General features: G+C 46.8%; 2 protein-coding genes across 2 annotated transcripts; both read right to left on the bottom strand.

The window, feature by feature from the left end:
* Window positions 1-5766: 5766 nt before the first annotated feature.
* Window positions 5767-7235, bottom strand: LOC131285928 (uncharacterized). Its single transcript, XM_058314780.1, has 2 exons — window positions 5955-7235; window positions 5767-5892 (listed from the first exon to the last, which is right to left on the bottom strand). The coding sequence occupies exons 1-2, from the start codon at window positions 7233-7235 to the stop codon at window positions 5767-5769; spliced, it is 1407 nt and encodes a 468-aa protein (XP_058170763.1).
* A 19266-nt stretch (window positions 7236-26501) lies between these two features.
* Window positions 26502-71430, bottom strand: LOC131286706 (neuroligin-1-like). The gene is made up of 14 exons (XM_058315695.1): window positions 71275-71430; window positions 71080-71202; window positions 63668-63809; window positions 56604-56756; window positions 49193-49387; window positions 48738-49111; window positions 48520-48665; window positions 43431-43569; window positions 42774-43080; window positions 36308-36454; window positions 33165-33399; window positions 32835-33061; window positions 32384-32718; window positions 26502-27041 (listed from the first exon to the last, which is right to left on the bottom strand). Exons 3-14 carry the CDS (start codon window positions 63765-63767, stop codon window positions 26502-26504), a joined length of 2898 nt encoding a protein of 965 aa, XP_058171678.1. The 5' UTR covers window positions 63768-63809; window positions 71080-71202; window positions 71275-71430.
* Between the last annotated feature and the right edge of the window lie 282 nt (window positions 71431-71712).

Below are 71712 nucleotides of genomic sequence, written 5' to 3'. Positions count from 1 at the left end.
AGTCATCAGCAAAAACGACGGAGAAAGGAGCCGGGTTTTAGAGCAGAAGGAACTAGGAACTGGCAGCCTTAACTGAAGTGTGAACACGATAAGGGATAAGGAGGCAAACGTTGGATGGATTCTTCACGAACTCCGGAACTAAAGGCAGAACCGAGTGTAGAATCGAGCAACATTCCAAGGCGAGGCACAGTAGTTGTCGAGTCGTTTGCCAGAGAATGTTGCCAATAAAAGCGATCGGGGCTGCAAATGCCCGGGGGATGGAGGAACGTCCCAGTTCAAGCCCAGCCCGTGGCCGGACATTTGCTGAAGATGAAGGAAGGCTCGGACTTGGATGTTGTGTGGGTTGAAAGGTCGAGGAGTAGGGATAAAGTAAACAGAACTCGTTGAACCTCATTCACACTCGTGCTTCGTGTCTAAAGGCAAGTGATCGGCTTGCTTGTTGTTTACCCGTGCCTATAAGGCATGTGATTCCGTTCCGCATCGGACACCGGAACACAGTTTCTCATTTGCTCTGCCACTGTGTGTTTATCCGGGCTTGAGCCAAGCGAAAATGTTTTCGCAACATCACCTTTAAGAACTTTCCTTGGAAGAGGGGCTACGGGGAGTTGGTGTAACTTTTTCATTAGATTCCTTGGCGTTGGACACGCAGGGAGGAACGGTGCATAAGAAACCCTAAAGACCACTCCGTTTCGGTCGTATCTTTCGGTTAAATGAAACGAATCCTTCCGATACGGAACATGCACTCGGGGTTGCATACTTGTTTGCTACCGCTTTTCTCGATAAATATGCCATTGATATCTGTTTGGACCATGTTTCCTGAGCTTCGGGGACTACTCCCTGGGCCGGAAGTTGAAAGGTAAACATTTGCACAACAATTTGATTTCATTTGTTTGCTTCGTTCGGATTCATTGACCTCGCTTGGAGCACAAAGACAACCAGGTCTTTGATGTCCAGACCTCCTGGACCTAAATTGGAAGTGAAAAGACTCTTCCAAATGGGGCAAGAGCTAAAGCGTGTCATGGGAACACACATTACGTCAGAATGTCAGTGGTTTGACGTGAGACTCTGGTCTTCAGGGCTTGTTGCGGTTTTGTTTGGGATCGTTTACGATGCAATCTGCAGTTGTGAAGCGCACTTCATTTCCATCCAAAAAGTTGTTTAAGCTTGTTAAATAACGATCGCCGCACTTGCAAAGCCCTGCGGTTTCGTCAAATTCCAATCCCTCTCTCCCTCTCATCCTTCTCTGGTTCGTATCCCTTTCCGGATTGTGTTGTGCATAAATTTGCGATGGAATTTCCCGACCGACGCCATTGTGTGGCGCGATCGTGAAATGATATAAATTTTAATCCTCCTCGCAATGACCTCATCAGCATCATCGTGACATCACTCACGTCCTCGGCTGGCCGTGGCCGTACAAGGGGTGACTTAAATCACGCGAGCTCCTACACTCCATTAGACGGAGGCCGCGGCCATTGTGCCGGGGATCAGACGAAAATGTGACGAATTTTCCGGCGCATCGGACGGGTTTATTACTGGCAGACTCTGACCCCGAACGCTTTCCATCGGGGATATGATGATAACTTTTCGCACGATGGCTCCCGAACGAGGCATGCTTTCCCGCACGTGATGGTATCGTTCGGGTCGTTGGAATTAACAGCGTCATGCTACACTGCACCGGTGGGCGTTATTTATTAGATGCCGCTTATCAGCATGTCAATTGGCCGATGCGTTCAAAGCGAGCTGCCCGACAGCTTTCGGGGATGGTGTTTTTGTTGCTTAAACCCTTAGTTATAGTGCGGAACTCCAGGATTGCCGAACAATCCGTCAAAATGCCAACGTTTCGTGACGCGTTTTCATGATGTGGTTCAGAATTTATTTTGGTAACTCCTAGCTGATACCAAGCAAAAGCGAAATGGATGAAATGGATACAAGTTATCTTGTACTGGAACTCAAGTTCTGTTTACTCTTAGGATATATCCGCGTATAGCGTTGAAATATTCAACAGAATACATCGTCGCAAGTCCTTGTCGACGGCGACATTTGCTCAGAAGATGACTTCTACTGACAATAAGTTGTTAATCAACGGAATCCGCTGGAGATCCGCGGCCCCGGCATCGTGAACAATGGATTATCTTAAAGGGTCGCTGGCCGACATTGTACCCTTTCCCATCCTCAGGGCTGCTTCCTGCTTTATGTGGCGATTATCAGAATCCGCTGCTTTACGATTCCACTCCCAGAGGGAGACCGGAAGCTTCCGCTTACCGTTTTGTCTTCTTCCTTCCAGGGAAAGTGCCCGGGCAGGTCGTTACTTTGGTGCACGCTTATCATTTCCTGTGGTTCGTCTCCCGGAAACCCGCCCCCCTGGTTCTCCCTGAATTGTTTGGGATCGCCATGGGAATGCACCTGAAGCATTTGTCCCCGGTTTCCGGTCGTGCTTATTGTGTGGAGCTATCTAGGCGAGCTGGAGCTTATGTTTTGTTGTTCCCCGGATTCCTTGGTAAGTGATGACTTTAATTGCTCATTACTCCTATCGCCAAGGATCCCCTTTGAGTCGGACATTATCTCGATCGCACGCTATAAGCGTTCGTGAGTGATTTCTTTCGCCTTGTTCACCCTATTGATCAACAATGGGCGCATTTCTATAGTTGCACGATTTATTGGTGCGCTCGCTTATCATCGGAAACGCCTTTGTTACCGCCAGGATTTCCTGCAAATGCATCATTCATTTGGCAAAGTCCTGTTTAAATAGCGCACCGAGAAACAGTAAACAACAGCGCCGTGTGACGAGAGTGGAAAGTAATTAAAAGCATATGTTTTTAATGGGTCAGCACTGTCGCCATTTGCTTGAATGCGGTTTTCACTCTCTTCCTTCGCTCGGTGGGGGGAAAACCCTTTTCCCGGGGCTCTCGGTTCTGCCCTGATCCTGCTTCCTCGTTAGTTTCCTCCATTTGCCGTATCCTTTTCAATTAAAAGTGTCCATTTATTTTGCAATGAACCATTGAGCGCAGCCGTCACAACTTTCCTCCCGTGGAGAATTTAATGCCGCGTCGTGTGGAAAAACTAAAAAAACAAAGAACCAAAAACTCAGAAAAAACGCGTTGTTAGTTGTTGTTCCCTCGAGCCGGGCGAGTTGGTCGCCCTTTGGTCAGCACTGGTCGCTGTTGTTTGAAGAATGTTGATGACGTTGCAAATAGCATTCCGGCCAACGTGAAACTCGCAGCTACTATGCAAATATCCACGCGGAAAAGTCAAGCCATCCGGGGGACGGGATCGGGGTGGAAAAGTTTCGCGGAAAATATGCAGTTTTGACGCGATTTTTCGAATCAAATGAATACAAAAAGGGAACGGAATTTCGGGGAACGAGATCCGAACATGACTATTTGCAGCATGTGTCGGAGAGTAATGAGAATGAAATATGTTTTACACTCCTTTCCTTCATTTTATTCCACCTCGTTCGGTTCGGGATGACTTTCTATGCTGATGATTGCCGTACAGTTTTTTTTCCTGGTCTTGGTTGTATTGAGGGAGTAGAACTAAACAAAATAATTCCCAGCAACGTTAGTCGAACTCTCTCTCTCTCTCTTTGTGCAGTTTTGAAGGCTTCCTTTCTCCCTTCGGTAGTAAATTTGGAGAGTAATTCTGAAAATGGTTACCTCCATCCCGTTCCCGCCCCACTAAATCGCACAACGACAACAACAAAACATGTCGGGAAGGACGAAAAGGAAAACGAGGCGACGATCTCGTAAAAATCACGAAGGAAACGATCTAACTTTAATAATGTTTTTAATGAGAAAAAGTTGCCACCGATGGGCGGCTTCAGCACGTTGTGCAGCTCGTTGTCTTCCTGTCTCTTTCCCTCCCACGACTTACTCGACGAACTGCGGGAACCGGAACCACCGGAAAAGGTAGGAACCAGCAGAACGGGTTTTTCCTACCGTGCGCGGGGGGGCCGGAACGTGAAAGTTTAAATATTTCCGTTTGTTGTTTATAATAAAAATTTTAATTTTCCTTCCAGCCAGAACGTGGAAAGTGTGCCACCGGGAAAAGCCATCTCTTCCACCGACTCCGAGGGGTGGGGGGGGGGGGTGGGGGGGGGGGAGGTGATGAAGGTTCGGATATTTTCCCGCCTTCGTCGAAAGGATTTTCCCGGCCATTGGATATAACGGCGCGATGTGAGGTACGGGGTGCGACTTAACAGAGTGGCTATCGTAGTTCGCTCGTCTGGAATCTTAACCTCGTGGCACGGTTTGAATTACCTCTCTTTTTCCCGACCCTCCCGAGAGGTGCGATATTCGTTAATTGAAAACACTTTCCCACGCTCTTCGAGTGGTAGCGATTAAAAGAAAGGTATGTAAACGACTTGGATTATTGGCGCGTGAAGGTTGTAGGAGCAAAAAAAGGAGCTGAAAAATACATGGCTCTAGGATGCTTTAGACGTGCGTCAGCTGCACAAGACCTTGTCTACTTTATGAGAAACGAGTGTAGCTTTTAATTATTGCGAAGATTTGCTTTAAATGTCGGTCATTTACTTTCCGGTGGCGAATGATGAACTGCTTGCAGCACCGTTCTGTCGAATGAAAGCTGACGGAACGGATTTCATTACGTCAGGAGCTACGGAAAATGGAAAAGAAATTAAATTCTCATCAACCATTTGCTTGCGAAACGTTCCGGACCAAGTGGCCTTGCCTCTGCCACTGAGTGGTTTGCTTCTCTCGCTCGGACTCGTTTGCTGTTAACAAACTGTTTCCAACGTCCATTAGGAAGTATGAGGTATACTGTGGCAATCATCGGTGTGAAACATCCGGACAGTTGCATCATGTCAAAACTGCCCTCTTCTGATGGATATTTCCAGCATCGATACCTTATTCATGACGTACTCAGGCTGATTGCATATCGGTAAAATGCTGGAAAAACTGATAATAATAGAAATTTCGTTCATTTCCCCGAGATGCTTAACTGTTTTTCCCAGAATCCGAAGTACGTAACCATAGAGTCGATTGGTTCGTTGCATAACTCCCGAACAAAAGGCTATGATTTTCCCAATGTACCATACAATCTTCCATGGTGAACTGGCTTTTGACGGGAAGGAATAACAAACGACACTTTTCCTCATCGGGAAAGTTTGAATTAGCAGGGACTTTTCTTAAAAAAAAAAAAAAAATAAGGTTCGAGTGGGCACAAGTGGTTTGAGTTTTGAAGAAAAGAGATTAAACCAACGCCCAACACAATTGCCAAGCAAGCCATGAAGGAGGGATTCTTTTGAACAGTCTAAGTCAGGGTATTCTTCATAATTGAGAGCTGCCGGTGAACCATTCCGGTGAAGCGATTGGCCATTGTTTTGTGCACTCTTCAACCGGTGCATCGTCCCCCGGGGGCTTTGTTGCCCAGCAATTGGTCGGTTGTCGAAGGGTTTCCTTGCTCGCTCAATGGAGATGTGAAACAAAGAAGAAAAGGGGGTAAATCCTCTTTTAACTTTCCCGATGGCGAAAGGGAAAGGGTGGGCTGGCCCGGATGTCCTCGAGATGCACAATGCATGCAGGTCTTCTGGTTCGAGTGCAGGTGCTACTTCCGGGGTCCTTGAGATAGCGTCGGATAGAAGAGATCGGTATCGGGCATAAGAATGCTTTTGATTTATTGATAAACGTGCCAGTGGAGGTAGTTAAAGTTGGTGCTGTTGTTTGGTTCTTTGTTTGGAATCAATGAGAAGTGCTTTCTTTCGCGATATCCAGACATCTTGGCGTCGTCTTTTGCCGAGTCAAAGGAACTCTAGTTTGAATCCATCTGTGGTCTGGGGTTCTTGGAGCGGGCGAAATGGAGGTCGTCTTTGCCAGCCGGCACCATCGAGTTGAACTGAATGAAGATGATCAAGTAGGTGACTAAACCGGCCACCAGCTGTAAAGAAACTCGTCCTCAGTGGCATGTAAACTGTATTGCCTACACCGTGATTCACTTACCCCGGAGAGCATGTTGTAGTTGATGGTGAAGAAACCGAGCGCCGAGAAGCGAACGCTCGCGATCAGGTTCGAGAACCAGATGGACGAATGCTGTGCCTGTTGCCCTGGTCTCATCGACAGCTTGGATAGGAAGGACATCAGCAGCTTCGACTCCTGCTCGACACGCTCGCAGATGAACGGCAGCGCGACGATGGCGATGACGTTCGCTAGGATGATGCCTCCGGAGAGGACGAGTGACTCGACCGAAAGTCCCCGCCGTTCGTCGATGGAGTTGAGGTGTAGGTAGCAGTAGTACGACTGGATCGTGGTCACCGTAAAGAGCGCCGTATAGACGGTGAGGAAAAGTGGGCCAAAGTAGGACTCAATCTTCTCCGCCAGGTCGATGGAGCGTGAAACGATGGCGAGGATCTGCAGATCGTCGGCGAGTTCCCGCCGGTTGGAGGTATCGTCCAGCACCACGTTGACAAGGGCCGACCCATCGGTCAGCTTGATCGGAGTGGCAAAAGCGGTGGCGACCTTCTTGGCGCTGAACTCAAGCCCTTGACGGTAGTATTGCTCGACCAAGGCGTTCAGGTGCTGGAACCGTTCGTGGAGCCAGCTGATGAGGAGAAACGCGTGGAAAATACCCATCGCCTGCACGACGAAGGGTATCTGAGTGGCCAGCCAGTACCACTCCGGTGGGGAGTGTGGCTTCCCGAAGCTCACGAAACCATCGTACGCGACTAGAAATGTTAGTCCCAGCAGGACCAATCCGTAGCGAAGCAGGAAGTTGCCCTTGGTCGGCCGCGTTAGATCCGGGAGCTTGTAGCTACTGAGCTCCCGGTCGATGACCAGGTATCCCTCGAGGATCGCCTGCAACTCGGACGCCTTCAGCTGAGGAACGATCCAGGCCACCGTGAGTGCGATCGTGTTCGTGATGAGCTGGATGTGATTCGCGATTCCGGTGATCAACGCAGTTCCGTAATCCACTCGAAACGACTCCACCAATGCGATCCAGACCAGCACAACCAGCACACTAACGGTCAGCTTCATCCAGCGAGTATCGCGCACCACAAAGCCCTCCTTCTGGCTCGTCATCTGACCGGGAGTTAGCGCAAAAAGGCGGAAACAATTGAACGCATACCGGAACAACTGCTCGAACTGCTTGCTTTCAACGCTCGGTGCCTGGAGAAACGAAGGCCGTTGCTTCAGGAAGGAGTTCTTCTGCCTATCAAACCACTTCGACATGGCTAACTCAACTGTCGTCGTCGTTGCCGTCACCGTCGGATATGGGTTCTGCATCGGCTCGCGGTCTTGTTTTAATACCTCCGCGCAAGTTCGCTCTCCCGCTTCCGGCCGGATAATGGTGCCTATTGTGCAATCTCTCTTGCAGAAGTTATCCTTCGCTTACTGGTTGATTACACAACTTTTGTGCTTTCTGCTTTTGATGAGTCAACCACTTCCACTGGGGGAGTCCGATGTTCGATCCAACTTTACCATCGATCCATTTCGAAGCAAAGAGGTCCAGAAGGCGAGGAGAAAGTTTTCCGTTTATCAATGAGCCAAGAAATATCGCTGGCCGCGGCTGCAAACAAACTTTGGCCCGCATCCATTATGGATGCATTTTCGTTCAGCGACCGACCGACTAATGGACCACAGCCGAATCGTCGGTCTGGTGACCGATGGCTGGTTCGCATTTCTGTAGATTCGATTTTCCTTCCTTCGACTCCGGCTCAAAACTGTTTAATTTTGGTGAGCAGTTGCTTTTCAAGTTTCCCTAGTTCGCCTCCGGATTTTGCTGGACAAGCAGCTGATCGCGATGGGCGAATGGAAGAAAAGTTGTCCACAGCCGTTTGGTTTTATGGGTTTTTTTCGTGGTTGGTTTTCCCTCTTTTTCCCTTTGCTTGATTCGAACTCTTTAATTGAATAGTGGAATAAATTGTCCATTTCGGAGTGAACTTTTTTTTGTCAAAGTCGACATTCTCACTGGAGTTCTCTCGATAGAATCAATAGACAAGAATCCAGAGGCTTACGTGGGTTTTGTGGTTTGCATTATGAGCTTTTTTGTGCACTTCTCATTGGTTGGTAATTTATGCAACGTTTGTTTAGCAAAAAAAGAGTGGAGATTTACATAAATTAATGAAATTATCTCGTTGAAAGGGAAACATTAACCGATAGAGGGAGCCTTAAGGGTGATAAATTTAATCATTACAATTGCAATCAAACTTCAGCTACACTTTTCATCTGTTCAGTAGTGAGAATGATTCCACGCGGAAATGCGATAACAAACCCTATCGTAACTCATATTAATGGTTGGGGTGTACTCTATCGTAACATATTTATTGTTTCGGACGTACTTAAAAAAGCATCTGTTGAAGTTTGTACATTAACTACATTGGAGTATTTAATTACAGCTAACGATGGTTGATACGAAGAAAGCTAAGGAAACAAATTTCCTTGTGAGAGACAAGCAAAATATATCTCCAGGTTTGTTATATTCATCATTGACTGGATGTCCAAGTTGAGGCTTCAAGCTAATAAGGAGCATTCAAAAAACCGCTTGTTTGCAAAAGTCAGTTCGAGAGTGACTTTCCGCCAAAGAAAATGTTTTCCTTCACCAGCAGCGAGTGGCCACGATGAGTACGATAACGTCACCGAACGATGAGGCAACCTTGGCCAAGCCGAGAAATCAGCATCGTTACTCATCGACTTCGGAATTGAGCTGTTCGTAGCGTGCCCGAGCCAGCGTGGCCAACCTTTTCCGTGGCCGTCGTTGAGAACGTTTATGTTTCATGTTGATTTTTCAACACGATTTGTTATTCGCCGTTGCCCTCGTTTGCTCTGGGTCGTCATCATCATAATCATCGTCGTCATTAAAATTACCGGCTACCCCTGGGTTGCCGTTGTGTTCGTGTGCTTAAATTCTATGTTTGCAAATCATTTATTGAAGTGAGCGAGTGCACTCGGTGCGTCAACGACGGGGGAAACCGGAACAACTCGCAGCGGGTTGACAAACAACTGTGTTAACCGCCAACATGTGTTCCACGCAAATGAACCCGCACGGGGGACAAAAGTCCAACAATAAGAAAAAACATAAAAATTGAAAAACGTGCAATAAGTCATACTAAAAACGCAAACAACGTGCTAACTCACAACAAATACAGTCGGTTATGTTTGTGTGATTATTGTCGTGTGATCCGTGCGGGATTCCGAACCAACCGTCTGCACTTCATTAGTGACCATCGACCGATTTAAATAATTCGTTTTTATACGATGAAAAGTTTTAACTTACCATTGTGTTATTCGTCGAAAAAAAGTGAGAAAAACCACAATTTTAATCATGCACAATCATGGTCCATTCGTTTTGCATATTTTTCATTAAATTACAACAGGATTCGTCGGCCACAAACCTGTTGTTTTTTGTCCGTCTCGAAAAATTCTATCTCGTTCCATATCGATTGAAGAGAGCAGTCCACGAAATTTCATGCTGAAGAGCATTTCGCGCAGGCGAAAAAGTTCGAACGGGTTATGCTGTAGTGCTCTCTACTTATGAAGGCTATAGTGGAAGGAAATTGTGGGAAAAGAATGAAGTACACATTAAAATTCAGCACGTTGTTCACACGGAATGAAGTGCAGTTATCCTTAGGTTTTTTTCATCATCCAAGGTATAACCTTCCACGAGGTTCTCGATAGTCTAGAAACAAGTCATTTAAATGTCTATTTGAGTGCTCTACGGAAGCTTAAGGGTGTAAAAATCTAAACGGAATTCGTTAAAAAAATAAAACGTTGTTGATCAATTTTAAAACTTTATCAAACAGTAAATAGATGCTTTACAGCAGAATGCACTTTTAAGTTTTTATAAAAGATGGACATTTATTTCGATGCCTATCATATTACTTCATGCTCTAACAACTTAAACAGACTTCCTTTATCTTGTGATACAAAAGAGATCTGAAATATGCTTCTACTGTAAGCTATAAAATCAGCTTTATTATTTAATCATCTTATCTACTTGCCACCATTCCCTCTAGATTGAATTAAACGATAGATTATCGGACTTTTCTCATGAAAAAATATCGCACATCGACAGAATGATAACACAAAATTATCATAATTCTCAGTGTGACTTTTCTTATCCGAACAATTTTTATCTTCACGATGCATAATGCCTTTGTCTGGCAGTCAAAATAAAACCGTATCATCGAACTGATAAAAAGGTGGTCGAAACAAAAAGACCAAACACTTCTTCTTGCTCCAATCTGGCTTGGCATGCAATCAACATGCTGAAGAAACCCGAGACGCCTTCTGGGGTTCGATTAAAGGACCTGACGGACCGTTCCGGTGGGGGGCAAATAAAATATAACGATCTCATTATCCGCTGCCAGTCAGCTTGTGTTCACACATGTACGCCCACAAATACACACACATGGCTCGATGGTGGGTTTTTCTCTGCCGTACAACTCGAAAGGCTGACGGTTCTATTCCCCCGGTGCATTGCGTGTCATTCGAGGAAAACTGTAAACGGAACATTGCGTCTTGCATCCATCTGAACATGGTCGAGTGTGTGTGTGTGTGAAAGCTCGATTTATTCGATATATTTTATTTCACATCGATACCAGACAGTTACCGGCGAGCTGCGGGTGGTAAGAGAGATAAATGCACCGGCACCTTTTCTATCCCGCTGTTTAAGGAGCTAAGCGAAAAGAAAAAAAAAGAAAAAAAAAGCCGGGAACAACTTGAAGAAAAACCGCTAGCCAACAAACGAAACAAGCTGGTGTTCTGTTTCAATCTGCGGTTTTTTCCATCGCTGTTCGATAACGAATTGTGGAAGATTCAGCTCGAATGCAGCATGTGGGCTTGTGTCGAGCTCGTTATTTCGACTCGGTATCGTTACACAATGCGCCTTAGGTGTCGATGTGTTGGTGGTCAAGGTTTTATAGATATCAAAATGTAAGTGGGGATTTTTCATAAACTCCATTTGTCTTACATAACTAATTACAATATTTGATGGCGATTAAAATAATAAGCTTTGTGCCTAAACTAGTTTATATTTTCATTTTGTTTTAATTTGATGAAACACTTACACTATGATCAAGGTAAGAGTAAGGAGTTCATTCATTTATATGTTCAAGTTTTAATAGTGAAATGACAATGATTTGTTTTGGAAATATTTTCATGTTCCAATACTTTGTCTTGTTGTCTTTTTTTCATCATAAAATACGTTGATCATAAGTTTTGCTCAAAAGTGTTTTCCTTTTTCGATCCGGTTTGTTTTGTGGAGATAAGAGAAAAGCGCAGCGACTGAAAAAGGTACAATTTTTCCGATAAAGAAAGCAACGGGAACCGCAGTAACGAACCGAACAATCGTAAGGATCGCAAAGGAAACTACATTCCTGTCAATTTCATATGTGCTTTAGGTGGGGCTAAGCCTCACACACACACACATTGTTGCGATGATAGCAGGTCAATAGAACGATTGTCGAGGATGCCCGGTGAGAGGTCCTAGAACATAATCATCACCAATCTGCCGCTAAATTGAACCCCGGGAAATGTTGGCTACCTGGGGTTTGCCCAGCGTTCGCGTGTTTTATTTCGGATAAAATTGTTGCCATTTTGGGAAAGTGCTCGTTGTGTGGATGTGTTTGTTTTCCGATTCGTTTCGGCGTTCTGCCATATGTGGCGCGCGCGTTTTAGAATAATTCAAACAAACGACGCGAATTGGCGGAAAATCCACCCTCCGATGATGCGATTGCATCCAAGTGCCGGTGGAAAACTAACCCCTTCACCGCCGGCTAATCGTCCATTCAGGTGGGAAAACCAGCGCGACCGAAGTGAAGTGCTTTTCCGAAAGGGTTGCAGTGTGATTGTTTCGGCGAACAAAACAATGCAACACCGACACATTTTCCGACCGAGCGCGGGTAAGTGTTTGGAGGGGGTGGGGGAGGAGATGGCCATGATGGAAATAATGTCACGTGCCGCGACGCTACTTGAGAGCGTGTTTTCGGTGGGTAAACTTTCGAGCCCGGCGTTTCCTTGCGTCCTCCGTGGCAAAACCGTTGGAAAAAGGGACGCTAGCAAACTGCCATTAGCAGCGTTTTCCCGCTGGAAGGCGTGGGAGTAAAGGAGGAGGTTCGTATCAGTTCCCGTTTGAGAAGCTGTTAGCTGTTTTTCCACGCTCGCGCATTTTGTGGGAGTGAATGGCGGCACCGATTCGAAAACCCCTTAAAAAGGAGCATTATTTAGCGTGGCCACATTCCCCGGGATGGATGGAAAAAGTATTCATACTCCCTTCGCGAGCTGGGGGCGGAGGGAGGGAAAATGAGAGGCCTTGCGAAGGCGCACCCACCTAACTTATCCGGTTCCGGTCGGGTCGAGTCGAGCGACTGCGATTTTCATTAAATCCTGCGCCAGATGGTTGTTATGAAGTCGAAAATTGGTTTTTATGGGTGAAAGCGACGCTGCTGGAAAAGTGAAACAGGGGGGGGGGGGGGGGGGGGTGGGGGGGGGAAATGGGGCATTTTTCCATTCGCGCTGGCTTGGGGTTCGGGGGTCATAAATTTGACCACCCGTTGAAAAACGCCGACCCACTTCTTGGGACGGGGAGGAAACGCGAGGGGGGTTGCCAGAGGAAGTAAATAAAACATCGTTGGCAATTGGGAAGGGGGCGGCCATTGCGTGAAGCGTCCGGGAAAAAGTTCAACCAACACCGTTTACCTTTTTTTTTTCGTTGGTTGTTTTTCGCTTCCGAATCGACCTTTTGCTAAGACTTGAGCTGCGAGCTGATTTGCGAAAGTCAAAGGACCTCTACAGGTTTAAGCCGTGTCGTAAGCAGTCGCGGGATGAAGCGTCCTTCGATGGAATGCGCCACCCGATGGGAAATTCCAACCCTGACAAGCTGGAGGAAAGCTGCGTGTAATCATGTTCGGGAATGAAATTACGTTTTACGACGCGACAAGCGATTGGCTCACGAGGAAAGCGCTACGTCGTTCGTCGTCGGGTGCGTGCTCGCTTTTTCCGGGGCCGACGATGACGATGACATTCGATGCAGTTATGCCAACGTCAACGTCACCCGTGCTCGCGGACGACGGTGAACGTCTGTGGAAATGGAAAACGGCCAGCCAATTGCACCGGAAAGCCGATCCTCCACTCCCTGATAAGATGAGGTTAGGTTATGGTTTGTGGTGGCGACGCCGAGGTCACTGCTGCAACAGATACCGGTTTGGATGTGGTCCAGCAGTCCTCGGGTTTGACGTCTCCGGTGGTTCAAGCATGCACAACACGGCGTCGTCCAACATCGGCTTCATCGGCATTCAATTCGAAGGATTCCGATCCGGTACGGCTGAACCGAACGCCACTCTTCGCGAAACTGATACACTGTTCTACTCTTACAATGCCCTTGTGTGTGTGTCGTTATGTGCTGCTCGTTGAGAAGTGATTTATTTACCCTAGACCCACTCGCCCCTCATTCCCTTCCAACTTGTGCCATGTTTTCGAGTTCGCTTTCGAAAAGCTGGCACGTGCTTTGGCATAACTTCATTTCGCATGTACACAAGGGTGCACGGGGACGGCATACGAGATCTGCAGGCTCTCGGTAGTCTGGTTCCAGGTATTGCGTGGAAAGAATGAACGAACTTTAACGTAAAGGACGGTTGGAGCGCTTCGCATCTTCGAGTAAACACGACGACCCCGACGGCCATAAACAGCGACCGGATCGGAAGGAATGTCTCCGGTGACGTCAATGCAAGGGCATTTTGACCGCATTTGTATCGGAAATACGCTTCACCATCTCGCGGATATATACTCTTCCTTTCGCTTCATCTCTCTGGTTTGGGCTTCATCTGGATCGCGGAAGGAATGTCTGATTCGAGTTCAAACAATGCACTATTCGTTTTCCTCACAGCTTACTACGACTTCGTTTGTAGTTGAAGAACCTGCCACGGTGGTGTAATTTGGCGCTGGTTTCCCCTTGCGAGTTCCCGCTTGTTGTTGTGGGTTTTCTCTAGTTGAATCCTTTTGGAAATCAGAGCGAATTATTTTCACGCTCATTTACTTGCTGTAACAATTGGATTCATTTCTCTCTTGATGTTAAAAATAAAAATCTCCTTACGATTGCAGTGCTTGTTTCCTTTTCGCTGCGATGGAATAAAACAGCTGGAAGATTGTTCAAAGAAAATGATGGAATAAAACATTGCTGGGTTATAAAATGGCCGGTGTAATAAAAGTTGGTTCGTTGTTTTTAGTAACGCTAGGCTGTAATTTATATAATCAACACGTGATCGATTGGAAATTTATCTTCTATTACGGCTCATCTTCTTTCGGAACGTTTTGAAACTTTTCTCATTTCCCTGAATGTGTCCGTAATAAGTTCTTTTTTTTTAGAGCAACTAGTTTCAGCACTCCACAACACGCTCTTCACGGACGAAAGACCCGTGTGTTCGATCAATTTACACCCAATCACTGTCCAATAAGCGGATCAAACCCGGGCGGTCGTGTAATGCCCCATTTTCCGAAACCTAATCCACGGGCCGGACATCACCGCTTAATTAGTGATCCGCCGAAAACGAAGCCCACGGTCCATGATGATGCGGGGTGCTTCTGATTTTCCAAACGCCGGAATGCATCAAAGAGGAAGGAAAGGAGAAATGGCGAAAGAAACACATATCGTTCCCAATTATCGTCTGAAGTGGCCTTTTTTTCCCAAACCAAACTACGGAGTGTTTTCCAGTGTGGGGGAAAATGTGTGTCCAACTGATGGAGCGGTTTCATTGCGGTGGGAGAAGAAAAAAAAAGGACTGATAATCATCATGGCTGGAGCAGTTCTTCTGGGGGAGCTCGTTCTCGGGTGAAGCATGAACACGACCGGTCCGTTTTCGTACAGGGAACATATTTGCAAAAGGCCTGTTGTCGAGTGAGTTGTTGGAAAAGGAAAAAGAACAACACTCCCAACACTTGAGATGACGAGCCATGGATTCGGAAGAAAAGCCCATCACAACGGGGACGGGTCCCGGAATGGGACATCGGACTCGCATCGAGCATCGTGAAGACTTGCTTCATTAACTTCAAGAGGGCTGCTCGTACCGACGACAAAGAGGCTCGAGAGGGGAGCGGAGACTCGGCTGAAGGTACCCGAATTTGTCCTTTGGCAGTAAATGAATCGGCATCGTTTAACAGAATTGTCGAATGACTGAACGTCCCTTACCCGGGGAGGGGCACATTTTCCGGTACATATTCATCCAACCACCCTCCGCCCCGTGTGGAAGTTGGGCCGTTGACCCAAAAGCCCACAATCCGGTCGGACGGATGGGGATTTGCTGAATTGACTGAAAAAGACCGCACATACACACACACACACACTCTTTTGTGAGGTTACGGTGAGCGCCTTCGATAACGCTCGCCTTCACGTGTGCAGGGCCGGAAGTTGCACGTCGCCGGTACCTCGAATTGCGCCATTTTCCAAGAGATCAACTGCCATCCACGAATCCCTTTTGGCAAGTTATCAGGATGGCCCGGGGACATTATGATCCCGACTGTTCGATGGCCGCCCGTTTGTTCGCTGGAATGTTTTCTACTCCCGGGGGAAAGGCTGACAAAAAGGTACGGAGGCGAGGTCATCTTCATGTTCGGCTTGACCGGAAGCCGGAAGCGGGGACAGTCGGACAAAGAACACACTTCACCCAAAAGCCCATCCACAAGACATTCATCATCGTACAGATCATCGCCGGGGAGCGAAAGTGGGTGCTTGAAAGGAAAATTCGGGTGGGAAAATTCCCGCAGATAAAAATCCGGGATTAGGACACGGAAAAAAGAGTATGTTAGTCATTCCTATCCAACGTCAACGGGTGAGCAAGGGGGAGGCTGAGGAAAATCAAAACACAAGCAAAAATTGAGTTCCACTAAAACTATGAGAAGATTCCTGTGAGGTATTAAACAAACCCCGTTGATTCAATGAAATACTAGCTGATTAAGTGGAAAGCCAAAAAATTAGAGTTGTGTAAATTTGATTCAGATTCATGAATGTCAAGAGATGAAACGTCCACGCCTATGAAAGAATCGGGGAGATTCGTTACAGATCCATGAAAGATTCATGAAGATTCATTATATTTCCATTAAGCTTTCAAGATTAAAATCCGCAAAGATTCATGAATCCATCTGAATGAATCTTAGGTGAAAGATTCATATGAATGAATCTCGCGAAATGATTCATGAAGCACAACACTATCAAAAATAAATACAAGTTTCCCATCGCGTGTTCATTGACGTTTCACTCCTTTCCAAAATAATTGGAGGAAAAGTAGGCGCAAAACATGAAACGACTAATTCTAAGGTGATGTTGGGATACAATGTACACTCAACCTTACTTAATTTGATGCTCTTAATTAGCATAAGAGCTGGTTCTTGTTATAATCCTTAACGTGTTAATAACCAACGGTAGTTACTCAGCTCAAAAAGAGAAATAATCTGACTCAAAACAACATCACTTAAAAAGAATGAAATACCGAAATCTCAACCCGAATGGTATCGCTTTCAAAATATATTTTCCCACAGGTTCCTCAAAAAAGAAAAAGGATAAACCCTCACGCTGTAGCAGATTCGAGCAAAGAAAAGAGCTCCCTGTGTTCTTTCATGTGTGTGGTATAGTTATCTTTCCCACGCTGCCGGTTCCGATCGCGTGAGCCTTCTCGTACCGCACGAGTTTTCACTTCGTTCGTCGTCTTTTTTCCCTTTTTTATATTGTTGTTACGTTGAACGGGGGGTTTGCGTTTGCGTTGAGGGGTATTTTTCAGTTTGTTGATGATGGATTACAAGCGAGCGCACGCAGTTCGTGTGAGCGATTTACTTTTGCGGACCCGATTGAGGTTTCCCGGGATATGCTCACTTCACAATGCGTGTGTTCCCGAAAGCGTCGCGTGCACAGTTCCGGATGTAGTGCCCCCTTATGCCCTCCCCCTCCCCTCCCCGTTTGGCACAGGCCGGAAATTGATTACATTGACGAAGTTGCTTCCTTCCAACCGGGCGGATCGGGTGAGTTCCTATATGCTGGATGTGTGTTTTCATTGCTTTTTCAATCGCTCGTGTATCGCTTTTTTTTTCAACCGGTTTAACACACAAGTGCGTGTAACTCGGTGGGGAGGTATAAAAATAAAATCAAAGAAAGTAAGGATAAGGAGAATATCGAAATTGGTTCCTCGAAATATTTCTCAAGGACGGAGGTCTCAACCGAGGAACCCAATGGAACGTTCGGTTTACTACCGGAAGGAGAAGATTTATCCTCCGGAGATAAGTGAATGAAGTAAGTAAGAATAGATGCCAGTTCGTTCGTTCCTTCTATTTTAGAAATCCTTGAACAACATTCAAACGTGTACGTCTTTGTTCTTGCCGAAAGTTAATCTAATTGATTGTGAAGGAAGACGAATTCAACAAAACACAATCAAAGTGAGTGGTGTATTTCAAAATTTCATCGAACTGCCGAATAATGTATCTAAGTGAAGTCTTATGCTAAGGCTATATGAACATAGCACTTTTAGTCAAGGCCAATTTGGTTGGAAAAGTATTTCCCAGAAAGGTCCCTCCCGCATTGATGTGCTTTATGGCAGCATATCGTCCTGCAAAGGATTGCAAATTTACATTCCACTAGCGTTAGATTATTCCTGGACGACATGAACTTCGACGTAGAGTGGTATCATGCTTGACCACCCTCTCGTGGCCATTTTCCAGGTCCAGGTAGCACATGCTTGAATATTCTTTCAGTAGTAAACTTTCATGTTCGAACGCAAAGGGGATAGAAATAAACTCACCTTCGGTGGCATAAAGTATCCCTCCCCCATTCCCGCTTTTTTAACGAAAAACCACAATGCAAAGGCACCTGGTGGTTGCTTTCCAGCCTCCCCCCTTCCGATCTACCTTTTCCGCTCCATTTCCACTCTCTTTCTTCACGGCGGTGTGCATTACGTTCCACGTCACTGGAAATTGAGAACCGAGTTCCTTGACTCAACATCCGAGGTGGTGCAAGAAATGCCTTGACCCGATGCTGTGGGGTTAATAAAACTTCACCAACGCACCCGGAATGTACCTTTGACCTGTCCGAGCTGTTCGTCACACAAAAAAAAAACGCCTCGCAAGGGAAATGGGGGGGGGGGGGGGGGGGGGGGGGGGGGGACAAAAATTGACACCCAACCTCTATGCATCTGTGAACGTTCAATTTGATAGCGATTGGAAGAGGAGACAAGTTTTACTTGAAAAAGGAAAAGATGGAAATAAGTGAATGTTTGAACCTTAGGATGAGAAAGAAGCCGATCTTCCTGGCAAGAATCCGATACACGACGGGCTAAAGCAAGAATGGCCAGGTAAAGAACGTCCGAGATAGGATGGTTTTCGTGCAATAAACATGTATGGTATCAATATTTCTTGGCTTTCGTGTCTTGCCTCCAAAAAACCACCCGGAGTTACAAACACGTCTCAGCCTTGTCTCCCGGGAGCCCTTGGACGAGCGTGTGCATTCGAGAAAATAATAATAAAACACCGTTTGGGTGACACAAACACACACACACAAGAGTGAGGAGAAGATTGTCCTCCATTGCAGGGGGGGGGGGGAGAGAAAAGATGAAACATAATAATATTTTCCCGCTTCGTGATTGAAAAGTGAACCGAGCGGAAGAAACGGCTCGAGACGAGAATGTGAACATGTGAGCCGCTTTTTCCCTGCTTTTCCTTATATTTTTTTTTTTCTCGGGTTCAAACCGAATCGATGCTGGAGGGATGAAAAACAGGAAGGGGAACGATGGAAGAAGATTGAAATTGAAGAGCTGGTGCAGAACTTGTCGTATTCCGCTTCTTTCTGCGCGAGCCTACGTGAGTGTCATCCGAAGGAAGAGCTTATAAGAACGCGGCACCAACTTTCTCACGTACACCACGCCACGCCAAGGACCGAGGAGGAGTTTGTTTGGAAAAGGTATTAAAAATTGAATAACCTTACGTGCATGTCCCAGACAGCGTCCCCCCACCACCCTCTCACCCCACGCCGAAGGAGCATCCGAATTAAATGTGTCACGAACACGAAGAGAACGAAGGAGGTCATGATGGAGGCGCCTGGTGGCTCTCGATTTCGTTCACCCTGTTATTGTCGTCTAATTGTGTGCGGGCCGGCGAACACCCCGAAAGGCGCACACACACACACACACACCCGACGGACGGTTGCCATTTGGTATTCATAAGGACATTCCGGTGCGCCGGTGTTCCCGGTTCATTTCCGACGTAATGCGCATGTTAGCGCGGAACAGGGGGGGGGGGGGGGGGGGGGGGGGGGGGGGGTATGAAGGCGCTCACATGTAATGAGTGTCCCAAGCTGCCGGTTAATGCCGGTTTTTGCAAGTGTGTCTGAAATATTAAACGACATTTGAGATTGTGCAAATTTAAGAACACACGAAACCGCCCGCTCGAGACATGCGTTTGCGACGCGAAAGGAAAGGGGGAAAGTGAGGCAGGGAGGGAGGGAACGAAAATGTGCCGGAAAATTATATTTAACTCTCACGAGCGACGGCTCGCTCTGTGTGTGTGTGTAAGCCTAGCCCGGAGTCTGTGTCACCGAATTGGGCCAACGGGACTACGGTACAACTTTCCCGGGCCTCGATGGGGAGGGGGGAGGGAAAACCACGGGCGAGAAAAACTCGCATTCGGACGCATCGCCACGATGTCCGCAATGCATCAGCATTCCTCGGGGTTGCGGGCCACAGAGAAAGTTAGTTGGCCTGGAAACATCAACCCGGCGCCGAGCCGGGAGCGACCCGACTTCTGACATTAGCATCGTTTTAAGGGTTGAAAAGCCTGCGCGGGGGGGGGGGGGGGCGAAGGGGGCTGTAAACAAGGATAAAGTTCGGCAACGTGTTGCCCCAAACTGAAGCGGCTTGCTTGCTGGAGGCCATCGAACTGCACTGGGGCAACGTCGGGGACGCTTCGGACGGTTGGCTTTTCCCACATTTCCACAGGGGGGAAAACCTTCGGGTATCGGATGTGGTCTGGCCGTGCGCCACACATCCATCCCGGAATGCGACCCCGAGCGAAGGTGGAAAGAAATGCAGATGAGTGGGGAAAATATTATAGGGGAAAAGTTGGACACGCACGGTGGAAAACTCTCACCCGCTCGGGTGGAGATGGAGTTTACTTCCTTCGAGGTGCATGCTGCATGCATAAAACCCCCCCTCCCCTTGATGCGCTTCGGTGATGATAAAGTGGGAAACCCGGACCGATCTGACGTGGCCCGGCCGGCATCGATCCGGAAAACTATCCGCCCCGGAATGGAGTGTAATGCCACAAATCGTTCAAGGCAAGGCTGCAGCGTACCGTGGACGTGTTGGTTTGTTTGGTCGAGTGGAAAATCGATCGGAATGTGGGCGATCTCGACGGAGGGAAAACCCATTTCTCGCTCGGACTACGGGAACTATTCACTTCGAATATTGTGAAAATCTGTTTTACACACAGCGAGCCTCATGAACGTAACGAACTTTACGCTTATCGACACTTCGAGGAATCGGAAATGTTTACGGACGAATCCTTTTGAGTTTTCCAAAGACCAAACGTGCTACAAAAGGTAACAAAAGAGTAACAACACATTTCAAAAGCTAAAAATCATTCTCGAAACATTCTAAGATGTTTATTGCCCCCTCCTCCTCCTTCCATTTCGAGGCTTCCATCGTCCGACGAAGCGTTCTAAATCCGGCTCAAATCTACTTATCGGCCATTGTCCAGAGTCGGTGAGATTGCTCGGAAAATCGCTCAATCCGACCGATAACGACCATCGAGTTTGATGGAAATTTGCATCGTTTCACCCTACCCCCATTTGTCTGCCGAATGCATTTCGAAGCAAGACGCAGGCAACATTGGCGTCGTGTTCCGGGGGGAAAAATGTCCAAAGTCAAGGGGATGTGGATGGGTGTGTGCGTGCCCGATCAGCATATCGATTTTGAGAAGCCATAACCGTAAGGGCGCCGCCAACAAGATGGTCTCGTCGTTGGAGCACCAACATTCGCGCTGGAATACCATCGAAGGGAAGAAAAACGAACGTTGTTGTGTTGTGGTGTCTGTGTTGTGTGTTGCTGTAATACGTCGGAGATGATGCCGATGATGATGGCGGTGATGGCTGATGAAGCAGTTTGGTAAATATGGCAGCGCGATGGCCGACCGGGTGAATGAAAAAGATCCTTCGCCTAGTTCGCCATCGAATTTCCAGACGCTGATGTTGCTACTTCTTCGTGCGTGAGGGTTTTTCCTTCACCCTGCAACATCGAAGCAGTCCGAGCATAAAAAAGCGCCATCTAGAAATAGGAGCTCTACCCGAAACGCGACCTACTACGATTGACGTGGGATTTACCATTTCCAAGCAAGCGATCGGATCCGATCGTTCTCGAACCGATTGTTGTTGTGTGTGTGTTTGTGTGCAGTGAGCGCGTCGTGTTCGGCCATGTTCTTAAAAGCCACAGCATCGTCTCAGCATAAGCAGAAGGTTGTGGCTTTCGCAAGCATCATAAAAAACGACACTCTACTGCCACGATGACGCGTAGAAGAAGCTCGCCATTTTTTTTTTCAGGCCGTCTTCAGGATAAAAGCGGATCTCGTTGTGCTCGAGCACGCTCTTAGTCCCTCTTACCCTCTTCTCTCCCCCCCATGTCGAACCCTCTCCACCCCCCACGGACGCATTTGTTAGGAGATTTTGTTTCGACATTCGATGTTTCAGTTTGAAAATTATTAGTAAAGTTTGTAGCCTACCGTCCCTCAAAGCCCTCCTCCCACTTCATCCTCCCTCTCCTTCCCAACCTTGTCCCTTTCTCCAGTTTCTTTCGTATCTAGTTCCACAACGCTGGCGATGATGGCGACGGAATACCTACTGTTTCCGAAAAGCTGCCCGTGATTTGATGAGCTTCGGAAATGGAACGGGATCCGTGTTCGGAATGTTTGAGCAGCTTGAGCACGCCATGCAAACCAACCCTCCTCTCGGAGGCTCTGTTTATCGAAACCGAGGCGCTAATCTTATCAGCGGGTGCGTATTTCGTGCCGAGATAGTCGCAAGTTTTAAATTGGGATACTTTATCGGGCACTGCATCGGTACGCGCCCGGCTACAGTTGAGAGATTGTAATGGCTTCCGTGAGACAAAGGCCCACCGTCGGTTCCGAAAGGCTGGCCGAAGTCTAATTTTCCTACCCCATGCCACCCCCGCTCATCCCTACGGTGTGTTGCGTGTTTGATGCTGAAGTCAATCAAAAGTCAATTTTCTAACTTAAAATAACCCGCCATTTTGACGGTGCTCGGAAAAGGTTTCTTTTCTTTGGCGAGGGAGTGATTTTTTTGCCGAAAATAACATTTATGTTCGTATCTTTTCGTGGAGGAAAATGTGTTACCTAAAGGTGCAGATAAATGACAGCAGCTTTCATGCAACAGAAACTTTCAGTCGTCTTCATTTCAGTGGACGCGTTTACACGACTCACAACAAATTAACGCTTACTGTCAACCGGCAATGATGAGTCGATAAACAAACTATGTAGAATTGTAAATGAGTTGTATTATTTCGTCTCTAAAATTACTAATAATACTCATTAAGCGTTGTGAATCATGGAAGTGAACTTAAATCGCATAAAACGACTTTGTGTATTTCGTTCAACGATCATTTCAAATGGTTTTATACTGTTGACTCCTTCTAATGTCCTTATTAGACGAGGAATTTATCTGTCATCTTTGCCCAGACTTTAACTATCAAAGTAGGCTCTGGCAGGGCGTTTGACATAAACATGATGTCCGCTCGTGTAATAACGAAAAGTTCCACAAAATAGATTTTGCAGTTATTTGATCATTTTCATGTTTGAATTAAGCGTATTGTTCAACCTGGAGTAATGAACAAAATCTGTTGCAAACAATAGAGCAAAAAGTAAACAAATCGTCACTTTGACATATCAATTCCAGTCGAAAGAAAATCGGAACCGGTCGTGCCCGATTCCGATTTTGAGGAAGGAATGTATCTGTCAAACGCGTTTGGCAAATAACTTCTGGAAAAATATGACAGATACATTCCTTGTCTAATAAGGGTATAAAGCTGTCAGTTCCACGAGCTGTCAAGAAAATTTCAATTTTCTAGTCCGGCTACATTAAGTGAAATTTTAGTTGCGCAACTCAAATTGTTTGTTTATTTCACGTTTAGACGTGCTAAGTTGGGTATCACATGAGTGAAATCAGTGTTTGACAGTTGCTGTTAAATGAAAGTTGCAATCGTTTAAATCGCCTTTAAGGGACACTTTTAAGGCCACAGAAGAATCCATTGTTGAGTTACATTTTCCGACCTAGTTGAAGACAAGAGGAAAAGTATTTTTAAATGAATATGAACATTTGAACACTTCCACTCCCTTCAACTGTTTTGCAAGTCATTCATAGCTGAAAATTGTTTAAAAATAAATATTGGCTTTTGATGTCCTCCGGAAACGACGACAACCAGCTGTGTTTCATGAATTCCACGAGATAAAAGAGCCAAAGGAAAGGCGTTCTTCCACCAAAGAGTTGTTTCAACTTCGGCTCGAGCTCGGTAAATAGGCTTGGGAAAGGATTCGGCTTGTCTTGTTTGTCACCTTTGTTTTGCCACCACACGGAGGCGGTCTGGTGATTTTTGGAGAATTCGATTAATTTCCCCACCCCGTGGGAAACTGATACCTCTCAGGGCAAATATTGACTCAAACGATACGCGCCCCTCCGCAGCTTCCGGGTGTGCGTTAGTCAAACAGCGAAACCTTATCTCGCTGCCACCGGAAGCCGTCGGCAAGCGTGTTCGATATGGCGTCACGAGACCTTCGGGCCCATCTGAGAGCGTCACGCGAGCAGCTTTCTTCACGCGATGCAAAAGACGCACCGGCCCCGGCTCGTTATCTTAATTAGATCCATAAAACGCAAACGACGCTGATGAACTTGAGCGCTGTTGCTGTTTGAGTTGTGTTCGCCTGCATTCGGGGTTGACTCGATCATGTTTTACGACGCGTGTTCTGCACACGCACGCTTTCGGCAAAGCGAGATTGATGAAGCATTCGAACGAGTTTGGCACCTGAGGCGTTATTTTCTTCTTGCGGTTTGGGGAATCCTTTGAGATAGGTATGTCATACATAATACAAAGAAATATACATGATGCAGCTTTTCATCTCTTGGTTGTTGTTTTTCGTTTTTCTATTTTCGTATCTAAAAGCTCCCGCGATGAATCAAAATTCATCCAAGCATGGTTTAAAACATGAACGCAGCAAGATTCATGTTTCGTTTCACTTGACTTTCGTTTCAAGCATTCGTCATTTCGATTTACTAAATCCCTGCCCACACTGACGACGTCAAATCTCCTTCTCCGACTGAAATGCTTAACTCGTGTCAAAAAGATCCCACCGAAGTCCGCCAAAATCACGACAGCTTTTTTTTATAAATTTCTTTTTCCTTTTTCGCTTTCGGATGCAATCTACAAAATCACAAAACAAATCCATCCCCAAAACACAGCTTTTTCGTTTATGTACTCTGTTGTTGTTGTTGAAACATTTATTATTATCGTCGACTTTTTGCACCAAAAACAAAAGTCCCGCGTCCGAAATCACGCCCGTCTTTACAGTTTGCGAGACGGGTTTTTCGACTAGTATTCGGAGGTCGTGGCGTGTGAAAAGTGTGTCTATGTGGGGGAATTTCCCCGCCCGCGCACGTGTCGAGCGTGAGTCGAGCTGATCGTGAATCATGAAATCGGTTGTTTTATGCTAGTTCTTTTTTTTTTCCTCCAACGCCTTGCCTTCGTACGTTACTTTTTACATTTTATAAAACGTTCAACATGTTTCTTGCCTCCGTTTGTTTGTTTTTTCTTTTGTTGGCGAAAGATGAAGAGTAAAGCTAGTCTCCGATATTTGAGAGAACCTTCGACGATTTGTTTCTACACGTTTTTTCATTTTAGTTTTCCAATTCTTCTCCCCCAACATTGGGAGGGACATTGTGTGTGTTTTTCCTACTTCACAGGATTAGTTGGGACGTCATTTGCTTTGCAAACAACGATCTCAAATTGAATCAACTAGTTACACTAACCGCGACCTCAATCCCTTTCGTTTATACTATTTTTCTACTTATCCTTTTTGCTAGATAGACTCTACGCTATATGTTGCTTGTTGGAAGATGGGTTTTTGGTTGGTTTTCTTTTAGGTAGGGAAGCTTTTCGACGAGGGAATGGTTCCATGAAAATCAAATCACTCAGTTTCCTACTTTCTTTCGTCACGCGGTAGTGTTTCTGTTTCGTTTGGTTAATTCCTTCCATTACGCTGTTCATTGTTATTTACAAAACGGTCGACGGTCGGTCGGATTGTGGGCTTAAAATGTCGATTACACTTGTTTGAGCGTTCGCTTATGTATAAACCATGGTTTTAGATGAGATTTCTACAATTCCTTTCACGCGGCCGCGTGTCGCGCTTCTGTTTACCGATAGGGATCCTCGTTTCGTTCCTGATGCGTTCGTCGATTTGTAAATGCTTCCATCCTTTCCCTAAGTTTCCTCCATCGCCGGCCATCGTTTCCTCTTTCCCTGGATCGGTAAACGGACCCATCCACAATCCCGTACCGAACTCTACGAGAAAGGGATTCGAGGGATCCTTGCGTTGACTTTTTTTCCCTTCCTTTACTTTATTTACAGTCGAGATTTATCCTCTCGGGTTTGGCGAGAGATTTCTACAACCCTTTCCATTTCGCTACGCTTGATTTGGTTGGTCGAATCGGTGCAATAATCGATCGCAAGGGTAAAAGCTACCAAGCTGGTTGCTTTTAGGGGGGAAAACGAATGGGTAACGGAAACGAAAAGCAGTGCCCCATTCAGTTCGGGACAAATGGGGAGAAAAATCAAATGGAACATGCTTTTGCTGAACTAATCCGAACAATCTGTAGCACAAATCTATGTCCATTGGATGCCGGTGGAGTCAACTTGTTGCAGAATCTAATGGTTTTTGTGTACGTTTTGGTAAAAAAACCAACGAACGGATTTATCGTTTACCAATTTCGTTGAAGACGCTAATAGTGATGGGTTCTCGGAACCGCACCCACCGCCCGGAACCGCTTCCGGAGCATCTTTAAACCGGCTCCGATTCCGGCTTAGCAAACCCACGATTCCGTCTGGAGCCGTCCGGAGCCGTCCGGAATCGAAATCGGAGCCGACTCCGACTACCGACAACTCCGACGGCTCCGGACGATTCCGAGCTCGGAGTATTGCACCTACCTTACGGAGTCGTTTTCGATATTGGTGGAGTCATTCGGAAGCGGTTCCGGTTTTTTGTCGAATTTACCCATCACTAGACGCTAGCAGACGATTTTGGGAGATGGTATCTTATTTTCTGGAGCTTGAAGTACATGTTTTTACATAGTTTAAAAAGCAAGTTATGGAAAGACAAAAATATCTACGAGGTTTGTTTTACCTTTGGGACAACTTTTGCACCGGATCGAAGGGGACAAGCTTCTACTTCGAGTGTCATTTATGTTGACTTGTTTCATTTATGTCTTCACACAGCTTCCTGATCGTCGTCAGCTGTGCTGTACCGATGCTATACGGTCACCTCCTGGATTTGGACGCGCTTTTTCAGCGTGGCAGTGTTGCCAGCCGTTGTCGCCGACGCCACACCTGCCGCCACCGTCGCCCCCGCCGCTGACCCGGACGTCCCCACGCCGGACGGGTTCGTGGTGTGATGGTGCGCGTGATGGTGCAGGTGATGGTGATGCTGATGGCCGCCGCTGGATGCGGGACTTCCGGTGCCGGTGGTTGAGTTCACCAGATCCACCGTGATCACCTTGTCCTGCCCCGGGCCTTGGTAGCTGTGGTGGTGGTGGTGGTGCTGATGGTTGCTGGTGCTATTTACAAGGATGGACGTCAGGGGCGCCGGCGAACCGGTGGACGTACCGAGCGAGGAGGTGGTCGTGCGGATCGGTGGAAGGGGAGCCTTGCTGGCACGGGGAAGTGTCAGATGGTGGCCATCGATCGCCGCCGGCGTTATTGTCACAGCCGTATAGCCGACATTGCCGTGAGGTGAAGTGGCCTGTTGAGTGAGAAGAATACACAAAAACGGTGGTGAGAAATCATTCTGTCTCTATTCTCACTAAGGAACTCCCTGAAAATTGAAATCTGATTCCTCTTTTTTCCCCTAAACCAATCTGTGGAAAGTGGAATCTCCACTGATTAATCGTGTTTCGACCATCCATACGACCTAGAGAGGATTTGTTGGCATGCATTTTATCCACAACATTCCTCCCGCGCCCCTTGCAACCCCCACAATCGGGGCTACTTCATCATCATCAACCGTTTTAGTGGAGTTTCACTTTCGCGACCACTCGGTCGACCCGAAATGAATTAATTGAGCATTAAAACACCTCCACCACGGTGCAAAACTCGGTGACTCGGTTCTCCAGCTTTTCCCAGCTGGTATGCATTATTCATGCGGCACGCCAAACGGTACATATAATTAACTGCGGAATAATCAGCGACGAATTTATCATACGGGATATCTGCTAAATGCCGTCACCGAAATCTCATCCGTCACGCGTGTGTGTGTGAGTGTGTGGAGGAATTTCTCGCCTCCACGAGATGTCTGTTGCGTTGGGATTTTATTACCTTGACGTACGTGAGCTTTAGACGAGTCACTTGAGGGTCGATTTCTTCAACACCAGAGGCGCTCGATCTTTCGGTGGCGATCGTGTCCTTAAGCGGTTTAATGAGTGAAACCTTTTCCGGTTCACTGGACAGCCCCAAACAGCTCGGTAGCTTTTACGGACCTGCTTTTGAACGAAGCAGCTTGCCAGTTAATCAATCAATCAAGTGCAGACTTGTGGTTAGACGACGGACATCCGACACACACGCACACACTGGTGGGAATTTCACATGCTGTCCGGAACGAGGGTCACCTTGGTTCGGTCCATGCAAGATGTTATGTTAATGTATGCAGCGAATCGCAAATCTGCCCTCATTTTTATCGCTCGCCTCTTTTCCTCGGCTAATGTTCCCCACGCAAGATAAATCGATATGCATGATGGGGCAGTTTCTGTCCGTGATGAGATTATCCCGGATAAAATATGGCTCACACTATTCGGTGCTCGCACGCACGCACGCACGCACTCACTAGCGGACTTTGGGGCACACAATAGCAATGGTGTCCGGGACGTCAAGACTGCCTTTTCGAAAGCACTTCCAAGGGAAAAGTTTGTTAGTGCGGGGAATGGGGAAGGAAATAACCTTCACGAGACGAATTCTTTTGTCGGGATGAGGTGAAGTGATTCGTTCGTTCGTTCGTTAAGCCCGACCCGATGGTGGAAGGCATTTTTCCCGGGGCAGTTGATTTATTTGTCACGAACCTAGTGGCACCGACTTCCGTGACCTCCGGGAGGGAAAATGAGCCGCACAAAACAGGTTCACCGGGGAGGCTGGTATCATATTTTGTCACCCGAGGAGCTCCATTGTGGGAAGGTTACAGAAAGAAAAAAAAAACAGGAGATGATGAGGGAAAACAGGAAATGGAAATTTGCCGAAACCACTTGTTAACAGATGAACGCGAAGTATTCAAGTGAGTGAACAACAGGCTTCTTGGAACACTTCAAAAATGTTCTTTTTACGTTCGTTAGATCTTTTTTTTAATCTCGTATTCAAGTACCTTTTTGTTATATCACCATTTTAGCATTTTTGCGTTCATTTTCATTGAGTTCTTTTCCCAGAATTAAGTTGAATAAAAATAACATTTACCACGCGAAATGATGTTAAAAATAAGACCACAATTGCGTTTTGGCTTCACCGAAATCATTTAATCAGCAAAACCCACAAGCAAGTGGCTCGAGATTGCCGAATTTATTTTCCTCTGCTTCCCAATTCCTTCTATTTTTTTTTTTTTTTTTTTTTGAACTCAGCCAAATGATTGAGGCCAGCAATTGGCCCGCTTCCACCGGAGCAGCATGATTCCATTCCATCTATTTGTAGTTCAGCGAGGGGTTTCACTTTAAAATGCCTCATTTGTGTGCACTCGGGTTTTTGTTTTTATCTTTCTCTATTTCGTTTGCATGTTGATGGTTACCTTCGACGGTACCTTCGCAACACGAGAAGCGCACCGTTTTCTGTTTGGCTGTTTTTTTTTTTTTTTGTTTGTTTGTTTCATTCCAGCATCTCCAGCCAGACATCAGAAATACGTTCCTTGCGAAGCAGGCGGTGTGTTGCTCTGGCGCTCGAGAGAAGGGTAAATATCAATTACCATTTTTTATTTCATCTTTTCCGCTTATCTTTTCCTTACCATTCTTCCGACTCGTAGAGCCCGTGCTGGGGAAGATTCTCAGCGTGTGATAGCATTTCCATTTTTGTTTTTGCCTAGCTTTTTGCTCAGCCAACTTCCCATTTAGACCTTTTTTTGTAGCCCTTTTTTCCAGATTCTATTTTCCGCACGCACTTTTCCGTCCGTCGCCTACTGCAATCAAAAAATGGTGCCTCCGCTGTGGGGAAATTATTGAGGCCTGCTGCGTTTGTATTTTTCCAGCCGAAAGGGGCCCCCTCAGGAATAAGCTTGTTTGTAGCAAATTCGTTACCGACCATGGGGGCCTCACTTTATTCTGCCTACCGAAGGTTTCTTTTAAAGGACTTCAATTGGAATTGTTCTTGGAAAATTTAAATAAAATTATCCACTCCCAGCTCGGGGTTCACCGAAGTTGAAACAAACCGAGTTTCCCTCAGTTTGTGTGTGTTTATTTTCGCATCGTCGGTGCGGGGAGAGTTTGGTTGCGGAGGGGGGGGGGGCAGCCGGCTGGACAAGATCTACAAGCCGGTACAACTTCCGGTTGTGGATTTGCCAAAGGCTAAGACTATCCGATTCCGATAGCGTCCGAGCATCAATCAGTCATCCGTCAGTCCAGGCTGCTGACTCAGACGGAAATAAATCTCCAAATGGTTTGGTCCTGCGCTGCCTGCACTTTGTCTTTCCCCTCAAAAGGGACGCATCTGGATATCGATTTTGTTCCGGTCGAAAGCTGGGGGATAAAATTCAATTCCACAACACGACCAGAAGGATTCCGGTTTTTGCATAGATTGAAAAGATATGCGGCAATGTCTTCATTTCAAACATTGGAATATGCAGGCGGGTACAAAGATAGATCGATTCCTAAAATAGTCCCCCCCCGTTCGATGGGCTGGATGGAGATGAGAAACAAATCAACCTCCCTGTGGGCGGAAGACTTCCTTCCTTAAATCAGCCACCGCTGGACGTACGAGTAATTAATGAAACTCAAATTTGCTTGCCATTCGGAAAACTAGTTTGCATACGTTTCAATCAGGAAAATACGCACCAATGTTATGGGGAAATGAGTGATAAGAAAACGAATATTTAATAACCAAGCCACTCACATTTCACTCATCCATCACCATTAGTTTGCCGACCCGGAGTCATGCTTTCAAAACACGCAAATTTTTCGTTCGCAATCAAGAGCAGCTTTACATAAAGATTTTCATTACATGCCGGAAAATGCCGGGCGCTGCCTTCGGTTTTTGACACAAATGATTTTCTGACCATTTGACTGCTCCATGGTCAATTATGGACTTGTGGCGTTTTTCTTTTTTGACGAAAATTAAGCCAAACAAGCCCCGGTACGAGTTGATGAAAATGTCAGCAAACGATTTAATCAGGAGAACGTGTTTGCACCTCCTTCTCGTTTTTTTCCCGCCCTAAGACCTCAACCGTAGACGAACTAACGTCAAGAATGGGGGGAAAGAAAACATGAAGGCTCGGTCGACTACCGACGAAAGCAAAGAAGGACCAAATTCGCAAGGGTGAGAATAAATTGAAAGGAGAGCTTTTTTCGGGATGAAAGAAATTGATTCGTACCAGAGGAGAGAAGGAAAACATTCCCTCGGTTGGGTTGTGCCGAGGGACTCGAGACACCGTTTGTCCGCTTTTCCTACCCCCCCCCCCCGCCTGCGTGGCATGGAAAAGCTGGCTCGGCGGCTGGCTGGCAAGTAAGCAAGCGGGCACCAGCTTGAAGCTCCGGAAAAAGGAAGCTCGGTCGGCTGCCCCCTTTTCGTGGTATTAATGGAGTCCATTAACGACATTCAGCTAGCATTATTCGTCAGCAAATTGAGATGAATGAACGATGGCGTCGTCCGGTTCTGTTTTTTTTCCTCCCTTCTCTTCGCTTCTCTCTCTCTCCCCACACTCCCCACAGAGCGAGCTGATACAATGAGCGTGGTTTTGTGACGTTTATTGGCATTTCCTTCGGTCGAATTAATGTTGACCTAAACAATCATCGGGGGGGAGAGATTGTGAAAGGGGGAAGGCGGTAAAAGTGAGCTGCAATCAGATTTCGTCTTTCCGGAGCTTTCTTTCGTATTCATTAGAGAGCTTAGAAGCGACGGCTTCGAGAGTAAGAATCACTTATTCACCGATGCATGTCCGTGGGGTGAATAGATTTTCCGACCAATAGATATTTATATCACGCGCAAATCAATCTTCTTTTCATCTTTTGCGATACGCTCTTGTGGTGATCTTTTCAGTTTCGCAATGTGTTCGTAAGTGGAATGAATCGTTATGTCAAAGATAAACAAGTTTAAAGTCTTCTCTGGTATTTTATGTCCTTTCTACGATTGTATAGAAAGAGATACTTTGCTGGATAAAAGGTGTGAATCTAAGAATTTTGTAAAACATCGCGTTAAGAAAACACTCCAACGGAATGAACGTCAACATTTGCACTTGAATGTGAGTAAACAAAAACAGACAAAAATGGTCCGTTTTTCCTACTGCGTTCAAATTTTGTGTGAACATGTCAAAACTCAAACACCAGCCGGTACACGAGGCCGCGGCGCATGTGGAAAACTTGCGGTTTAGACAGAGACGTTATTTGTCTTTCATTCGCTTGCCACTTTCACGTGACGGGACCGAGATGGCCAACCAGAAGGGAAAAGCGTGTTGCGATGGCATTTGATTTATTCAACACTCGTCGCCGAGGGGAGCCGAGGTTGTCAACCGAAAAGGGGCAATCAATTTACAAACACAAATTCACGTCGTCAAGTCGGTACTGCTTTCCCATGCAAAGGACGAGGAAACTGTACTAAGGAAAGTACGGGCACCAGCTGTGTGTGTGTGTGGTCGATGACGGCTCGAGTTTTAACTCCGAAAGACAAACAAGAATCGTCTAAGAGAATGGATAGATTGGAGCGTGCATTTGGAATGGTTTTGCTTGGTTTTTTTTTCTTTGGTCCGTGGAAAACTCGAACTCGTATAGGAAATAAATCAATCATCATTGTTTTCTTATTTACATAGTCCGTAAGTCAGCGGAAAAAGGGGAAAGAGAAGGTAATAAAAAAGTAACGCAACACAAGTGTTCACATGAGACATTGTACCGGGGGGGTGGGAAGGAAAACCAGCCCTCGGGGTGCTGGTTATCAAATCCTGACGTCCAATGGCAAACTCACCTGTTGTTGGGAAAACGGCTGTTGCCGGCCGCGCGAAGACGAATCGCAGAAGCTTCCGGTGGACGAGCGGCCCAATGTGCTCGCTCCGGAACGGCTCGCCGTCGTCGTCGTCGACGGGGAACCGAGGTTCGTTTCCTTGCACCCCGTCCCGTGGCCCCCCGTGCACGTCGGCACTTGCTGGTGCAGATGGTGTTGGTGCTGATGGTGCTGATTGTGGACGCCGGTTTGGTTCGTGCCGCCGCTTCGCTTCGGAAGTGTCGCGTAGCTTGGCGGTGGTTCGATCGAACGCTTCGCCTTGACCGGCGACGGGCTCGGGAGGGTGGTGAGCGGAATCTCTGCTCGAAGGACATCCGGGAAATGTGCACGAGCAAAAGCGATGGATCAAATTGAAGATTAATCAGCGGGAAGGAGCGTGTCGTGGGGGAGGGAAAGATTTATGAGAGACACTCACCCGACTCGTCCGGAGTTCCGTTGCTGCCGGACAGGGAAGTGGACGTCCCGCTCGTCGCCCCGCTGCCCCCGATCCCCGCCGTCAGCGTCCCCGACGTCGACGACTGCGAGGCCTGCGATTTCCGTTTCGTGCGGTCGCGCTGATAGTAGATTCCGGCGAAGATCAACATGTTGAGCAGCAGCAACAGACACCCGACGCCGACCGTCACCCCGAGGGCCGCCGTATAGCTGTCGAGGGGAGGGGTGGGAGGGAAGCGAGTGATTAGAAGGAAATGAAACCATCAACATCGGGCGGATCGCGCGCATCAATCACCTGCGGACGGCGTTTTACCTGTAGTAGTGACGATTGGCGAGCTTTTCCAGCAGCTCCTCTTCCTCCTCCTCGGTCAGTACGTTACCCGGGGTGTCCCCCGGTCCCCCGCCAGCCTCCTGCAGCACCTCGCCCATCGTCGGGTCGGGCGTACACTCCGTGCCGAACGACTCCTGGCGCGACTCCTGCGCGTCGTTGATCAGCCCGTTCTGGTAGAGGGACTTCGGTCTGCTGAAGGATTCTGCCCGAACGGAACCTGAGACGAAAGGGTGGGAGAATCAACAAGGTACACTGATAAGCATTCATAATACACTGCCAACTGGACAGGTTAGGATCATATAGCGTTGTTAGGTCAGAATCTTTCCCGACCTCTTGATAATTTGTCTTTGCAACTCATAGAACATTATTCTCCACCAGTTTACAGACGTTGCCAGCAAACTTTATCTCGAAAGCGTGTGATTTTGTCTTTAACGCACTTTTGTTTTGAAATGACTCATCAACTCATCAAAGCATCTGGTATTGACATAGCTCATCGAATTTTGCCTCTAACGCATCTTACTTTGTCTCTAACGCATCTGAGTTTGTCTCAAGCCGAAAATCACTGCATAAACAAAGTACAGTAAACATTATTATTTTTATACGCTTTAAAGTAATTCTTATGTATTTTGGAATGATTTTCCATATAACTTTGTTGTGTTTGAATATCAAAAAAGATCAATAACAAGTCTAAGTAACCTTTGGTAGACGAAATATAATTCATTACGATAGTCTACTCCTTTTACCCTAATTAGACGTGGACTTTAGAAGGAATTTTATTGTCAAAATTGGCTCTGGCGTGACATAAGGGGGCTTGACAAAAACATGACAGAGTTTGACATAAACATTACGTCCGCTCGTGAAATAACGCAAAGTTCTACCAAACGAGTTTTGCAAAGAAGTTAGGCATGCTAGGTTCCAGGTTTTCGGAAGGAATATTTCTGTCAAACGCGATTTGACAGCAAAAGTCTGGACAAAGATGACAGTTAAAGTCCTCCTCTAATAAGAGTATTTAGAGCAACAAATTGATTAGCTAAAAAAACTACTTGCTGGATTTTCTTACTAAATTAAATCAGCTTTTTACCAAGACATCATGGTAAACTACAGATTTTGAACCTCCGACGGAGATCGACGGACGTTCCACGGACGGACGGCTTGTTTACCATATTGCTTCTTATTGTGGGGCGAACTGTGATCAAAGGTTCATGCTGTTTTCTACCTCATAGACGTGAACGTTTCGTTCCAGGAATTTTCGCGGAACATGCGGAACTTGCTGAAAGATTCTGCCAAGTCATTAACCAACGAACTAAAACCTACTATAAAGCCGTCCGCCTCAGGTTCTTCGGTTCTTTTCCGCCAAGCAAGCCTGGTCAAGCTCCGGAGCGTTGGCGTACTGCTCCTGCCAGTCATGGCCACTCTCGCCGGCGAGGGGCTTTCGAACACACTGGTTTTTCTCGCACCAAAGTCCCGTTTCCGCCTCGATGCAAAACAACCGACCGCAGAGACGGAAACGAGTCGTTGAGATTCAGTCGATCATTCTCGTCCACCATCGTTTCGTTCGCCCAAAGCATGGGTTTTCCACAAAAAAAAAAGGCGGAAAACATCGGCGTTCCCGTTCGTAAATGTGCTTTCGTGCGCATCCGGACGGTTCGTTGGCCGCGCCAGAAGCAAAGATGGCGCGGTCTGGGTCCTCTCTCTTTGGGAGTTATGCTTCGGATGGCGACTTGGCGGCGCAAAGTGGCTAGCCACATTTTATTTGCCGCCTTTCGGACTCGCAATCTGAAACTGGGAGTGAATGCAAGCGTGGTGTGTGGCATTGAAACACGGTTTGCAGGTTTTGCAGTTTGTTGCCTCGTTTGGAAGCCATTTTGTTGTAAGCTGTAAAGCTTTTCAAAGGGGCATGCGTTTGCTTTGTCAGTTCAGAGATGTAGTTCTGTTTCAACTTTACTAATAATCGATCAATTGAGGGTAAAGTTTTCCAACATTTCCACACAATCTTCCATCGAACTTCAAAATAATGACGCCCAATTTATTTAAGTTCCTGCAATTTAGATTCAAGTCGCTCAATCTCACGCATTTCTTATCAAACATCGCTTGATCCTCGTCTCAACTTCTCGAACCAACCGACACTTTGCCTAATCGACAAACTTTCCACCCGAGCGAGGGAAAGCGCGGTGTCTTTTTCCAATCTTTTCGTCACGCAACTTTTCCACGCTGGGAGTTGCGGTTGCGTGAAAGTGTCGTCCGTGGAAGCGCAGACACAACCGCGAAACCCTGTTTGACGTGTCACCTTCACCTTTGCCACCTCCCACCCCCTCCCCACCCCACCATCCTTGGTTGACACGTCGTCCAGTGGACAAACTTTCGCTTTAACTACACAACTACGCCGCACTACTTCTACTTCGTTCGGGGAAGAGTTTCTCCTCGAGGTACTCGTGATTAGGATCAGTCTTGAGGCGTGTCGGGGGTTAGTCGGTTGGCTTTTTCCCTCCCCCCCTTCGCACACCAGTTGATATGGTGTAACAGTTTTGAAAGTTTTTCCTGCAGGTTGACGGTTAACTCCCCCTCGTCGTCGTCCTTTTTTGGCTCTGCCAACAAAACGGTTGATCTTGAATAAACTGTTCAGATTGTCGGATGAATCTCTCGTCTGTTCGCAGCTTTTTTGTCACACAATCTTCTAGCATCGTCGTAATTGAGTCGGTGACACGCAACTGTGGCCCCGAAATTCAGGCCAGAAATAAAACGACAGAGAATCGTACTGTGTGGTGGAAAATAATTGCACGATATTTCGTGGCGACATGTGTGCGTGTGTGTTTGAGCGGGAAGGGAAAACTTTACCGAGATTCGAGCAAATGACGAGCGCTGACAAACAACGGCTTGTCGGGGGACCTTTCCCGGTGAAAGGTAGCGAAAAGTTTTTCCTTTTCCCCCCTCGCAACCCGGTTGCCCGTGATTAACGAATGGCGTTCCACACCATCGCACATATGCTCCTTTCCGATTTCGGGATGGATTCCTTCCAGGGGACACTCCGAGGTCGAGCCGTAGAACTACATTGTGTGAACTTAATTTTGTTTCCGTGTGCGGGTGAAATAGGCGAAAGTTGGGCTTTAGGGGACGGAAAAACTTACCCGCATAGTAGTGTGGTTCGCGTTCGCGAAAGTGGTGATGGCGCATGGACACTTCCGGATCGCCCGGTCGGTGCAGCTGCGGGATTAGGTTCAACCAGAGCGCCATCTTGTGTCCCCGGTAGTGGGTTCGCATTTTCGGCTTCGTTGCTGCAAATGACACGGGGGGGAGAAGAAGGAAATTGTGGTGTTAGAATGGGGAAAACCGACGGGAAAGTTCTGTATCTGATGTTCTCTATTTGTTACGGTTAGTGCAAGAGAAACGAGGGATTTTTGTTTAATGTTCATTTGTGATACTTTGTGTCGATTTAACATTCCTGAAACCCCAGTTAATCATCTTCAATTTAAAGTGAAAATACAAGTCCAAATATAATCATGGTTGAAATGATTGAGTAGCACGACCCGTTTAATGTTATTTAAAAACGTTTGACAGTGAAATTAATTGGTGACAGGTATTTAAAATACACAACACGCTACCTCAAAGCATTGGGAAAATAAAACTCCCTCCTTTCGAACGGTGTGCGCATTTTTGTGCCATAATTTTCCCGTGCTTTAAAAATTTAAAAACCTTCCTCCGCGTACGGAAACGTGGGGATCATGTGTGAGCGAAAATTATGATCCCCCGGGTAGTTTTTGGTAATTTTTCATGCGCATTCACCGTTTCCGAAGCAACCGGCAATAGTTTCGAGCTGCATCGCAATTTATGCTTGGAGACATTTTTCATCCGCATGGCATCACGAGAGACGTCGTGGGGATGATTTATTCTCACGATCGGGCGATCAAAACGGTGCAAAATGGGGAAAAACTTGTGGGGGGGACGCGAGAAAAATATATGACAACCAGCCCGAGGGAACAATGCGACGAAACTTATGCGTCGTTTGCGATGCGAAAGTCGAAGGAATCTATCAGCCACTGTCTCGACTGTCTGCGAACTCCCGAAAAGAAGGATTGCCAGGCAGCTCGAGGACGAATGTTTCGAGTTTCGAAAACAAAAAAAAAAAAGGTACACAATCCAATCCTTACACTAATGCATTTCACCTCCCCCTCCGAAGAGGGGTGGGGGAAAACGACGGCGGTGGTGTCGTTTCTCAAAGATTCTTGTCGTCCAGCACTTTTTTTTTGGCGACTCGGGCACCACATGGCACATTTGGCTTTGATTAGCATCGTTTGGGCAGGAAAGCGAGACGTGTCGAACGTCACTCCAGAGTGCTGCTGCTGCTAAGTGAATGGAAATTGGATGACAAATGAAGTTCGTTCTGTTGGCAGGGTTTTGTTTTTCCGTTTCGTTTCGTTCCCTATCGCATCGCACAATTTGTTTGTGATGCAGATATCAGGTTGACTCTCGTGTCGGAGAGGTTTTCAGAATGAGACATTTTTCATGCTATGTAGAAGAAATATCATTTTCTTTCCTCTTATTAGAGGAAAGGTATAAACATGATTATCTCGCAGAGGATTAATTTCATACGACATTCTTACTTATCGCAAAAATATACAAACAAATATCGAGTTTACCCGCTGTTATCTGCTCGGAAAAACAGCCATCGGTTTTGTTCTGACAATAACAACCTATCAGTGATCAGTCGTCGATATCACCGGATGTGAAACATGGCCTAGTTCCCGCTTCCAATGCTTTCTGGGAAACCCCCCTTCTGTGGAGCTCAAAAAGCCCCGGCATCAGGTTCACACACGAACCAAGGAGGAGCCAACTGGATCGAAACGAATCATCTTCGAAAGCATCACTAATGCGAAACATTGGCAGCCATTCGGGGCCGCAACCACTCCGGAAAATGGCCACCCCCGGAGAGTCGTACGTTGAAATGAAACTTTCAATTTGGCCCACGGTGTGTTTCGCTCCACGACGTGCGCATCTTTTACTTAACGGTGCCCGGCTTATCGGTTTGCCGGTTTTGGGAAAATGGTTCCTCCTAGAAGAATCGTCCAGGAAAGGAAAGCGTACGAGATTGGTTTCCCGCCCTCCCGGTACGCGAATAATCCGGGTCGCCTCCAACCGATGTTCGGTGGAAATTGGATGGAAACAGGTTCCCGCAGATCGTATACCTTATCCAACGCGGCACAACAACCGAGCGGATTCGAGCGAATTGACAGGCGACACACACGGAAGGCGCATAGTGGAAGGTATTAAATTTTCTTCACCTCGTGCTGGAAAAGTCGAGCCGCGGCGGCCCCGAAAAGTACGTGTCTTACCCGATGCACCCGAGCGGAACGCATTGTGCACCGATGTGCAAGTGCATTCGTTGCTAGATTTGCACGAATTCGCTTATCCATAAAAAAAGCGTACGCTCCCGGTTCAATATGTTCGATTTGCGATTGAGTCTTGTTGAACAAGCGCATTGCTATTAGGAAAATTTGTACCGCCTTGCAGCGAATGGAAACGAAGCGCTAAAAACGGCCTCTGGAGGTTGCGGAACTGACAAAAGGTATGAAAGATATTAAGAGGATAATATGAATGGAGAATGCAGGTGAAAGCCAATCTTTCTATTCAATGCAAACCAAATCCCTTTCCTTATTTTCCCACGAAATCTTTTCACGAAGTGTTCCGTGAACCGCTGGCATAAAGTTTTCCTATAAGACGTCGTCCTAATCACTGTTTAATCTGGCGGAGCAAATAAACAACATTAATTTACTCTCCGGTTTGTCACTCGCCGGACAAGTTTAGATTAGAAGTTTCCTCGATCGTAGCGAACCAGTTTTTCCTCTGTCCTCGCTTTCCATCATTCGAATAAGAAATACTTATCTACTTTGCAATAGCCAAAGACACGCACCATGATCATTTTTATCTTTCATTCAGATTCATGAGCGAAATGGCGCAACGGAGATAAATCCATCCGGAGCTCGGAGGGTCGCCCGAGTCGCCCCATCTTTATCATAACTAAGCCATCTTTAAGACATTTCCATCCCTATGACAACTGAAATAATTCACTTTCGGATGTCACTCTGGAGCCGTCCCCGGACGGATGCTGGTTCATTTTAAAACACAAACCGTAGCCATGGCAGCCATTATCCCTCGTCCGAAGGCTCTTCATTAGCGTTATCCTTGACGGAAAATCGTCACCGTATCACCGCTCGCTCGCTCGTTCTTTCGACGACCTTTGCCGTCGTCGCCTTTCGTCGCCATTGATTATGGTTGATTTATGCACGGAAAAGGAGAGAAAAGCTTCAATTCATTCTGAGGGCCATCCGCACGAACTGAACCGAGCCGACTCACTTCCGACGTCCGGGGCACGTTGCACTGCGGATTTCATTCGGAAAAGTGTCCCCGTTCGCTCGCAGACCAGAGGCGGAAGACGTTATGGGTGGTGCGGCCACCAAGACCAGCGTCGAGTTGTTTATTTTTCATTAGATTCTTTTCGCCTAATGAAAGATGCAAACAAAAATATGCTTCATTTCATCGTGAACCGGTTTCAATTTTCCACTCAAAGGGCCTCTGTGCCGTGCCATTGTCTTTGTCGTGGGGTTGTCCCTCGGAGGGCCTACCGGCATTCTTTTATGTGGCAGCTTTCACTCTCGCTCGAGAAGAGAAGTGGAAAGAAAAATGGGACCCCTTTTGTTTCGGCCTAAGCTTTGGTTCGGGGTCGTCATGGTTCGTCGGAATGCCGGGTTGGAACGTAGTTCTGTGTGTCTACTTATGTTGTTGTCACTCATTTTCTTCCGAAGAAAATGGATTGTTTCACGCGAGGCAAGAGAAAGGGCACGAAAAGGACGTGCTTGACCTTCGACTTCGAGCAGGCTCTGATTTAAAGATTTTCCCACAAACACCGACACACGAAGACGAAAACGAATGACTTTAATTTCGAAGAAACATCGTCCTTTATTGTTTGTCGATCAGATAAACGCCGCTTTAGAGCGAGCTTTAAATAGAAAATGATGCTTTCTAAGGCTGCCGGGAAAAAAGAAGGAATCAAATACAATCCCATTTTTGCTTTACAAAAAAACAAAATCCATAGAACCACACGAAACATTTTCACCGGAAATCAAAGACCACGCAAAGAATGTTTTGCCATGGGATTTCTTCGTGGGAAGCGTGCTTATCCTTGTTGCGTGATTTCGATTTCACTCGGGTCGGTGGGGGGATGGAAAAAGAAAATGGCCGGACAACATCTTCCTCTAAACGTTGTTGTTCAACGATGTGAAATATTTTCCACTCGAGCTGAAATTACATTAAAAACGGCCACGCGAGGCCGTTCGAATGACGTCCGATAGCAATTGGCAGAAGATGATATCGATTTTATGGCCACTTGAACACGAAATACGAAACTCCGACGAAACAAGCTCGGCACTGGATGGAGAAGGAGGAAAAAAGCGATTCCACTTCAGAGGAAAACATACACAACGATGTTGAAAGTTTGTGGTGTCCGGGATGAAAATCGATCCGTGATTTAAAGATGAAGAAGGAAACGGTGAAAGGGAAGAACCCGAAATCCATCATGCCGCACCTTCGTGATTCTCTCGGACAAGGAAACAAACAATAAAACTGGCCCCGACCGAACCGGTGCGCCGCGCACAAAGATGATCAAAAAGTTTTCCATTTAATTGTTTATCCCAAAGTTGACCATAAATCTCTGTCTGGACAGGACGAGTCATCGATTCGGTCTTATCGGTTCGACAAAGGAACGGGAAAACGTGCTACTAAACACCATCGAGGACTCGGACACTTCGGAGTGTTTCTCTCATCTCTCGGCGAGCCTGTTTTCTTGTCCCGCGGGACGCTTCGAACTTCTGGGGAACTTCTAAAAATCAGTTCCAACTTTTCGTCACCCACGGTTGTCCCATGGTGAACATTTGTCTTCACCCCTCCGCTTCCCAAACCCCTCCAATGGTCCATCGCCATGGTTGGGAGGGAAAAAAGGCCACAGATGTAGGTGACCAGCATCCAGCGTGAAACATATCTTTGTGCGAGCAAAAACCTTTGAAGCAACTGTTACATTCCACACATCCCTGTTTTTTGTGCGCATTTTCCGACCACTGTTTGAGGTTGATCTAGCGTGTTGGCCAGTGGTGGTTTTTGCTAAAACAACTCGCAAGAAACAGAAGTATATTTAAAAAGGGAAAAGGGTCCACGAGCAGGTCCGAAACCGGGTGGAAACTTTAGCATCCGCAAATTCTTCTTCTGCCCCGAAACCATGGGGCTCACCGGTCCCAGTAGTAAACTGTCTAGCCGACGTCGGCCATCCCATGCGGGGCCCAGCTTGTGCACTTCATAGATGGGAAAAAGATTTCCAGCTCCAGCTAAAGGGGGAAAACACTAGGGGGGCACTCCGATGCACAGAAAGGGGGTGTGGAGGAAAAAAACCCCGGCCAGAAAAAGGCGAAAGCTGTTCCGGAAAATGGAAACGGCCAGAGCGGGAAAATGCACACACACTGATACACACCGACTTTCGCTGATCCGATAAGAGCCTTATAACTAAATTGAATTTATCTCCCTCGTTTCTTCACTTCCTGGTGTGCTTGTTCTTTTTTTCCACCCCGTCCCCGGCTCGAAATGGGGACACGGGGACCTTTTTCTCGCTTTTGAGGTTTAGATCCTTCTTCCACTGGCGAGCGATAGGAGCGTGCAAGTGCCGCAAACCCTTGCAGCCAAACGGGGGGCAACAACGATGGAAACGTTGGGAAAAACAGATTTACTGGTAGCAAAAGTCGTCTTCAAAGAGGGCAAACGACATCCTTTCGTCCGGGCTGAGGGAGCTGATGCGTAGTTCATGAGGCGAAACACAAATTATTCATGCCAGGGTAGGCCAGGGTTTCTTTGAGCCCTCGAGAGAGGTTTCGCCCCCGAAACAATCGCAACGACAATCATTTCCATCGATCTCACCGTCTCGGATCCGGATTCTTGACTGTGACTCCACGGCTCAAGTGTTACTAGAGCGAAAAGACCACTACCAGGGGGTGGGTGTTATTTATCTACGTACATCTACATCCTTTGCAATGGGAAGATAGGAAGAAAGAGAGCCGAGGGAAAGGGGGACGAGAAAAAATTATGGCCAAAAATTAAAGAATCACCGTTCGGTCCGGGGCCGAGTCGAGTTTGCATAATTCACCGGAATGGACTTGACTTTCGTCTTCTGGCACGTCCGTACTAGTGATGAGCGGGTCGACCCGAACCTATCGGGTCGGAGCGATCCGTAAGCGACCCGGAGCGGTTCGGGTCGTATTCCCGATTCCAACGACTCCGGGTCGACCAGTAGGTGCAGTTGTCCATATGCGAGCTTGACCCATTGGTTCGGGTCCACCCGAACTCGTTGCACCTACGGGTCGGAATCGATCCTTCAAGGGACGGATTCGATTCCGGATCGATCCGTGAAAAGAATCGTACAACTCATCACTAGTCCGTACGAACGTGGGGGAGGGCCGTCCTGGTGCTTAAGATATCGCCCAGTGAAGTGTTGTAACTCTTGACCCCCTTGACAAACCTCACACCCCCTTCCACCACCGCTCGCCTTTCTATACTCACAGATGCTGAGATACTGCTGCGTGGTCGTTTCGTACGTTTCCCACGTGATCTGGCGGAAGCGGGTCCGCTCCTTGGCGGTACCGTAGTCCGGGTGGACGGGCGGGGGCGACTGCACCTGGCCCCCCTGCTGCTGGTGGCCGGCCTCGTTCGGGTCGCCCGTCTTGCAGAAGTTGGTCACAAAGTTGAGCACGGCCTCGTTGACGCCCATATCCTGTCGCGAGTAGTTCTGCGGGAAAACCGGTCCACCCTGCACGAGCGGCAGCCCGAAGATGTACGGCAGGTCCTCTCCCCGGACGCTTCCGAGGCGCTGCAAGGGGAAGTGGAAGAAAAGAAGCCCGAGCGTGACAAAAAAGAACAGGAACCACGATGGCGTGTTAACTCCATTACAGCGATGACCTTTTTATTCCCTCGCTCTCTCTCTCTCTCTCTCTGAGGAGCGATAAGAAACTCAACTAAATCATAGTTTTACATGGCACTCACCGCGGGAAAGTTTTAAATAGATTTCTCCGAACAACTGTACCTAAATCACTCCAAACTATAAATCTTGGTTTAGAGGTTAGAAGAGTTTCCCATTCAGTTTGGAAAGTTAAAATTCACCTTCACCGGAACTCAAAGTAAACTAACATACAAAAAATACTACACCAGCTCCCAACTCACCTGTGGATATTCGCTTTCCTTGCTCTGGTAGGCAAAGTGAAACATGTACGTCTTAGCACCGCGCCTCGCGTGCAGATAGGCAACCTTCACGATCGGCGCGACCGTGTGTCCGTCGCTCAAGGCTTCCATCGTTGAATCTCTGTTGGGAAATAAAAAAACAGTGAAACAATTTATTATAATCCTAAGCCGGGCCCCGTTGATGAGGAACCGGAACACCAAGTTCATTGCTTTTTGGAGGAACGAATGAAGAAAATTATTCCGACGACGGAAAAGCCCGACTGCCATCCATCAGTTGGGAAATAAACAACACCATCCAGCAAGCTTTCTTTAAGTCAGTATTCAAATACATTCTCGACGGACGTCCGGGCCGGGTAGGGAGGGAAGCTTAACGTGAAAATTAGCCACCCGGGGAAAAAGTATTCGGCACGTCATCGGCCGGCGTCTTCGTCATGGCTGGATGGTGGCGGGAAAAACGGAAGCAGGTTGCAGCAAAAGAGAAAGTCGGTCGGTTTTGAGCCTTAAGCCTTAAGGTTTTCAGATTTCCTTGACCAGCACCATTCGGTGGGAGGGCTGGCTGTTCTTCCGATTTTTTCCCCCACGACCCACAGCAATATTTTTCCCCGCCCCGGTGGAAAAAGCTACAAATGACAGAGTGATGACAATAAAAGTAGACGCTAGCAAATGGGCGAAAAAAGGTGGCGAGCCAGAAATCGAGAAAACACACCGATAATCCCGATGACTGGCAGGGATGTGGGTGGGGGTGGAAAATGACCGGCCTTTTTCTATGGCGAGGATTTTACTTTTTGGGGATGTGAAAAATACAGCTTTCAGCACCCGGTACTCCCCTCCCACGGGGGGAAAGCGAACGTTTTCCCAGAAGAATAGGGCGTCGCCGGTAGACATTTAACTGATGTTTCAAAAGCTTACAGAGAGGAAGAGAGAGAGAGTGAGCTCTACTGCTTTGTTTTCCGTGGGAAACTCCCGTGTGCGTTTCATCATCGCATCCTTCCCCATTTTCCATTATCATCCTAAAGTACGATTTCAATTGAGCTGCGGATTGGAAAAACGGAAAACTTTTCGCAACCGCCGCTACCGAAACAAAGGTAAAAAGGAAAAGTGATGGTGACAGTTGACACTTGCTTTGCGGTATCGATGGTTGAGCTGGGTTCCTTTTCCTCGGAAGCAGTTTCCTGGGAAAAGCTTAAGGATTCAAGGAGTGACACTGCAGATCTCTCCATTTGCTCGCTGAAGCTGCAGCCGGTTTTCCCGGGGGAAAGCTGTCGTTTGTCAGTGCCGTCGACGATGTTATGGCGAATATGTCAAACCATCTTCAGGTTCGATTGACAGCTTTGTCAGTCGGATTGGATACCATTTTACCGTACGCAAGGTAAGTAAGAGCTGTCCAGTAACAGCTTCATCAGGTGTTTGCGTTTTACTCGGGGGGGAAAAAACATTGCCAAAACCCCAACGGGAACATTTCAGCTCTCAAGGGCAGGTTATACATTTTGTATCAGCACAAGTCCGGAAGGTCGAGCGGAAACCGTTCATTTGGAATTTATGCACGTCGGAAAAATGAACCCACGAGCCTGAGGTCTAGGATTATGATTTCGGTTCCTCATTTCACGCTCTGCAATCGAGGGTCGGGAAGAAAAAGGACGGTATAAATCCCCGAACCTACGGTCTTGGAGTTGAAGGGCAAGTAATAATTTTCAGTACAAGCCGTTGATTGATGAGCTCGTATAACTTTCCGTTTTTCTTTTTTCTGGGACTCCACATCGCCAACCGGCCGAAGATTATTCCAATCACCATCGATATTAAGGGCTTTTCTTTTCGCCCCCCCGTTCCGATCCAATTTTTCCGATCCGAGAGGTCAACCCGAGAGCGGGTATTAATATTTATTGCTATTCTCTCCTGCCCCCGCTTGACCCCCGGGGGTGTACCGGTTCCATTGTTTTTCCACGTTGTGTGACAAATGAGCAAGAATTATTCACATCGCGTACCAAACTCGCCACTCATGCCGGATTAACTGCTTCCCAACTGTTTGATATGGAACTTGATTTCCTGCCCCCCACCTAATCTCCCGTGCAGCCGCCCGCGAACGGGGGAAAGTAATTTGTTATTTTAATTGCAAATTGTTCTCTTCCAAGGACGCGAACAATGGTTCAGATAAAAATGGATTGTGTTCCGCGTATAGTCTCACACACACACACGCGCGCGTTTCGGGGGCACGGAACAGGAAAACATTAGCAGAAAGCATGAGCGATTGGAATGTTCGAAACACCGATTAGGAAACATCCATTTGGGGCTTAGTTTTGCTATGATTTATCACAGCAGAAGTCAACTTATGCTCAAGCAGGAACATTCGCAACTGTTTTAATTGTTTATGCTAGATGGAATGCGGTTTAAGATATAGGGTTTGCCACCTATGTTCAGCTCTAACCCACCGATGATTGAAATAGCTCCTTAACTGTTGTCTCTAACTCGTCTCATTTTGTCTCTAACTCATCTGACTTTGTCTCAAGCCGAAAATTAAGAAATAAACAAAGTAATTGTGGTTATGATACATTGTAAAACTCCAAGAACAATAAACATTATTATTTTTGTATGCTTTAAAACTATTCTTATGTATTTTTGAACATTTTTGCGTTTAATTTTTGTTCGATCATGCATACGTATGTCAACTAAGAAGGCTACATTGTGGTGTTTACCTCGGTGTCATAAACGTACTTGCTTGCATCAATGTATGTCACTTGACAGCTAAGATAGTGCGTTTATGCCACCGGGTTAAACACCACAATGCAGCCTTCTTAGTTGGCATGCACGAGTGAAAAGCATACGCCAAATTGTTTAAAAATACATAAGAATAGCTTTGATTGTATGCTTCAAATTATAATGTTTTTTGTTCTTGGAGTTCTACAACGTATCATAACCACAATTAGTTTGTTTATTCCCTGTTTTCGAGACAACCCAGATGCGTTAGAGACAAAGTCAGATGAGATAGAGACAAAAGGAGATGAGTTAGAGGCAACAGTAGATGAGCTATTTCAAAATAAAGTGAGTGAGGGACAAAATCACCCGCTTTCGAGGCAAAGTTGGCAACGCCTATATAACAAGGTTTGAATAACGATCGAAAGTTCCCAAACCGAAATAGTGTAAAGGTAATACTAATTCTAGACTTTAAGAACTATGCTAGAACAAAAGGCTCATTGTAGAATAATGGAATATTTGTTCGGTCACTGACTCACAAATCACAGGCTTATTAATGGCCTCGTTTAATGGTGATAGGTTCGCGATCCAAACCGTCCCCCTTATTGACATTCGAGAGTGCTGTTCTGTGTTGACATTTAATGCCCGATCGATGCAACAGCTCGGCGGAACGTCATAAAACATAAACCGGAATTAGCGCCGAGGAGTATGATTCAATGCCCCGGCATAATCAATGTGTATGTGTGCGCTTTGGAATGGAGTTTGGGGTCACTAAAACAACCCCATTCCATCGACAAATCGGACGGTGATGTGCATATGGGTTCGAACGATGCACCCGACTAATCCTATTTCACGCTATTAATTGGCTCCAATACTACCGATACTCCAGTCTCGTGTCTCGTAACAGCTGCCCCTCACCCACCCCCGAAGAGACGGAACCGGAAGCGAACTGCCCGGTAATCAATTGAGTAGCCTCCCTTGAGAGAGGGAGAGCTTTTTCCAAACAACCGACCGTCGCTTCATTTGAGAACAAAATTTCATTACGGAAACACGTGTTTTTCCCGCTTACAGAAAGTGCCCCCCCTGCGGACTGTCATCCCACTCCGGCCCTTCGAGAAAATTCCAGGAAATCCGGCCCCGGATTACTATGCTAAACCGTCCACTGGGAGCCGGTTCGGATGAAGGTATTTTTAGCTGTAATATTATTGCTGCTCCCATCACAATTAAGGCGTCCAGTCTACACATCAGATGTACACACACCGGTGTCGGTGTTGGCCGGTGTTGTCAAAAATACCACTGGGAATCGACGTGGGGAGGGGCGTGGGGGAAATTATGCCAACCCCGGGGATTGGATCAAGCGTTGCAGTTGGATCGCAAATGTTATCAAGCTACCGACAATCATGCCACTTAACAACCTATATCCTATGCCGGGGTCGTGTCCGTCCTCGGGTCCGGGAAACTGTGTACATTTCTTGTTCATATTCCACACTGCAGCACCGGAAGGAGCCAGATTGCAGTATCACTCCCCGCCGCTCCACCCAACTCCACCCCGGTGCGAGCAAAGTTTAATCTCATGTTGGGAATTAAAATTTCACAAAATCCAATTTGGAATCAAAAGTCTCGTTTTACTATTTCCGTGGCCTGGTTGTGGGAAAATCCACCTTTTTCACACAGCCGAAAGAGGGTGGAGATGGGAAGGAAGGGTGGACGTGTGCCACACATACGCATCGATGCGATTTTTCCCAAAACGAAGAGGTTGAAAACGGGGCCTTCTTCCTGTTCGACTCTATCCACAACGATTGAATTCCTCTCGGGTTCTTATTTTTCCAAAAACCAAGAAAAGAGACTGCTTTGAAATTCGAACATCGTAGGCCGGGGGTAAAGGAACGCCGTGGACGGAGAGGATGGGAAAAATTTTCATTTTCCATTTTCGTTCCAATTTCTGGCCCGTTCCGTTTCGTTTACGATTGTGATTTGGGGCGGCGCGCGTGTTTCGCAATCGCGTCACGTTTTTCTCCCGGGCGCCCAAATCTGTTTCCCAACTCCCAACTTCCCACTCCCCTTGGCTTCGGCTCGGATGGAAGCTTTTAGGAAGCAAATTGTGTTATTTTAACCAATGTGGAAAATGGTTCTTAGGAGTTTTTTTCTCTTCTCTCTCGTTTGTGTTTATGTTTGGGTTCGGTTTTGGATACGGTGAGTGATTTGAGTGAACCAGTCTTAAGACTGGACAAACAAGTTCTTCATTAGATTTTGAAAAGATTTGCTCACGTTAGGACATATCAGCTTCCCCTGGGAGCTCACCGCAATTCGCAAATTGTGCCAATACCGGGAGTCCCTCGGGATTACGGGGTGGACTTCCGTAGCTCGACACAATTACTCGTACCTGATATTGATTGGATGTTGGATTGGTTTGTCCCAGTCGGTGTACTCGTTACGGACGGCCGAAAAAATCTCGTTCAGGTGGAACGTGTACGCGTTGCGAATGTACGTCCGCAGCAGCCGGTTGCGCTGGTCCTCCTCGAGTCCGTACTGTAAGGTGAACGAAAGGAGAGTCGCGATCAGTGTTCAGTGGGAAAGGGCAGAAAAAAGAGGGCAACCCACCTGAATGTCGGAGGCGCTGAAATCGTTGTAGCTTTCGGTGGTGGTCGCACCCAACATCAGCTCGCTGGTGATGAACCCCTCGCCGGAGTGCTCCATCGCGAACTCCGGATCGAGCGAATCCTCGAGCGGAAGGAACGGGCCCCAGGAGGGCATGAAGCGGACGCTGGTCAGCCGGACGCCCATCAGCGCCTCGATCGGCTTATCGCGCAGACACTCGGTGATGTCGTCCGTCGATGGCTTACGTCCGTTCCGACCCGGAACCAGATGGCACGCCATTTGCTGCGAGACCTCGAGCCGAACCGCGTCCGGATCGGGGATGAGTGCCCACGGACTGAGGGCTGATCCGCTCAACAGAATCGCCCTTTGAACCAAACCTTGAGTGGAAAAAGAAACGAACGGCGAGGTCTAGGTGAACACGTGGACACCAATTAAAAAGATAAGACTCAATAACTCACCCTTTCCGGACTTGGCGATGAGCACGAGGTTGGCGAGGGCGGCCCCGGTGTCGTGGCCGACGATGGTGATGCGCTTCGGGTCGCCCCCGAACGAACCGATGTTGTCCCGGACCCAGCGCAGCGCCAGAATGATGTCCATTAATCCTAGATTACCGCCGGAACCCGGTGACAGTGAGGCACGAGTTTTGAGAAAACCTGCATAGAAAGCGAAGCGAAAACAATGAACCATCTCATGATAACCGCTTCCTGGAAGAATGTACACCATTTATCAGCAGGCGAAAAAGTATCGCTGGAAACAGGTACGCCAACGCGGTTCATTTTCTCATCTCACAGAAAATAGGGGGTTTCCCTAGCAATTTTCATTCAACTCGCTAATTTCCCTCCCCCGAAAATGGCTCGCTGGAAGCTCCTTTTCGGGGTCGGTGCCCATAATAAATATCTTGTTATTTGTTACGGTTCCGGTGCAGATTCCACGGCCAAGGCCCCACACTGTTGTTTATTATCCTTGCGAAAGAAGCCACCGTCATCTTCGAGGCACGAGGAACCATTTTTCAATCGGACCAATCCTTCGGGGAAATTTGAAACCAAAGAAAAACGCAACCACGAGCTCGAGGGGAGGGAAAATAATTCAATCAATTATTCAACCGAAATCACTTTTCTTGAGGCTACTTCGGTACTACGGCCCAAGAGAGCTTGATTTCTCTCTTAAGGGGGTTGGTAAAAAAAAATGCTGCATTCATTTGCAGCGAACGTTGGGGCCAAAGGTCCAATGGAGCGACCGTCCGGGTCATCGACAAATAAAACAAATAAACCATTTCCTGATGTTTATCTACTGATTACCTTTTTGCCAGCTCGGAAAGGCAAGAAAGGGGCCACCCGGGCCACAATCCATTTCCATTTTCTTTGCCATTGCGGTGTCAAAGACAAGAGGTTCGAGTCGAGAAGAAGCAAAAAAAAGGCAGACTTCAGGGAAGGACAAAGGGCTCGTTGGACTCGTAAAATTGATAAATGGTAATCTGCTCGGCAAACATATGCTCACTAGCATCATTGAACAAAAGGTGAAGACGCCCGACCTCGCAACCGTTTCGATCCTTCTCGATCAATGCACAATTGTGTGCCCCCACCTTCGTTTGGAGAGCAAATAAGAAGCACTTTCCCAGCTTCTTATCGTGCCGTTATCGTGCCTTCCTGGAAAACGGACGCGCATTAATCTAATTCCAATAACGCGAGGCAGTTTACCTTCACAAAAAAAGAAAAGAAAACACGGAAGAAAGGATTTTCCGGAGAGAAGGAAAGTTTATTTATTGACTCACGGTTGTTAGGGCCAGCGCAAAAGTTGGGGTTGCAATTTTTCCGTAAATTTTCCCCGCTTACTTTTTAGCTGCTTGATTTATGGAAAACTCATGGGCAAAAGTAAACATACGCCCTTGCGCGCGTTTTAAGCATGATGGCCAGCTCTTTACCACCTAGCTTTTCTTCCCCCTCACCCCTTTTCTCTTTGCTACATTTTTTCCGACCTGAAATTTAGCTGCTTCACTTCATTGGCGGGCAGGAATGGAAAATGCAGAGCAGCGATGTGAAACAGCGAATAAATTCGATTATTGCACCGCATAAATCAAACGATGCACTGGATAGTTTCAGCAGCCATTGAGCCGACGTCGGCTCATAAACCATTCCCTGTGCTTTTGGGGTGGGGGGTGGACCCGATGCCGCCTCGAAACAGACAGCTCACCTTCGTCCCCCCGCCCCGTTCTTGTACAGCAGCCGTTACATCCAGCTACACGATTTTTTCGCAGCGCGAATCTCGGCGGAATTCGTACGACACGGCCCACGGGAGTCCTTGCCTTTGACACCAGGTGGAAAACTGCAACCAAACGGGTTCGGGTTTCGTTTCGAGTCACAATTCAATTCCATTTGCATTGCTCCACTCCCATTCGGGACACTTTTTTTCGAAACCCGCGAGTCTCCTGCTTTTTTTCGTGGTGATTTTGTTTTCTTCTCCACCGGATCGTTTCACCGAAATCACAACACCACCACCACCAACCTAAAGAGGGGGGACGGGTTGAATTTTCAATTTGGAAGGTTGTGATTTACAAGCACCTTTTGCAGCAGTTTTGTGTAGTTTTTCATGATCCTGGCCTGGCCCGATCCGCCTTTGTTTTTTTTTTTGCCTGTCCGCTTTGCTTAGATACTCATTCGACCGAAATCGATGCATGTTCGATGCACTTTCCACCATTTCGCGCTTTGTAGCAATGTTGAAAACAAGTTGAAACGATATCAGGACGACAGGGAAAATCGGTAACAAAAACCCTCCTGACCAGGCCTGACCGTTGGCCGCTTGCTGCGAAAGCATTATCCATTATTTAAGCCGATGGAAATGTTGAAGGAAAAAATTTACATATTTCTCCTTGCGTAGCGAAATCGATCTAAAATGACGCAGTGCGGAACATAAACTCCAAATTGGTATGAGCATACTGTTTTTTTTTTCTTAATTTTATTTCCCCATCGATTCTTTCTACACACAGTGACGATCGAAAAAAAAACAAATTTAAATTAATAGGGAAAATTGCCCACTTATATTCCAAATCATGCTCTGATAGAAGTAGCGAAAATTCGTCAAACTTCTCCGGATACTTTTTTTCTACTGTGTTCCATTTTTTTACTAAAGACAAAAAGAACAAAATGAAAAATAACAAACTTCAGCGAGGTGGAAAATTTGATGGCTCGCCCCCGGTACTAATGCGTTGCAAATGAAAGGGAAGCTTAAAATAAACCTAAAACGCTTGTTGTCAAAGTGTGCTCTGGCGGAAAATTGTGTTTAAAAAAGGTAACATCGGGGACCTGAGGGAGGTTTAAGTATTGCAATTCATCGGTGAAAAATGGGAGAGCAACTTTACAGGCCGTACCTTTTTTAGGTTCGGTTTTTGTTCGCAGCTGTACGCTGAAAGGAATGACAAATGATCAAGCGCTGAATGTCACAAGTTTGGATTGAGTTCAAAATAAATGTTACAATTTGCGTTAAATGGAAAAAGTGGAAAAAATAACTCCCTTTATCTATCGACAATCAATAAATAAGAGAAAAAGTTGCTTATATCGAATACACATTCACTCCCAACCATGCAGTGTAAAGGACTTTTTCCTCCACCTCTCCGCAACACAAAGCTTAACGAAGTGATAAACCGGAGTCGTTCATAAAAATTTGGTCAATTTGCACTTCAATGTTTGCAGAACAGATAAACCCTCCACCGTTCCTTCTCGCCTGATAAAGGTAACGCTATCAACATCAGACCGGGTGAAATCGATTCGCATTTACAAGCAATTTTCCACGCAAAATTTCACTCTCCATTTACTTTAATACACACGCACACACCGACCGCCCGAAATGGGGCGAGTTTTTCCAGCTCCCCCTGCTGAGAGTGAAGGGTTCACCATAATGCAAATGGGGACAGTTCTTCTCACCCACGCCACAAATCTTTTTCTACCATCTCGACGAAACGAACGTGTTGTGTTCGAAATTTTGAAAAGGAACTCCGGAGGGAAGTGAGATCAAATCGAGGCTCCCAGCGTGTGGCCCCACCCCCCGGAGGGTGAAAGTTTGGGCGTAGGTGTTGGAACACCTGCGGTTAAATTACACGTCAATTCAAATGCAATCTCTCCTCGTTGGCCCAGTTTTTCACCAGGTTTAGCTCCTTGCCTTTCGGTGGGGATGTATTTTTTTTTCACCTATGAGTTAGAGCCAATTTTGAACCGCCACCATCGTACAGGTACCTCCATTAACTGTTTCGTGCCGGAGGAAGGAAAGGGCGAAGCCCAACCACATTCCCGCTTTGCGGCTTCTCGTTTTCCCGAGACCGAGACTCGTATTCGCACCGCGGGAGGCACATACGTACCACAGTTTTCGATTCCTCCTCGGAAAACATCCCTTATTCACCATTCCGTTGGCCAACGGTAGTGGAGGAGTCAGGGAGTTTTCGCCCCATTTTTTTTTCCTTTTGTGGTGAAAAATAGGTGTTTAGGTGAGAATATTACGAAGATCCCGGTCGCACGCGTGCCGAATTCCAAATGTTAAGCCTCAATGCCAGCCACCCTGCACCGACAACCGGCTTCAAGTTCTGGATCTCGCTTTGAAATGCGTGCATGAGTAACCTATAAATATTTGTGACCCCGTGTCTTTCCCGTCGGCAACTCCGGGGGAGCTCTATTTATTTCCGTTCGGAAAGTTCACATCAAGTGAATTTTATGAAGGCACAGCTGGAGAATGACGTCTCGAGAAGACCGCGGCTCTGGAAGTCTTGTTGAAAATCGCTGTTAACTGAAGTGAACGAATGGCATGTTCGATCGTATTTCATTAAACCCCGCTGAGGAGGCATTCTTGTGTTTTGCATCGGAAATATGGATGCTGATTTATTTCCGGATGTTCTCGAAAACGTAAAAGAACGATTTCAAAATCGAGACCGCTTTTAAACAACTGTCATCAACCTTGTCAAAAATATAAATAAAGTATGTTTTATTTAAATTTGACTTATTATTTACTTGAAATTGATTCAACCTCAAAACTCCTTAAAAAAAAAATCCATTTTCATGCTTGGTAAATGCCTCAAAATAATTGAACGAAACAAGAGCGTAGTGAGACGTGCAACCAATACTTTTGCGGTCAAACAATCAATTCCAGATCGCGAGTCCTTCGTCTGCAAAGGACGTCCCCCGTGTCTACATCCACTCGTGCATGAGTTTTTCTATTCCTTCATCCACTGGACAGTCGCAGTTTCGATTAAACGAAAAACAAAAACTTTCACAGCAACTATCCAATGTCCACGTTCAACCCAGAATATCTTCCACAGCAGGTGACTAGCGTTCATTCCAGACAAGCCATCAAAATTGCCATTGTACGTGTTTCGCATAGCTCATCGCTGTTTACATTTTGCCAAAATATTTGTCAAACCGTGCGAGCTGGAATGGACAGCCCGGTGCGTCCGGATTTTTTTCCGACCACGGTAGAGCATGAGACAGAGTCGCGACTGATCATCTAGGTCCAGTTGGAGTTTGAAAGTCCGGGGAAAAAGCGCCCGACAACCCATCGATAAGACCGGGGAAAGCAAGCGAACTCGCACTCGCCTTGCGACTATAAACTTTTCCGTCGCAATAAATATAATTCCATAACGAAAACCTGGAATCCACTCGCTGGGCGCGTCCAACATCGTGCCATCGGTCCGGGTTTTCCGGACAGAGCTGTCCCATTTTCCCATCCGAACGCCAAACGCAGCACAGCTGGAAAGCGATAGAATCATTTTTCAGGATTTATTTATCGTCGCCCAGATTTCGCCTTCTTTCCCACCGTTAGCAACGCTCGGCAGGACGGTTGTATGTTCACCGAATTACACTCCGAACGGTGGCCATGGTGTCGTGGCGATTGCAGTTCGCGTCCCTTAGACGATTGCAGCCCACAGGGTAGTGGAGTAGAAAAGTTCTCCGGTGGAAAAGTTGAGTTTTATTTGACATGCCTTCGGTGGAATTGTTCCGATATTTCCTAGCGCGGGATGTAATTGTGGATGAAATATAACACATAGTGCAGCACGGACACATTCGTGCGCCACGTGAAATCATACGAGAGTCATTTTGTTCAATCTGCTAAAACAAGTGTTTCTCACTTAGTTGCCAGCAATTTCAGTTACTGTTTTTATTTATTACACTATTTATCTTCCGTAGAAACAATTCCTTTTCTCTTGCAACATGCTTTTTCATAACATTTTACTGCTTGCAAGAGAATAGTTATGTGCAGCATTACTTTATTTCCCAACAGCTCAACATTTGAATAATGGTATCTCCCATTAGATCTCGTTTTATTCCGGCGATTATTACACTCTCTCTCTTTATCGTGGCGTGCTGATAATAAACTAATTATATTACCGAGCATAAATATGCCGATCATCTACAAAACTTAGGTAAAAAAGCATAATTGGATGATTTAGTACCGTCATAAAATCAGGGGGGGAGCTAAATAAAATCCCCGAAACCTGCCCCAAAAGGCAATAAAAGAATGCGGACACACGCACATGAAAAATGAATCCTTTCCATCTGCCATTTCAGTCTTTTTGATAAGTAATGATTTATGGTATAATTGTGCGAAAATGTGTACGAAAGTGAAAATGTTATTTTTACCCTTCCCCGGGCGAAATAAAATCCAGTGCAGGAGAGGACAGAAAGCCACCTCCTAAGCCACCCGCCGACAGATGGCTCGTACGTGGGTTCAGTAGGAGGAGGACGGGGGTGAGAAAAAGGATCGGAGCGGGGCAGTGAATAATATAAATTTTCATTATCCCACCGACGGCAGCAGCGGTAGGCCGTCCCAGCATGGGCCCCTCGGGTTGTGGTGGTGACACTAGCACAGATTGTGGAGGTCACTCGGTAACGAATGGCAAAACGGACCGACGCGAAATGGAACTAGATTTACGAACGCATTCTACTGTTGGATCTGCCTTTCCTTTGTGGGAATTCTAGCACGGCTTCTAATGAACGATGACGCTGATGATGACTTAGCTGGATGCCGAGGGCAAGCTCACAAATATCTTGAATCGATCGTACCGGAACGCAAAACGTCGAAACTAGTGATGGGCACTCCGGAGCGCACTAACGCCTCCGGAAGCGGCTCCAGACCAACGGTTGCGAAGCCGGCTCCGGTATTAGCCCGGGAGCCGTTAGTTCGGAACCGGTAGTTCCGAGTCGTTAGTTCGAAGCCGTTAGTTCGGAGCCGTTGGTTCGGAGTCGTTAGTTCGGAGCCGTTAGTTCGGAGCCGGTAGTTCGGAGCCGTTTATTCGGAGCCGTTAGCTCGGAGCCGGTAGTTCGGAGCCGTTAGTTCGGAGCCGGTAGTTCGGAGCCGTTAGTTCGGAGCCGTTAGTTCGGAGTCGTTAGTTCGGAGCCGTTAGTTCGGAGCCGTTAGTTGGGAGCCGTTAGTTCGGAACCGGTAGTTCCGAGTCGTTAGTTCGGAGCCGTTAGTTCGGAGCCGTTAGTTGGGAGCCGTTAGTTCGGAACCGGTAGTTAAGAGCCGGTAGGTCGGAGCCGGTAGTTGGGAGCCGGTAGTTCGGAACCGTTAGTTCGGAGCCGTTAGTTTGGAGCCGTTAGTTGGGAGCCGTTAGTTGGGAGCCGTTAGTTGGGAGCCGTTAGTTGGGAGCCGGTAGGTCTGAGCCGGTAGTTCGGACTTGGTAGTTCAGAGCCGGCTCCGGAGCCCAAAGCTCCAAATTTTACCGGAGCTCATCGGAGCCGGCTCCGGTTGCGGAGCCGATTTTCCCATCACTAGTCAAGACGTACCCGATGCGATGGTTGAGTAAATATTCCGAAGTGATGATGCTAGCAATAAACCGGATGGAAAGCTATCTCTCCGTCCGGGAAGCGGAAGTAGCCAACGTATACTTACCGAGTATTCCTAAACGAAAATTGACTGTAACTACGATGACGTGACCGCTGCTGGCCAGAACCGAGCCGTCGTACGAGTTTCCCGAGCCCCAGTCGTACGCTTCGCCGTGGACGTAAAAGAAGATCGAGTACGGTGCCTCCAGGCCGCGGCTTCCTGCAAAGTAGACGAAAAGCACTGAGTTCAGTGAGAGCGGAGGCAGGCGGAAACAGATATGGAACAGATAAATCGAGCACTTGTGTGGAAAACCAACCAACCCGCTCCGATTTCCACCGACGATATACATTTGCATTCTGTGGTTTGGTCCTGGGCAAACCAAACGCGATATTGTTGAGTGGCACACTTTAGTCTGGACAGTCTATTATGTTGAGGTGTTGCGGTTGATTCGAGCAAACTTTCTCAGAACTTCCGTTTCCATGAGATGTAATGAACAGGGTTAACCTTACAACCGAGTTTGATGGTTAGATCGAAAACAGGACCGAGGAAAACCGATTATGAAGCCATTGCATTATGTTTGCCAGCTGAATGCCATCTTCTATGAATTCTCTTCAGGCTTGTGGCTAAATCCTGTTCATCAATTGCGACTTGCGCGATTCAATGAACTTTTATCTTTTATTTCAGTCGTTTTCAAAATCTCACTTGTTTGTAATTCATTTGAATCTTTTCAATTTCCATTCGTAGAATTCATTACTAATATCCAAAACATGACGCCATGACAACATTCAAATTCCACAAAATACGCTTCATTCGTTTCCTTTTTATGTTATTCAAATGTTGCCGCAAAAAAAACACTCCATGTTTCCGCTTGGATAACAAACCAAATAAAAAGCCCCGGAGATAATTAGAAACATCCAGCGTCCGCTTATTAGTCTTCGCGGTTTGATTTCTTCTACGAACATCACATGTAAAAGTAATTTATGGTTGCAATTGGCTTGCGGTAGAAAAAATGTAGCAAAAATCGACATCTGCCTGGCAAACAAATCCACCGGAACGGCGCGCAGCGGTTCTCATTAAAATCAGCTTGCGTCATCATGTGTAATGCCGGTTAGGCCAAAAAGCAAAATGCGGTGGGTTGAAATCGCTTTGAACTGAAGCGAAAGCCCCGACGGCTTCCCGGAAGTACACACCGGTGCTGCCTCGAATAATCCATTCGGCAAAAATAGGGCCCCGGATATGATGAGATCAACGACTCAACCTCCGCCCTCCTGCCCGTGCCTTCGCTCCGTCGCCGCCAACGATTCGAAACGTTTCAGTTGAAAATAATAAGAACTTGTGTGGCTTGTTGTTCTTTGTGGGCTTTCGAAAGGCCCCCGTTTTGGTCGATGGCAGACAAAAGCCCACCAAAGCCGCACACAATGGCAAGGTGAGCAAGGATTATTTCCACCGCAAATCCGATAGGAAAACGAGAAAATCATTTGAGGAGCTTCCTTTGCCAGCTACAACGATCGATTTCAATCTGCGCCGGCAAAGTTTATGGCAATCGTTTTTTGATTGTGGACCTCAATCATCGCATAAAATATAGAGTCCTGGTGAGTCCTGGCGAGTCCTGGCGTGTCCTGGTGAGTCCCGACCGATGGCTTCCGAAGGCGTCCAACAAGCAAGCAAAGCGTCATGATGAAACTTAATTAAAAATAAATAAATGGAAGCACAGGTTGACGCCCGCTGTTACACATTTAATTAAGATTTCAATTAATCCACTTTCCTTTGCCCTGTTGCTTCCATTCATACCACATATTTTCCACACCGTCCCTTCCTTCGATGATCGTTTTTCCCCCTCCGAACCCCTTTCCAGCGAATGCAAGTGTCCCAGGGAAGGGAAAGGAGTCAATCTTCGATTTAAAGTTGGCGAAAAGATGTCATTGAAACTCCCGCTGTCTATTCATTCTAAACCTCACCAGGGGAAAAGTCTTCGTTAGGACGTTCTGGAAGTGGAAAGGATAATTTTCTAACGAATCAAAGTCAACTCCTCACCAACGCGGGACCCATTTTCTTACTGTTTAACGACTTCAAAGAATTCCTGAGAAACGCAACGTTTTCATTACATCAAACCAGAGCTAGTTCGTCGGCTTCTTGTCGGGAATCTAGAAGCTTCCAGGACCAGGGCTCTTTCAACTGTGATTTAGCAGTCAAACAAGGATATTTTTATCGTAAATGTCGTAATAAAAATGGGGAGTTAATTTTCAACATTATTGATGTTCGCTGGTTGCAAATCTATTAACATTTTGTGAAAATCAAGTTTTGAGTAGAGTTGTGTAAATCTGCTTCAGATTCATGAATCTGAATGTATCTCTGCCTTATAAGGGATTCATGAATCTTTCGGCGAGAGATTCATGATTCCCAAAGACACCCCAACTGATGAAAAGTCACCAGCCAGAAATAGGTTGAGGGAGGTCTTTTGAAAGATTCATGAAAGATTCATGAAGATTCATAAAGGTTTCGAAAGATTCATTAAGCTTTGAAGATTCAAATCCGTAAAGATTCATGAATCCATCTGAACGAATCTTAGGTGAAAGATACATATGAATGAATCTCGCCAAAAGATTCACTAAGCACAACACTAGTTTTGATTTTTAAGTTGAGATTTTGCTACAATTCTGACAAATTTCAAAGAAAAGCTTGCCAACCCCTGCTTTGTGCTAACTTTAAACTTGTGTATCGAGCAGAAAAGCTTCGGCTCCCCCTTATTCGACTCGACTAATCGACCGATAGACCGAACTCTCGCAGCTGCTTGCGAAGTTCTTGGTATGCTTTCCCCTTCCCGGCCCTCACCCCCGCAGCTGGGGCAAATCTGGAATCGAGGAAAATCCCTAGTGCCATTTAATGGGAACGCCATCCGATCAGACAGATCCTCTCCCCATGGCATTCATCCTTCGGAATCGTAAAACAACTTCCAACGTACTCTCGCCCGCGTGCGATTGCTCTTTTCTGGTCGCGTTTGTCGCTCGTTAGGCCAAGATCCGAGTCCGATGATGGAAAACTGAAAATGTTAAAGTTGAAATTCAATTATCATTTATCATCTGCCACGAAGCCAACTGTGTCCCTTTTCCGAGCGGGGGCAGGAGCGCACACTTATTCCCGGTCGGTGGAAAGTCTTTGCAGCACCACCTACACATGCAAATCTCTCAGTTTGTTCTCGGTGTTTATTCGCTTCGCTTTTGGAAGGAATAGATTTGAACCGAGGGAGAAAAAAAAGCTGGTAAAATTAGATAAATTGTCGTAAAAGTGGATTCAATGCGCAAGAAGAACACATAAATCAGAAGAGAGAGACAGAGAAAAACGGTAGAATTTGAACAGAAATTAATGACAGAATGATTGCATCGGGAACGGTCCGACACGACCAACGACAGTTTTTTCCGAGGCGCAGATGTTGAATGCCAAAGAAAAGTTTATGTTGTTTTTTATACCGTCATAAAGATTTAAATTTGACGGTTATTTTCGCTGAAGCGAGTGTCTTTTGCTGGGACATTACAAAATCATTGCATAAAAGTCTCGTTCGCCATCTTCAGCAATCAAGTGCAATAAAACTAAACATAAACAAATCCTTTCCACACGTTCAATACCTGCATTTCCCCCACATTTCCACCTAGGCGTCATGGTGAGAGGTTCGCTGTTGAATATTATCCTAATCGAAAACAACATCAACATCATCTCGTCTTCATCACCGATCGTCATGAATTCCATTCCAGGCTCCATTCTCTCCTATGCAACCGAGCGTGTGTGTGTGTGTTCGAGGGAATGGATTACGAACAAAGCGCGTTGCCTTTGGGGGGGGGGGCGGGGTGAAAAAACGAAAGTTTTCGGGATTTTCGCACTACCTCCCGGATGGAACGGATACCGACTCTCGTGGTTGGAGGGATCCGATGGAACGGTGTATGTCCTTCTCGTGTGTTTGGATTTGATAGCGGCTTTTTGCAGTTTTTCCCGTGTGTGTGTGTGTGTGTGGGAATTTTATCCGTTTATCGACGCTCGCCCCGATCGAGGAAGCATATATTTTTGTGGCGCTAGCATATTCCGACTGAAATATTCATAAAAGTTTCAGCCACAGCCCGGTGGTTGGACGGGGGCGCGGGGGGGCTTGCAGCATAGTTGTGGGAGGGAAAACTTTAAACCCAATCCTTTTCCCCCCCCTTTCCCGAACGAAATTCCAAAAGCAGAGCAGCAATCCCTGTTGCTACAGGATGCTGGTTGCCGTTTGTTGTTGTTGTCCTGAAATTCGCTGTCCATCATTGAATTTTACTCGCTCTTTCCCGATATCCAAGCTGCGCCGTTCCGATTTATGAAATGAAAAAAACGGGCACGACGGGTTCGGTGACGGTGATGGGCTAAAATTGAATTTTTCCCCTTCAATATTTATTCGGTTAGACGTAATTTAATTCCGGTCGACTTTTTGGAGCGGGAAAGGGGCGATATTATGACAGGCGAAAAAGTTAATCCACGCCTTACAGCCGCCTCATTGAGGCGGTGTCAACCCCGTTGTTCGTGCCTCGTGGATTTTGCATGCCGCTTGTCCATTAACGTTGACGCCTTTAAGGGTAAGCGGATTGGAGAAAGCGCTCCGGCTCGTTGAAGAAATTGGGATAAATTGAATACAGCCGGTTGTAAACGCAGCACCAAGCAGCGCGCCATCTCTTGCTCGTGAATGATTTATTTTGTTCACATTTTATTACCGGCATCATAAATCGAATCATTTCTGGCCCGGAGGACAAATAAAGCGGCAGAAAACAAACACCAGCACGACGAATCCAGCGCTTTAATGCGATAAGCGGAAAATGCAACGGCAGCGGAATCATATCAATTCTCATCTCCGGTGGCTTCTCGACCATGAAAGGCGGGGAAAAACTGAACATAAAACACAAACAACCCTCCCAAACACATGTCGAAGCCGTGCCATTTACATTTCCCAGATAAAAAACGAAGCAAAAGCGGACGAAATCGGATCGAAAACTATCGCCAAGGTCTCGCGAAATGGCCCACGCAATTTCACTTTCGGTCATAAAGCCTCTCCGCGGTGGTGCTGAAAGAAGGCAAAGGCGAAGGTAAAGTGCGGCTCGATTTGAGTAAATACGCCTGAGCAGACGCTTTTCGGCGATAAAACTTCGGCAGAAAGCACTCCCCGCAACGAAGGTCAACACGCGAGTTTGGTAGGAAATAGCCAGAAGGAATATTACTTTGCGTGTTTCCCCGAAAACACACTCTCGTTTGCATTTCGCTGAATTTAAGACAAGATTTAAAGTACATGCGTACACTACCGACCGTAGGAAGAGGATGTTTGGGTGTAATATAAAACGATAAACGAGTTTTCGCACGCCCTACGCCTCGCATCAGGGAAAACGAAGCTTGATATCGCGCGTTTTACTGGAAAAATATCGCTCGCTCGTAACGCCTGCACACGAAGCACAGGTCTAATCTGCTTAGAACATCGTTAAATTAACTTGCCGGTGCTTGCCACTATTTTAATACGATCGTGCAAACCTTCTTTCCCTCTCTCTCTCTCACTTGCACTCCCTCGCTCGTTCGGAAGCCCTTTAGAGTTTTGATACATGGCTCTGTTTTCTACCGAACCGAGCCGGGATAAACGGTGAACCTCATCTGATAATGGGCTTCTGCCTCCACACACCCACCCACAACCTGGTGTGTGCGGGACTAATTCCCCTATCGGGCACACATCGAGTGGGCTGATGGAGGACAGTGGGGGCCGCCCACCCCTCGACCCGCTAAAACACACAATCTCTAATAGTTAGAACAATAGATTAAATTTTATTACTACAATTACGACACGCCACTAACTAGAAAAGCGCAAGGCCTCCTGTGTGGAAACATCGACCACGAAACCACGTGGACGTGTGGGAAAAACCACACGGAAAGTGGCATGAGGCCACCTTTTGGGACGGAGGACCTCGCTCGGACTTCGTAATTACCCTCGGTTCGTCTTTTTTGATGGCTCCATTTCTTCGCCTTATCACTCGGGCGACGGGTTGGGCTTTCATAATTTGATGGTGAACGAGCTTTTCACTCACCCCCAGTGTCGCTCGTTTTCACTCATTAACTCTTTTCCGATGACGAGCAGAGGTTTCCCTTTAATGGTTCGAAAATTGGCTCCGGGAGGGGGAGTAAACATTTAATCCAGTTATCGTTCGACACGAGAAACGGAAAAGTCACCCGTTGTATGAAAACACGGTTTCGGAATGAATACTTAAGATCATTAATGAGTCTCGGGGGAGGAATGATTTGAGGCGATGATCATAAACCATTTATCAACCATTATTCCGTTGCCTGGGGTCAATTTGATATCAATAATCTTCCTAGAGGGAAGTGGACGTTTTAAAAGGTTCCTTTCCTGGGTTTTCCGTGCGTTATTCATGTGGGAGTTTATTAATGTTTTCTGGTTGAATGACGACAACCAGAGGGAGAGAGAGAGAGGACACTCTTCCCTTCAAAGCTCATCATGAAACTACGCAAAAGCCAAAGATGGCGGCACTCGGAATCGTAATTTATGAATTCAATTAGTCTAGACAAGGAAAAGCGAAACCAACCCCCTCAGGGCAAGCCAAAACATAAAACACCCAACCGAACTACCGACAATCAATCGGATGGGTCGGCTAGATCCTGCTGGGTCAACTAATGGAGTGGCCCTCACTTTTTCCTGCCTGCCTGGAAAAAAATGGATGCGACAGCCATAAGAAGCGAATTACTTCGTTAGTAAAAGGGTAACTTGTTTGTTTGTTGAGATAAAGTTGTTTGTCCGGGAGGTTTTCGGCCCTCGAGGGGGTGAGAGTTGACCTCATTTCCACTTGACGGTGGATCCTTGGGCCAAACAAACTGCATACTTGCAGGGATTTCTTTCGCACACAAACAAACATTGGCCGCCGGAATGGAATGGAAAAGAAAGTCGCTCTCCGCCTTGTTAGAGGCACAACCGCGCTTAAGTGTTCGAAGCGGCACCTCATTCAGGTCCCGGCAAATTTACGGTCGATGAGCGCGGAATTTATCGCCACTTTTCGCAGCCAACGAAGGGAAAAAACGCCTTGGTTACGAGAAAAGGTTTGAACATATCGGTGGAAACCTACCGCTTCCGGGGACGTAGATGTTGAGCGTCAGACAGTCCTCGCTCTGATTGGCCAGCAGGGGCTGCAGTCGCTTCAGATGCTGGTAACGCCCCTTGGGCATCGACAGGAGCACCGCGGTCCGATTGCTGATGTCCGGGAAGTTCTGTGAACGGAAGAAGAAATCGAAAGCCGGGTGAGGTTCGCATGTTACAAAAGGCATGAAAAGAATAAACGGGATATGTGAGAATTATGAGTCGCTATTTCGGGTACCCCCGGGGGTGAGGCGAGAGGGGGTACAAATGGTAAGGAGGGGGGGGGGGGACCAAACGACCCAGCAATCGTCCCTTTGCCGTCGGGTTCCGATGATTAAATGTGCACTTTGCCGCTGCCAAGTTGGGGTTGGCTTAATGGAAATGTTCAATTTGGAAAAACGAACTCCCCGGAGCTCCTTCGATATGGCGTCGTCGAGGCGAGGGCAAGCCGCGGTGGACGGGGTGTCGAAGTGCAATTTTCAGTTCCAGGATTGTCGTGATTTACTGTCCCATCCCGCATGTCCCGAAGGTTGGAACCGGTTGGAAGCGGCATCTCTCCGCTCCGTTTCAAAACCAATCTCGACGGCGATGAGAGGTCGACAATTTTCCCCACAATCAGGTTCTAGTTTTTCGTCCAATTTGCTACCGTCCTCCAGCCAGAGACTGGTTCTCGTTCCTTTTTTTTACCACTCCCGCCTCTGATAATATCGATGATGCATCACCTCCAGCAGGATAGTTTGGTGGAAAACAGCATGGAAACGTTGGCACTTGTGCACTTAAGCTCCGGCCGGTAAACAAACCCAATCTGTTCCGCTGATTACTCGACTCGGCGATGGTCAGATTTTTAGCAGACGTCGAGGAGAGATAATGGAGCAGCTGGCTATTTATCTCCCGTCTTGAGGTTGAGTCATAAGCAAACAACATGTTTTAATGGTGTTTATTTGTAAAGACAACTCGGTTTGTTTACCGATCAATTAGTCGATGAGGTCGATTAGATTTAAAATGTGTTCAAAGTCGTGGCGTCTCTTTGCAATCTAAAGCATTGTGAGTGGGTAAAGCATAGATATTGTTCTTTGATCGTCCTATTAGATGATTGATGATTGAAGCGCCAATATAATCGAATTTAGTTAAATTATTTGTGTTGGCTAAACGCATTTTAGTTGTAAACAAGGATACTCCCAAGGTTCGTTTATGTGGAACGATTTGACAGATAAACATAGCGCCATCTTGGAATTTAGGATACCCAAAACAAACACTCGTAATGAACATTTGAACTCAATTCTGTAACAAAAAACAGCTAAACCAGGATGTAAAACACATTCGTACTGATCGACTGCTGCCAACCATATGATTCCTGTATCAGAAAATCAATTTTTTTTTAATTTCAAGAAAAACTGCTGTGCTGTGAAGAGCTGTGTCGACCCAACTTCTAGTTCTAGTAATCTTGGTTGTAAATAATTTCTCTTTCCATTCAATATTCCGTAGACTCTACATTTAGCATTTTTCCTTTGATCGATCGAAAGGAATGGAAATGATGAGTTAGCCACCTCAAATCCTTTGGACTTTTGCTTAAGGCCATTTTTCCATCCAGAAATAAGCCACCGGGCAGCTGCAGCTTTCAATTACACTAAAAGAGTGAACCACCCGACATGAATGGACTGCAGCCGAAGGCTCCCTCTTCTCGATCGGTTTCTTGGCATGCATGACGAAAGTGGTGTGCTTTGAAGAAAAGTTCCCCACACAAACACACACACATAAACGCTGGTGCAGCAAACGAAAACCTGCAAGAAATGTGCATAGCGATGGCCGGAGAGGTGGTTTCCCACTTTCCCACTCCACTTTATTCGCCGCCTATTGCATACAGTTGCCCTTTAGCCTGCAGCATTCCACTGAGGACCCTTTGGAAACGGGCCGTTCCTATGCACTGAAGATTTTCTTCCAATCCACTCGTGAACGAGCATCCTCTGTGTCAGCATACCCGATGCCTTCCATCCAAGCAAGCGGGAAAAACATGGAAAACAAGGGCAAAAGAGCCGGACCAACTTGAACGGCGCGTCCGGCGTATCGATCGATTTGTCGTTTCGTTTTGAAGGCCGGAGGAGATCGTCTGATGCATTCTGAACCCTTCGCTTAAAACAGAAAAGGGCGTCAGAAGCTTTGCTGCGCACAAAACCCCAAAACCCCTAAAACCAGACACGGCCGGAGGCTCTCTTCAGAGTAGCTGGAGCCTGGTGTCGTGGTTTTGCTGCAATTTCCCGACCCACAAAGCAAATTCCTTGGGCTGGCAAAAAGACGAAGAAGTGGGTCGTAAAGCGGAAAAGTTGCTTGCTCGCTCATAGCGTGCACACTTCACTCGGTTATCGAAATTAAAAAGCGATGACGAGGCGTATCACCGACGTCTTTGCCCGGTCCTGCTGGACCACTCCAGGCAGGGGCATTCATATTTACGGCCCTCAGGATGCGTCCCCCTCGTTCCCCGGACCAACCGGATCTCCATTCGGTGAAGTAATATTTGTAACGATAATGAGAAAAATTTCCACTTTCTCGAAATTTGTGTGCGCCACTTTGGCCACAACCTCGAACGGAGGTAAGAACGAATGCGGAAGGAGCCTCGAGACCAGTTGGTGTGCCAATAAACACGCCCATTGCACACTCGAGCAAATGACTCTTTATCGTCCGGGTTTTCCGTTTCATCCGCTTTTCCTAACGGCCGCATCACGAGCATCAAGACCACGAGTGATGGATGAATATTGACTTTTCCCTAACTGCCTGCTCGCCTTTTCCCACCGTTCCGCTGGGGAAGGAAGGAAGAGCGACCGAACGATGAATGGTATCGATCAAGCGAGTACCCGAAAGCCACGCCAAGGAAGGAAAAGGTGTCATAAATGACTTGTTCGAAGGATAGTAAGCTTCCTCCCGTACCGAGGGGGGGAACTCGATTAGACATCCTTCGGATCCCTTGGAGGACGTTTGCGCTCCATTCTCACGCTCCTCGAGTAGTTCAAGTGCTTTTTCTTTGTGTGTCTGTCTGTGTGTGTGTGTGTGTGGAAGGAAAAGTTTTGTCGAACATTATTTCTCGTTCGTTGATTTCGCCCCATTTCCTTATTGATCAGAGATTCGGGTAAGTTCTCCTTTACCCAAGACGGAAGACGTCTTTCCCGAGTTAGGATCCCGTCGATGCAGGATGGAAAGATGTTGAACAAATTATGTGCATCCACTGCTCTGCGCTCGTCCTGCATGTTTTCCTCGTCGTTTCCACCAACTGGGACACCTGTCCCAGCAGGGGATGGTTTATATCCTCCACACGTAATTCCACTCGTGTGTGCAAAGCACCGACCGTTTTCATAACCGATGAGAGAAAATTGCTTGAATAATTGAAAATCCTATCCTCGAAGCCGATGTGCAATTATATTACGCCGGCTGTACTTGTATTGATCGAATTATCTCAAAGTAATCAAAATTCTTCATAACAAATAAATCAGGTCCACACCATTGCCCTTGGTATTGCTGGAGAGTAAAAGGAAGTTTTGCAGACCACTTCTGTTTATGAAACAACTTCTTGGTAAACTTGTTGTTATAACGAGCTTTTGTCTTTTATTAAAAATGGTTCTTAATACAAAGCAATGGGTTAATACGTTGACTGCCATGTCACCCAAAAATGGGTGACAGCAAAAATCCGTTCTAACAACTTTTTAATCCATAAGTAATGAAAATGCAACATAATAATTATAGTAATATTTTATATCAATGCTTTGGAAAGCTAAGTTTTTGCTTAGCCTTCAAAAATCGTTGATTTAATAAATGTTATAAACAAATTATATTATAAAAGATTGTACTAAAAACGTGTGCTAAAAACGCTTGGCAGTCAACGTGTTAATGATAGTTTTGTTTTTCCAAGAAAATAAGTTAAAATAAACTGTTTCTAACAATCCTTTTCTTTCAGAATCATTTTTAGATTAAACTATCACGTAATGTGACTTGCTTTTGGTAATGCATCGTTAACATTTTCATAACACCTTACTTTGAAACGCTTTGTTCAAGAATGTCCTTGCCTTCCAACGTAAGGGAATGAATAAAAAAAGTCAACCACGAAGCACTGACCCAGGGGGAGGTCGTTCGCGATGTAAGCAAGGTCGAAGGTAGAGGAGACATAAGGAAGAATTTTCCCGCAACGCCTTTTTCCACGAAATGTGCCAGAAAATCACAGGCCAGCGTTACGCTCGCACAGAGGCTGGAAAATTCGAGCATTCGCTTCCGCACGCGGGCAAGAACGAGTTCCCCCGCCCCCTCCCCGTTATGAGTGTGGAAAACCTGGTGAAATATTATAATGATTGTGTCGAGTTCACTGTGCAGTTCGTCCCTGCCGGAAAAAAGGGCGAAAAGAAAATGGGGTGTCGGTTTCAAGGCACGTTGCCAACGCTGGCCGTTAAATATGAACGTGTTGGCGTGCATTTGTGGAGCGCATGTACGTGCGATGTACGTATGAGGGGGAGCGACTCCTCGGCTCGCTAACAATGTGCGAATTAAAGCGGAAACAGATGGGAACGGTGCCGGGCAGCAGGGCGGGCCGGTTTTTCCGGCTTCCGACCGGGGAAGCCGACCATATGGATGGGCCGTTACATTCCTCCAGGCACTTTCGACAATTTCCTTCACCAGAAGAGCTTATTTTTCATTAGCCATTTGTCGACAATTTAATGCTACAAGTATGTTTCCACTCCCTCCCCCCCCCCCCCTCCCCCGCCGTCTTATTCCATCACCAGTTGAAGATGTTTTTTGTTGCTTCTCGGGAAGCAGGTTTTGCAAAGTCATGGAACTGACCTGAATTTTTGACGAAGCAAGAGCCCGGTCGCCAGTTTTCAAGCGCCCTCCCACGGGGATACCCCCCCACCCGTGCAGGCTTCCCGCCAGGAGGTGGAAAAGTTTGCGCTCCGGTACAGCTGCCGACACGTTTTCTTTCACGTGGAGGAAATTGGTTTTTTAAGTGTTCGCATGGTTTGCTCGCAATTTGTGAACTAAATGATTTATACCATTGTGGCATCCATTACGACGAAGGAAGGAGGGATGGGGGGGGGGGAGTTGGAAAAAAGCACAGATGTTTGAAAAACACCAACATGCTGAGTGGAAGTGGAAAAAATTGTTTCATCTCGCCCGTTTAATAAAGGAAAACTACAACGAACTAAAACACTTTCAACAAGTATTTACAGCTGACATGAACTCTGCGCAAACTTATTGAAAGCAAGTATTGCACAATTTATTTCTTTGTTCGGAATTAATTTCTCGCAAAGCTAACAAACGAAAGAAGGTGCAAAAGAAGTCTCTTTCCTACAATCATCAAACTCTTGCTTCCACTTTCGGTGGCCAAAAGTTCCCCATTGCTCGAAAACAAGACATTTTCCACGACAAAACTCGAAAAGTCGAACTCGAACAACAGACGAAAACTATAACTAACCAACAACAAATTTCCACTTTAAATTCATAAAACATTTCCCGAACGCGAGATGGAAATGTGTCGAGCTTTATTTTCACGTTTTCTTATAAACCCACCCCCAAACCGAAATCCGTCCCCAACTCGCTTGGTGCCAAGTGGAGAAACACAAATTGTCTGTCTTGAAGCGGAAGGGGAAGTGAAAAAGTTGGAAAATAAATCAGTTTTCACTTCCACCCCGGGCTTACAGGAGACGATGCATAAGTAGTTTCCTTTTCTGTTTGTTTCGTTTTTAACACAATTATCTTCCTTTCTTCGACTGCATTCGTGTTTTCCACTGCCACCGATAGTCCTTTGTGTTTTTAGTCTTTTCCTTTTGAAGCAACTCTATTTCCCATTATTTAAAAATGCGTCCCCCCCAAACAGTTTTTCCCTTCCAAGCGATCGGCCTGGTACCAAAAATGGTTTCAAAATGATTTCCTTCCACTCCATCAAGAAAGAACAGGGAAAGGGGACAAGGAAAGTGTGCTTCGTGCTGAGAAAATATGTTCAGTCGTCTCTGGAACACTCCAACCCAACCATTCGCAATCCTGGGACTTGACCAGATTAACCTAATGCGGAATTGCGAAGTTGAAAGGAAAGGAAGTACAGCCAGCATACGCTCTGCAGACGGAACGGGCGCTAGTTCAATTTATCTTCCCCAAGATCGTGCCGAGATCGCTTTGGAGAGCTCGCTCGGACGGAATGGCTCGAGCTGAGGGTGAAATTACGCAAATGTAAACTCCCATTCCGGTCGAATGCACTCGACTTCGTTTGCAAATCGAATGGTGGCAATGCAAGCAAGCGACGAGCGGGCGAGTGTTGTGGCTCTCGCTCGATGAAGAGCACGAAAAAATTATGATATTAATTTCCTGGGTAACTTCGAGCGCTGCACTTCGGTGCAAGCTGGTACCATTGAATGATATAAAAACTCTCCACTGGATGGGATTTTGTTTTCCTTCAAAATAAAAGTAGGAAAAAACTGTGTCTGATTCACTCAACTTTTCCTGACTGGACTTTAAAAAAGCAAAGATTCCATCCTCAGTTTTTGTCCCCGCTTGGAGGGTGCATTTACAGAAAGCACGTGACAGAAGTGGTAGAAAGAATGAAATAATACTGTCCAGCCCTCGACTCGGACTGACTGGAGAGATAGAAAATGCATTTCCTGGCATTCCACAATGGAGTGGAAAAAAAATCCCCAACGCTGAAGTTACTTTCTAGCCGACGGAGGGAATTCAGAATTCTGCCTTCCAGTGTCACTTGAAGAATTTATCCTATTAGTGGAACAATTTATCCACTTTTTTTTTGGGTTCATTTTTCCAGCGCTGAAAAAAAAACAACCATTGGCCCTCGCTTATCGTACGGAGTGATGATGGTCCCATTTATCATCCCAGACCATCCGGAAATCACGTCACCCGACGGAGCGGCGCGGAACCCCAACCGGAACGCAACGTGGATGGCCATCGACGTGGATGGAATTGAAGATGGAATTTTCTCATCAGCCAACCCCCGGTCGGCATTGAATTCGGTGCGCGTCGTGAAAACCCCTCCAAGGGCTTCCGCCTCGGCGTGCCACAATGGGATATTGAATTTTTCGCCCTTGCAATGTGATTTTTGAAGCACACGCTCCGAGATTCTTTCGTCGTATCCAGTCGGGATCATTTCATTAGCAATAAATTTTCCCATCCCCTAACCCGGTGCCTGTTGAATGTAGTGATGGTGAAATATTATTAATGGCCGCGACGCTTTGTTTACTTCGTGTTTAACAAATCACCGCTCCGATCGGGAAATGCTATTTTTCATGAAACACCAGGCGCCTCCACCAAATGTTAATTAATTTATTCAATAAATAAAATCGAGCCAATGGAATGAAATATGATGCAAAATACTTTCCAATCCCTTTAAAACATAAATTTGAGCAGTACGCTTTCGCTTACCTGCGGGCAAACGTTGCCGAATGTGTCCGCTAGCTTAGTTCCGGTCCAGGGCGGAAGTTTCTTCGGTGGCTCGAACCGCAGGCTTCCAGTCGGCGGCGTTGCATACGGGACGGCCTTGAACACCTACAGAGGGAAACAAATAAATCGGTCACCTTCAAGCCACCCCCTCCCCCCCACCCGAAATATTAAATTTACCTCCACCGGTTCGAGGTGCTTCGAGTTCAGCTCGAGAATGACGCCCCGGATGGCGCCGGACTTGGTCTCGACGATCCGGGAGCTGTAGCGGGGGCCCGCCCGCACCGGCCCGACGGCAGCACCGAGGCAGCAGCAGAGCAGCCCGAGCCAAACCGTGGCGCGCACCGGGGGCAGGAAACTCGTGCACCGCGCGCTGCAATCGTTCACTTCCGGCGGGCGTTCCGGTTGGGTGTGGCGGTAGGATCGCTTTGGCCCATCGAGGGCCCGCATTGTACAGTGCGATGGGCGCCGGTGGGGAACATTACCGGTTCCCCGCGTGAGGATCGGCCATTCTACGCACGACCCGCCGGCTGAGCGACACTTTCCCGGGCGTTCGATCGCTCCGGCTGCGACATACCTTCCCCCGAAGCCGAGGGCAATTTTCCGGCGCAATTAATA

Source organism: Anopheles ziemanni, chromosome 3 (genome assembly GCF_943734765.1).
Source record: "Anopheles ziemanni chromosome 3, idAnoZiCoDA_A2_x.2, whole genome shotgun sequence".
In the NCBI taxonomy this organism is placed as follows: domain Eukaryota; kingdom Metazoa; phylum Arthropoda; class Insecta; order Diptera; family Culicidae; genus Anopheles; species Anopheles ziemanni.
Note: the sequence above shows the minus strand (reverse complement) of the source record. Positions and strands in the feature narration are given on the sequence as shown.

Bases quoted from the DNA above. Each gene is read 5' to 3' on its own strand.
- LOC131285928 (XM_058314780.1), bottom strand. From the start codon at position 7,235: ATGCAGAACCCATATCCGACGGTGACGGCAACGACGACGACAGTTGAG. The intron at 5,893-5,954 runs GTAAGTGAATCA...GTTTCTTTACAG, and splicing joins ACTACAACATGCTCTCCGGG to CTGGTGGCCGGTTTAGTCAC.
- LOC131286706 (XM_058315695.1), bottom strand. From the start codon at position 63,767: ATGCCCAAGGGGCGTTACCAGCATCTGAAGCGACTGCAGCCCCTGCTG. The intron at 36,455-42,773 runs GTGAGTATAGAA...TGTCATTTGCAG, and splicing joins GCAGCAGTATCTCAGCATCT to CAACGAAGCCGAAAATGCGA. The intron at 33,400-36,307 runs GTAAGTTTTTCC...CTTTCGTCTCAG, and splicing joins CGAACCACACTACTATGCGG to GTTCCGTTCGGGCAGAATCC.